At 40.2% G+C, this 72,089-nt stretch overlaps 1 protein-coding gene across 1 annotated transcript; it reads left to right on the top strand.

The window, feature by feature from the left end:
* The first annotated feature begins 24,185 nt into the window (after positions 1–24,185).
* On the top strand, positions 24,186–30,548 carry SRA1 (steroid receptor RNA activator 1). Its single transcript, XM_043966174.1, is given in 4 exon segments — positions 24,186–24,288; positions 29,751–29,843; positions 29,846–29,872; positions 29,875–30,548. Coding segments are annotated over 4 exon segments (897 nt in total).
* Positions 30,549–72,089: the final 41,541 nt, after the last annotated feature.

Below are 72,089 nucleotides of genomic sequence, written 5' to 3'. Positions count from 1 at the left end.
ACAGCTAGTAAGTGTCAAGTGTCTGAGGCCAGATTTAAATCAGGTCCTCCTGACTCCAGGGCCTGTGTTCTATCCACTGCGCCACCTAGCTGACCCCTTTTTTGGTTTTGTCTTTTGTTGTTGTTTTCGTTTTGTTTTGTCATGGGCACCCCCCAACAATCACCGCACAACCCACCACCAAACAACCCTCAACGCGCACAATGAGGGTTAAGTGCATTTGTTCCAGGGTCACACAAGCTAGCAAGTGTCAAGTGTCTGAGGCCAGATTTCTTTATCCACTGTACCACCTAGCTGCCCCCTTAATCCATTCTTAATTCATATTGAAGAATAGTTTTTCTCTTTTTTTTGGTCTATGTTTTCTTTTACCAATATGACTAATATAGAAAAGTTTCCATGATTGCACATGCAGAATCTATATCAATTGGTTGTTTTCTCAATGGTGGGGAAGAGAATTTGCACCTCAATTTTTTTAAATGCTAAAATTTTTACATTTAATTAGATATATATAAATTTGAAGAAAAAAGGAAAAGAAAGAGATCTCAAAATTTAAGCTCCTAGGAACATTATAGCCCATTTCCAGAGCTCTCAGGTAAAATAAAAAAATACTTCAAATAGCCAGAAAGAAACAATCACATATGTTTGAACCACAGTGAGGATCACATAAGATTTAGTGGCTTCTACTTTAAAGGAATGGAGGGCTTGGAATATGATATTTCAAGTGGCAAAGGAGGGAGAATTACAACCAAGAACAATCTACCCACAAAAACTGGGTGTGACTCTTTTTGTGGGGAAAAAAATACATGTGTGTGTGTGTGTGTGTGTGTGTGTGTGTGTGCATATGCACACATATATTAATGAAATAGAGGACTTTCAGACATTCCTAATGAAAAGAAAAGAGATAAAAAGAAAATTACACATTCAAAAACGTCTCAAGAGAAGTATAAAAGGGTGTAAACATGAAAGCATAAACATAAGGGAACTCAATAAGTTAAACTCTTAATATCCCTTTTATGGAAGATGATACATGTAACTCCTAAAAACTTTATTATTATTAGGGTAGTTAAAAACGTAATTGATATAGACAGAGAGCAGGATGTGAGTCTATTATGCTGGGAAGAACTCAACCAAATGAGCTGGTGAGAAAGAAGGATGATCTGGGGAAAGGGAGAGGTAGAACAGGGATAATTTTCTCACATAAAAGAGACAAGGAAGAACTTTTTTTTAATGGAGGGGTAAATGGGGAGAAGCAGGCAATGCTTGAAATTTGCTCTCATTGAATTGGTTCATAGAGGGAAGACTACACACACACACAATTGGTTAGTATATAGAAATATATGTTACCAGTAGGGAAAATAGGAAAGAAAGGGAAATAAGAGAAAGAGGGTATGATAAAAGAGTTGATGGATTAAGAGAATCAGTGATTAGAAGCAAAGTTGACTTGGAGAGGGAGAGGGAGGGAGAGAGGACGGGAGAGAGGGGAAAGACAGACAGACAGAAAGAAAGAAAGAGGTGGGGAGAGAGAATTGAAGTGGAATGATAACTGTGATGGGCAGTTAGGTAGCAAACATAGATATTTACTAGCTCTGTGATCCTGGGCAAGTCACTAAATTTTGCCTCAGTTGATTTATCTATAAAATAGCTGGAGATGAAATGGCAAAACCACTCCAGTATTTTTGTCAGGTGTCACAAGAATAACTGAAGTGACAGAATGAGAAAATTATAACTGTAAATGAGATTAGAATGAGCAGATACAGAATAGATTAGAAGTAGAATCAAACATGTTGTTTATGAGAGACACAGTTAAAAGAAAGGGCTGGCTAGAGCAAATCTAATATGCTTTCAGCTGAAGTTAAAAAAAATGCAGAGGTAGCAATCATGATTTCAGGGGAAGCAAAAGCAAAATATGTTATTAAAAAAGAGAATCACTGAAGCTATATTTTGCTAAAAGATACCATAAACAATGAATTAATATAAAAATTTATAGCAAGTTTTTTTTGATAAAGGCCTAATTTTTCTAATATAAACTGAGTATAGAATTGAATCAAATTCATAAAAATAAAATTCATTCTCCAATTGATAAATGATCAAATGATATGAACAGAAAATTTTCAAAAGAAGAAAACAAAACAATCTAAAGTCATAAAAATATCTAAGTCACTATTAATTGGATAAATTCAAATTTTAAAAAAATGGGGGTACTATCTCAAATCCATCAAATTCTGGAGGGGGCAGGAGAAGAATAGGTAAATTAATGAATTGGTGGTAGAGTTTAGAACTGGTCCAACCATCCTGGAGAACAATTTGGAAATATGCCCAAAGGGCTATAACATGGCACATACTTTCACTGAGCAATACCAGTACTAGGTCTATCTCCCAAAGTGATACAAAAGGATCTATATGTACAAAAGTATTTATAGAAGCTCATTTTGTAGTGGCAAATAATTGGAAATCAAGGAGATGCTCATCAGTTGGGGAATAGTTAGAAAGTTACAGTAGATGATTGTGATATAGTGCTATTATGCTACAAAAAAAATGATGAGGGAGGTTTCAGAAAAACAAGACAAGACCTATATGAACAGATACAAAGTATAGTGAGAAGAAATGGGAGATCATTGTGCACACTGACAGTAATATTGTAAGGATGACCAACTGTGAAAGACTTGGCTACTTTGAACCATACATAGATCTAAAACAATTCCAAAGGACTCATGATTTTAAAAATGCTGTCAAAAAAAAGAGAGAAAAAATGCTATACACCTCCAGAGAGAGAAGTGATGAACCCTGAGTGCAAATTAAAGTATAACTTTCTCTCTCTATTTTCTTGCTTTAAAAAATATGGTTAATATGGAAATTTGATTTTCATGATTTCACATGCATAGTTGATATCATATTGTTTGCCTTCTCACTGCTTGTGAGAGGGAGTGAGAGGAAGGGAGAGAATTTGAAGTATAAAATTTAAAAAGAAAAGAATATTGTGCATACCCTTTGACCCAGAAATACCACTGCTTGGTTTATATCCCAAAGACATCCCCCAAAAGACCTATTTGTATATTTATAGCAGCACTTTTTTTGTGGTGGATAAGAATTGAAAGTCAAAGGAATGTCCATCAATTGGGTAATCATTAAACAAGCTATGGTATATGATGATAATGATAGAATATTATTGTGCTGTAAGAAATAACAAGTAGGATGATTTCAGAGAGGCCTGGAATGACTTGTATGAACTGATGTGCAGTGAAGTGAGCAGAACACAGAGAATATTGTACACAGCGACAGCAATAATTTTTAAGAAGAACTGTGAATGACTTAGCTATTCTCAGTAATACAATGATCCAAGACAATCCCAGAAGACAAAGAGTGAAGCATACACCTACCTCCAAAGAAAACTGACTAAACACAGACTGAAGCATGCTATTTTTCCTATCATTTTTTTTCGTTTGTTTTATTATACAAAATTACTAATAGGTAAATGTTTTACATAACTGAACATGGACAATGATATTGCATAGCTTACTGCCTCTGGGAGAGGGGCAGGGAGGGAAGGGAAAGAGAGATAGAATTTGGAACTCAAAACTTTAACTAAAAATGTTTATTATATTTTTTAAAAGAATACTTTAAACTAACTACATAATGAAAGTTAAACGTATGGTTACATGTTAAAAAAGGAAGAGACTCTCTCAAGGACCCTGTAATTCATCAATAGTTTAATTGTTTTTTATCATGAACTGGGGTAAAAGGCACTGATGGCACAATTATCATCTAAGTGTCAGCATGAAGGGATCAAAATTCCAGAAGGTTTTTATTTGACAGGCGAATGATGGAGCTGATCTCAGGTCAGGTACAATAGCAATCAGTGTGCTCTTGTGCTTGTCATTGCAAAAAGGTGGGGGGATTGATCCCAGAGGGAAGACTTTACCGGAATTCTCAAACTCCCCTTAGTAAGTACATATTGAGCAGGACATCAGTAGACAATAGCAAGTTAAAAAAGCAGCAGGGTGAGTTGGAACAGAACACTGACCATAGAAGCAGAAAGTCTTCAGTTCAAATTCTGCCTCAGACACTTAATTACCCAAAGTCTCAGTTTCAGCATCTATAAAATGGGAGTAGGAGCACCTCTCTCAAGTTAAGTATGTCATGCATTTTCCAACCTTAAAGAGAAATAAAATGGGTAGTCATTAACTTATTCTTCCTCTATTTTGCCAAAACATATTAGTTATTTCTTCCTATTATTCTTCATCCTTTTAATGGGATTCAGTTAGATATGCTCCTGGGCCAAGACAATCGCATGCCTTCCTGAAGGCGTGGCACTGCCATGCCACCGTGAAGCATCAGGGCAGGAGTATTTTCTACACAGTAAATCTCAGGATGAGGGGTAGTTTGACATGAACACAGGCCTATATTTTTTATTTCTCTACATGCTCTCATCTTCCAAACCTTCTATACTCCTGGTCTCCTGGCCCAACATTTATGGTTCCAGCAAAAGTGTTCTTTAGACAAAGGTGTTTAGAAAATTATATAGGATGCCCTTTTGTAAGTCCTCTTTCCTCTAGCAAGAAGCCCTTGCCCCATTCTCCTGGGATTAGAATATCCCTAGGGGCAGCTAGGCGGTGCGAGTGGATAAAGCACCAGTCCTGGACTCAGGAGGACTGTGTGACCCTGGGCAAGTCACTTAACCCCAATTGCCTCACAAAAAAACAAACCAAAATAAATTAGGGAAAAGGCTTTTGGGGGCAGCTAGGTGGTGCAGTGGATAAAGCACCGGCCCGGGATTCAGGAGGACCTGAGTTCAAATCCATCCTCAGATACTTGACACTTACTAGCTGTGTGACCCGGGCGAGTCACTAACCCCCATTGCCCCCACCAAAAAATTAAAAAAAGAACATCCCTGTGCTCCCCACCTGACAGAGACAATGGAGTAACTCCTTATTTACATGCGTGTTGGCGGGTGGGGGTGGCAGGAGGGCTCTCTCTTCACAGGCTGTGGAATTCCTTGGGAGGAGGTGGATTGGCAAATGAAGAAGCTGAATTATCTTCTTGCAGCCCAAGCGGCCTCAAGTGCCCTTGCTATAAGTGATGAGATTGTCATCTTGCACACTTCCTTTATTACAGCTATTCAGGGTTAAAACATTACTGAAAATTCCATCTCAGTATTCCCCATCTCCCACGCTGTGATTGTGTAGGAAGGAGCTCTGAGAAACCCCGTCAAATTTATCTCCTGTAAGTGCCCTTTATATGGTATTATTTCAATGTATGACTCCCCAACCATTTAACGCATTTTAATAAAATATTTATTTTACTGTTTCAGTGGCAGGCTTGCTCCATGTTGCTGCTGCTCTCTGCTACCAAATCAAGGCACTCAGAGATTTGAAATAGTAACTGATGCCATTGCAAACTAAACATCATTTGCCCAACACAGCTGTGTGACATGAGCAACTGGAGCCTAAGAAATTATCAGGCACAGGGGGAGAAGAAAGTAAATAAAGTATGGGAGAGGGAAAGAGACAGACAAAACGGAACATTATGAGAAAAAAGAGTGAGGAAGAATAAAAAGGAAGAGGCATAGTGGGAGAAATGGAATAGAAAAGGCAAGGGATAAGGAACTTAGAAGAGAGGAGAGCCAGACATAAGATGAGGGAAGAGTGAAAGATATTGTTGGAAATTTCATTATCATCTTCTTCAATGCCCTGGAGTGCACTGATTTAAATAACCAAGGATTAACTGAGAGGAGGAATCTGACTTTTTCTGCCCTTACTGTGCATGGTATTCAGGAGAAATTCACTTCAAGGGGCATAAGGTAGAACAAGACTTCAGATGTGAATTGGAATTTTCAGTGTGGATACCAGCAAAAAAGAAAGAAGTAACATGGCAGACAGAAATGCCCAACATTATATTGACCTATATAAAGAGAGATAGAATTCCCAGCAAAAAGATGGAAGTTTCCCACATATTAATATCCTATGCCAATCTCATCTGGAATATGTGTTCAATCCAGCAAGCCTCTTGTTCCTGAAGGATATTATATAAACTAGAGAAGGTCAAGAGGAGAGCAGCCCAGAGGGTGAAAGGTCATGAATTATATCCATAAAAATGTGATTGAAGATTGGGGACATTGAAACTGAAAAAAGAAGATGGGGCATGGGAAAAGGTAAGAGTATCAATAAAATCCTATCCTTTTCCACCAGGATGGAGTATTAGTAGAGGAAAAATGGGGAAACTAGTTGGAACAGTGGATTGAGTGCCAGACCTGGAGTCAGAGATACCTGAGTTTAAATCCAGCTTCAGTCACTTACTGGCTATGTGACAGTGGACAAGGCACTGAACCCTGTTTGTCTAAGTTTCCTCATCTATAAAATGAGCTAGAGAAGGAAATGGCAAACAACTCCAGTATCTTTGCCATGAAAACTTCAAATGGGGTCACAAAGAGTCAGGCACAACTGAAATTACTGAACAACAGAAAAGAAGGGAAATAGTAATTGACTTCAAAAATTTGAAAAGCTCCCCATGGAAGTCAGATTAGAATTGTTCTGTGTGGTGGTCAGATGGTGGTACCAGGAGCAAAAGGCAAATGTGGGCTTGGTGTCAGGAAAAGGTTGCAATCAGTGTTATCATCTTGAAGAGGGATGGTCTACCTCATGAGGTGGTCTCTGTCTTTGCCCTCTGCCCCCCCACCAAGTAGATTTCAGGGAGATACTAGAGATCCACTTCTCAGGTGGGTTGTAGAGAAAGTTCTCGGGGGCAGCTAGCTGTCCCCGTGGATAAAGCACCAGCCCTGGATTCAGGAGTACCTGAGTTCAAATCCGGCCTCAGACACTTGACACTTAGTAGCTGTGTGACCCTGGGCAAGTCACTTAACCCCCATTGCCCCACCAAAAAATAAAAAAAAAAAAGAAAGTTCTCTTGGTAGTCTCATCAGCCCTATTCAATGATTCCCAAATTCAGAGACTGAGCCCCAGCCCCATCCACTAAACACTTACCATCTGCTACAGTTTGTCTGGTAGGTACACTGTGATCTTTCTCATCTCATAAACCCTTTAGTGTCTCTTTATTTCTTCTTTAGATCCCTAAGGTCCTGTTCATAGTAGTAGAACCAAGGACAAGTCTCCACCTCATCCATGGGATTGCTCTTCATATACTTCAAAGCGGCTATTGTCTCCTTTAAGACGTCTGTTCTCTGAACTAAAATCACCAAGTTTCTTGAACAAAACAGATTCTCATAGTGTGGGATCAATTCTGAGGCACCCTGACGAAGATGTTTTCCCCTGTTCTGCATGTTCTGTGGCTTCCCAATACCTTTCCTAAATTATGGCACTAAGAAGTGAGCACAACATGGTGGATGTGGCCTGAAGGGTTCAAAGGGCAATTGGAGTATCTTCTCCTACACTTTGGCTACCATACAGTGCTTGATGCTGCATAAGAGAGCATCAGTTTTGGACACTACCAGTGCCTAGGTTGCACAACTTCAGTTAAGAAAGTAAGACTGGGAGTCAGTGAACTTCAGCTTAAATCCAGATTCTGCCACAAAATCGAAGTGATGCTTGATAAAAGGGTCGAAAGTCCCTTTCCTTCTCTGGGTCACAATTCCTCATCTATCAACATTATGGGTGTGGCTAAATGACCTAAAGATCATCTTGCTGCTTTCTTCGAAGAGAAGGACTATATGTTCTGTCAGCTAATAATGCCATTTGAGTCTAGTCCAAGCCCCAGAAGTTTTTTTTGACATAATAATGCTGAACATGCCTTAACACCCCCTCCCCATGTGTGAATTGGATGTGTTGAACCAAAATGCAAAACTGCATATTTATCATTAGTGAATTTTATCCTACTAGGCTCAGACCTAGCTGAATAAAATCCTTGGGGACCAAAACTGTCAAGCAGGGTGTTAGCTGTCCCTTACATATTGGCACCATCTACAAAAACAATAAATTCCTGATGGATTGGCCTATAATACAGCTCTTTCTTGGTGTCCCTGGGGTCCTTCTCATAGTATCACAGAATCAAGACATCTCGGATCTGGGAGAGACATTAGCCACCAACTTGAACCTGAATCAGAATGCTGCTACAACTTAACCAGCCTCTGCCTGAAGGCTTCTGCAGGAACAAAATTCTCAATGAAAATTTAAGGGTGATGCCATTAGTGTCTAGATGAATCTACAAGGGGATAGACACAAGAAAGTACCACTGAATAAAGTGGTTTTAGCTGGCTTTCAGCACCTTTATAACTTACACTTTTTCTTCTTAACGATTTCTTCTGCTATTAAAAGCCCATTGCCTTCCCAAACCAACTTGACCAAACCTCAAATCATTTAAGTCCTGACAGGGCTTTGGGGAAAGAACACTGGAGTTTGTGGGCATGGGATATGATTCCTCCACTGTATCTAGAACTTTTCTACCCAATCAACATTATTTTATTAAAGCTGAATTCTGTCCCCAAGTCCAATGCTATTCACCTAGCTAAGCCCAGAAAGATAAGAGACCACACGTGGGAAAGAAAATGACCTAATATCCATATGAATTTAAAAATCTCCAAACTAGCCTGAGAATTCCTTCCCTACAGACAAGTTAGCAGTCTTTCAGAAACACATCAGGACAGCCTATGACCTTGGCAAATGGAGTCGACTCTTTTCATTCACCTTCATATGCACTTAATTCCACCAATGTGTGGAAAAACACTTTAAGAAGTGTACTCCATAAGTGATAGGGGAAGGAAACAATATCCTTAAATTCATGCTAGAAAATGACAAGTTGCTTTCAGACTTGTAATGCCTAAGGACAGCCAGACTTTGAGCATCAAGCTTCATAAATCAGGACAGCAAACACCAGCTGCAGAATTTGCCAAGTGGAAGTCCAAAATGAAATGTAAAAATAAAAGAAAGACAGGACAAAACAACAAAAAGAAAGATAATCTCCTGAGGTTTATCCCATTTGAACCCACAAGTCATATTTTTCTCCAGAGCTTTAATTTTGCATTGACAGATCTTTAAATTTTGGTAGCTCCATTACAATTTTGAATGAATGGATAAGTCAATGACACATTTATTAAGTCCTCCCTACAATTAAGACACTATGCTAAGAAGTCCCTGCTCTCAAAGGGTTTCCATTCTAATGAGAGAGACGTTTTATAGGAAGGATTTCAGCAACAGGCCAGCTAGGAAGGTCCTATGGGTCTGGGGTACAGTGGCTAAGCAAGGAGTAATGTGCCTTCTTTAATGCATTTCCACCGATCATCAAATCAATCTATTATGTGCAGCCATTCGACAACGCGAAGGACTTGGTCATGAAAACATTCTTTTGGGAGTCTAGAAACTGTCTCGCCAGAGCAGTCGTCAGGCTGCAATGCCCAAAGGGAGCACTTCCCTGGTGGTGGGTAAAGGCACTAGGTGGGAAGGAGTGTTTGCTTTTGCTTTCAAGACTCATGGGCTCAGGGTTCTGGGCTTTCCACCAATATCTGAGGTCTGAGAAGATATGTGGCCAAGTTGATGCTAGTAGTCTGACGTGCTTGGCAATGCTGTCTTCTGTCTCTTCCTCAGAGGACCTTGTTGCTTCAGCTAGTCCACTTTACCTACCCTGTGTACAACAATCAGCTATTACTTGGTGGGGATGGCTGACCCATTCATCACAATAATTCCTTCCCTACAGGACAGCTGTAAGGGCTGGGGAGAAGGTAGAACAAATGATCTGGGAAGAAGGTAGAACAAATGGTCTGGGAGAAGGCACATGCTGCTATGCCCAGAGATCTTGTGCCTATTGTAAATGATCAGTGTTGAATGCAATTATCCTTAAGTCTGAGTTGTTTCCTGAATCCTCACTTACAAGGTTCTGAACTCCCTAGGTGGACATAGATTACAACTCCACAGTGACTCCATAATAGACAAGTACATGGTTTTCAAGAGAAGCTAAGGGCAGAACTCAAAGCAGCATCCAGGAAGCTGAGTGGGGATGTGTTGGTGAGAACTTGGCCAGGACGATTCTCAGATGACAGGGTTCATTGAAGGGAGCTGCTAAGCTTTGGCCTTGGGACAACCTGCTAGTATTTGTAGTCCCGGAGAAGAGCTTCTCAATTTCTGGGGTAACTCTAAGGCATGCCAAATCTTAGGAGGGTATCAGTGCTTGAAATCAGATTTCACCATCATTAATGAAGTCAGTTTCTGTATTCAAATGTTGTGTTTTCATTGGTTTCTATATAGATGGGAAATGGTCATTTTATGGAGCTGAGGCTAAGAAGCCAGGCCACAGGGGCCAAGACCAGAGAAAGGGGAAAGAGAAGCCACCAGTTACTATGTCATCAGGGGTATAACCTCCCATGGGGCCTCCACCATCTTTTGATTATGTCCACAGAGCTTCAGATTTTTTCTTTTATAATTTTTTTTTCTTTTTCACTGTTACTCCATTCCCAATCCTTCTTGATAATGACCAGCCTTAAAGAACAGGGTTGTGTCCAGTGATGTGAAAGATAGGGAGATTGCTGTAGTTCAGACTCCCCACACCTCAATCCCTGGATAAACCTGGTCTTCTCTTGTCTAGATTTTCATGAAACTAGTTTTTGTTCTCCCCTTAAATGCCTGGATATGGCTTTTCAGTCTCCTCTGCTGACTCATTCATATTAAAACCCATAACTGTGTTTGTTGTTCTATGTTCTGTTCTAGGCAGCTAGATGGTACAGTGGGGAGAGTGTGGACTCAGAATCCAGAAGCCTTGAGTTCAAATTCCACCTCAAACACTCAGCCTCAGTTTCTTCATCAGCAAAATTGAAATAATAGCATCTACTGCCCAGGGTTGTTGTGAAGATTAAGTGAGGTAACATATGCAAATTGCTTTGCAAACTTCAAAGTACTACATATATATTAAGCCATTATTATTAGATGTTAATAGTATTCTCTTTTCACTCTCCCTAAATGCTAGGGATGGATGCTAAATGATCTCTCTTAATAATATCATTGACAATCTTGTGAGTTGGATTATCATCCCTATGAGAAGACTTTAAGGTCTCTATTTTCAGAAACTACATAGCCCAGCTTCTCATCTGACTTCTAGCCCTACACCATCAACTGCCCATTAGATATTTTAGAGCAGATCACTAGTATCTTTGATTCAACAGATTCAAAATACATCTCTAGGGTACTGTCAATATTTGGATCTCCCAGATTGGCAGATGCCATATTGTCTTTGGCTTCTTACTGTCCCTCACCAATAAGTGTATGGTATTATATGCTGTGATATTGTATGATATGTGCAAGGTGATATATAATATGACATGGAATAGCAGGATACAGTATGGAAAGATATGGTATAGCAAAATATAACAGCATAATATATTGTAATATAATATAGTATGATATAACATATCATATATAAGTAATATATTATAAAATTATATTCAAACAGCTGTTAAAGGATAACATTTCCATATGCACAGCATTGATTATATATCTAACCCCTTCTCTCCATTCATACAACCTACATCCTAATTCTGGCTCCAGTCTCCTCTCACATGGAATAGCAAGGCAGTTCCCAAATTATTGCACTGGAGCCCAGTCTCTCACCTCTCCAATGTATTTTCTACATATCTTTCAAAGGGATGTTACTTAAACACAATCCTAAACTATCATTCCCTTACTCATAGAGTAATAGATTACAAAATTGGAGCATCCGAAGTGAGCTCGACAAGCACCTCATCCAGAGTTGTCAAACTTGAAGTCCACCTACTCCTGAACCTCCCAGTAAAGCCCACACTAGATTAAAATAAAATTGGGAAATGCATAACAAGATAAATAAGACTATATAAAGAAAGATTTTTTAAATATTTTTATTTCACTGCAAAACAAATAAAATATGTAATAATAATAATAAAACATAGATAATGTAAATTATTGGTTTCTGAGGGAAATCTGTGACCCATAGAGATTAGTTTCTCTTTGAATTAGATACCACTTCTAGAATCTAATCTATACAAGGAAAGAATTCCAGTATAACATAGTCTATAAGTGGTCATCCAGCCTTCGTTTAAATATCTCCAAAGAGGGTGAACTCATGCCTTCTGAGGGCAGACAATTCTATGTGTTTTTCCTAACTTCAAGCCTATTTTTGTTCCATTTATAACATTGATCCATTGTCCTCTTGCATCTATATTCTCTTAGGCCAAATAGTACGTGTGACAGCTCCTCAACTTGTCAGGCCTTAAAATTCTGAACACAGCCACAAACCACCCCTCTTCTAACCTTTTCTCCCTGCTAGAAAATGTCATTAACTAACTCAGATATTTAAGGAACCAATTCCTTAACTAACATTTCATGGAATAGCCTCAAGGCCCTTCAATAATCTTCTTAAATCAAAACTCTCTTAACTGAATACAATGATCCAGATGAAGTTTGCTGAGGGCAAAGGACAATGGAACCGGACCTTCCTATTCCTAAAATGTCTACTGCTCCACCTCTGTTGGTTCCCTATTGCCTCTAGTGGAAAGACAAGCTCCCAATTTTGCATTTAAATCACATCATCCCAGCCTCAAGCTATTTTCCCAGCTTTATTACCCATTGCTCCCCTTCTCTCATACTCCATGCTGTAGTCACACTGGCTTTCTCTCATTTTCTTTCCCATAACACTATAACTTGTCCCTGGACCTTTGCCCTGATCAACCTTAATACCTACAATGTCCTTCCTCCTGAGTGCCACCACTTAGTATCTTTTACATGGTTCAAGACACAGTTCATGTTATCTTCTACATAGAGCATTTCCTGATACTCCAACTGCTCACACTTATACCCTCCCTCCCCCTGATGAACTTTTGTTTCTTTGAATTTATTCTGTATATACTTAGTCATATAAATGTATCCTCCAATCAAATAAGAAGTTTTGAAGGACAGAGATTGCTTCATTTTTGTATTTTCATCCTAGGTCTGTAACAAAATCCAAGGAGGGAGGGAGGGAGGGAGGGAGGGAGGGAGGGAGGGAGGGAGGGAGGGAGGGAGGAAGGGAGGAAGGGAGGAAGGGAGGAAGGGAGGAAGGGAGGAAGGAAGGGAGGAAGGAAGGAAGGAAGGAAGGAAGGAAGGAAGGAAGGAAGGAAGGAAGGAAGGAAGGAAGGAAGGAAGGAAGGAAGGAAGGAAGGAAGGAAGGAAGGAAGGAAGGAAGGAAGGAAGGAAGGAAGGAAGGAAGGATCTATTATATGCTTATAATGTGCACAGGACTGTGCTGCATGCTAGAGATACAAAGAGAAAAGGAAAATAGTCCTTTCTCTAAAGGACTCACATTCTAGTGGGGAATACAAGACATATGGAAAATTTCAGTTGCCAGGAGATGGAAAGGTCCTATGATACTTAGAGTGCCCCAACAAAGTGTCTTATTCATTAATGCTGTTACCACTGATAAAATCTTACGGACTCCTGATGTCCTGATGTTGACAGCACACAGGATTTTGTTGACCTGAACTTTCTTTTCTAGGTATTCAGTAACTGTCCATATGATATCGGGAAACTGATAGGAGAAAGCACGTGGGTCCTTAGGATTCCTCTGTAAAGAATTACACTCTCGCACACGACCTAATCAGGAATAAAAGAACAGGTTTATTGGGGTACAAGAGAAACCGGCCGGGAGGAAGGTTTTGCCAGAACAAAACGCTTTCCCCCCCTAACTGACTTGTGGGGTGCCATTTTATAGGGTTTAGATGGGGGTGGGTAAGAGTCTCTTATTGGGTGAGGGGCTGGTGGTCTTCCCGTGTTGCGCTGTGGTAGGAAGAATCCCTCGTGAGAGATCTGGTGGTGGGTGTCAACTTTGTCCTGATGGGTCTAAGCAGTCTGCTGATGGGCGGTTCCAGGTGGTCTTCTCCTGGATTACCTCATCCAGATGCTTAGGAGGACTGGAATGTGGGGTGATGGTCCTGGAGCATGCTCAGTCCAATCTGTGCCACTTATCTCTGTTAGGTGAGTGTGTGTGTGTCCTTGATTGTGTTCAAGGAGAGGCCTACTTGATTTCAAGGGAAAACCCCTGAGGTTTCAAGGAAAAGGTTCCTTGAACCCCCCAGAGAATTGTTGGGGTGACCGGGGCCCATAATCCTCCCATGACACATAGAACCCTCAGGATCTTTCATCTCCACTGTAGCTGTTCCTCAGAATGATGGTTGAGTGCACTGGTCCGAAGAGCCTTGCTCCTCCCAATGCTCTTGGGCTCAGGATCCTAGGCTGTCTCTGTCAGTCTGATGGGAGATGGTAGTTTGATCAGGTAAGTCCATGCTGCTTTCCATCTGTCCTTCAGGGTGTTCTGCTCCTTCTACTAGACTGACTTACCTGCCTTGTACTAGTTCTTCAAAGGAAAGGTTTCAGCTTTCTCCTACATGTTCAGTCTATCAAACGTAGTCCAGTGTGGTGGGAAGAGCACTAACTTTTGAGCAAGGGAAACTGGGTTGGAATTATCTCTCTGCTGCTTGCCATTTCTGTATTAATGTTTGGATAAGTCACTTCTCTATGAATAGATGATTTCAACCATTTTCCAGCTCTAAATTCTGGGATCACTGACTTTCACCAATATTAGTTCTAATTCTATTTTACATGATTATTTGGAGGTAAAAAAATGGGTTCCAGGAGAAAGAAGAGTTAAAAGAAATTGGAGAAAAAATATTTAAAATAATTGTTGAAGTGATCTTATAAAGATAACTGACTTTAGGATTTCAAGTATTCCTGATTTGACAGGAGCAATTATCCTTGCTATTAATTCAGGCCACTCCTCTTTCCATACTCTAGAACACAGTTTAGTGAATTGCTGTTACAAAAAATAAATCATCATGTCTTGGTCAATTCTTTCTGAATTTATCTAGGCCCACCTTCGGAAAACACATGCAGAGTACATCACAGACTGAAACTCCACATTTGTCCATCATGGTGCTGCCTTCCAAAGCTTGTATAATCACTGGCTTTCCAAAGGCCAGGGTCAGCTTGACACTGTCGGGAGGCTTTGTAGAATGACATAAGAATAAAGAGGACACACACTGGCCAAGAACCCTCTAATTCTGCCGAGTGACAAAGAATGAATGGAGTTAGAATAAGAAAAGTCTTGTTTAAAATAAAGAATTTCTAGACCACATTACTAGTTCTATAGACTGTTACAGGTTAGTTGAGCTAGAATTCCAGTGCCTTCACTCTAGTGTTCTAGATTGTCCATTTTACATTGGAATAATGGATATTGATCTTTGTCTTATTAGTAACAAGTTTTCAGAAAGTTCTACTTCTGCTCTGTTGTAAAAAAAACAAACAACAAAAAAACTAGGAATGTCCTTTTGTCAAATCAAAATGAGAATTACCCAGTGAAAGCCACTCTATAATCTTAGCTTGAACAAATGCTTAATTTTACAAGGAAAGGAGCATCTTGTGTCCAAAGAATACAATTCTCCTAGTAGGACTAGGAATTGAATACAGAAAAATATGTAAAGGAGACGGGGACATAAATGTATGGCACTTCAAAAGGAAAAAGTGGTCTTTTACTGTATTTTTGATCTTCAAATGCTAGATGTATTCTGACTCTGTCAAAATTGAACATTCAGTCACAGCATCTCAGAATAGGAAAAGGCCACAGTGGCAATAGATCAATTTACAATTGACCAGGAAGTATCTCAATCCTCCCAATATATAATTAATATTCAGTTTCTACTAGACAATGCCTCATGAGGATAGCACTACCATCCTGTTTTCTTCCTGAGGCAGCCCATTCCATTTTGGTAAAGTTCAGGTTGACAGAGTGCTTCTTTTGGTTTTTGGTGTTTATTGTTTTCCCTGACTTTAAAACCTATACCCATTTCTTCTAATGCTACTCTTAGCAGTCAAACAGAATAAGTCTTCCACATGACATTTAAAATACTTAAAGACAGTTATGATGGCCCTCATGCAAGGTAAGAATATTTTTTTAAATTTTTTAATGTTTTTTTTTGGGGGGGCAATGAGGGTTAAGTGACTTGCTCAGGGTCACACAGCTAGTAAGTGTCAAGTGTCTGAGGCCAGATTTGAACTCAAGTCCTCCTGACTCTAGGGTTGGTGCTTTATCCACTCTGCCACCTAGCTACCCCTGTAAGAATATTTTTGATCTCATTGCTGTCACCCAGAATGTCAGTTCTTCCTCTCTGTTTTCTGTCACTAGTTATTTGACAAGTATACCAGCTATGCTTTTATCAATAGAAATGTAGAACAGAACAGGACCAAGAACAAAGCACAAGAGTCATTCTAAGAAATGAAGCAAACTCTTCATTTCAACCACTGAAGGCCTTCAAGGATTGCAAAGATTTTATAGGGAATGTAGCTCACTACAACCTCAAACTGGAATATCAATTATCACTAATGTGAAAAAAATGAAATTTTTGATGCTTTGATAGAAAGAAATGACCACCAAGAAGAAAAATTTTGTTTCCTTTCATTTAACCTTGGGAATTTTCTATAAAATTTATTAGTAATGGAACTTCCTCCTAGGCACAAAGAAACTGTAAGACCTTTATGATCTGGAAGAGTCGCCTAGTCTAGAGCCTTACACACACAACACTGCAGGATTTTCACCCCCCACAGGAATCCTATGAACTATATTTCCTAAAGAGTAAATATGTCCTTTTTGTAGATGAGAAAGCTAATGCTCAAAAAGGCCAGGTGACTTGCTCAAGACCAAAAGTATGGCCAAGTCTGAACATAAATCCAGAGTTCCCCAAGACCAGAAAGTCTGGCCCCTTCTCTCTTTGCTGCCTCCTGAAAATATGTGAATCATCATCACGATAGGAAAGATGAACAGAAGTGTCAAGGAGTTGTGAAATATGAATGTGGAATAGCTGGTGGTACCCCTGGGTATTCTCACACCCTCAGTTCAACAGGGCTTCTCAGCCCATCCCTTCTAATGGGCTGTGGCAGTATGTTCATTCTTGCAGCTGCCAATCTACAGTAACACTTCAGTTGGCATTCTCCTGTGTTCTTGGAAGAGGAAATAAATGGCTGATAGCTTGGAAATCATGTCTTTCAGTAATAAATGATAATGATGTGGCAATAACAGCAATAATGGGAATGTAGAAAAGTATATCAAGTTTGTGGAGCACTTCACATATACTCTCTAATTGGCTTCTAATAACAATCCTGCAAGTTCAACATACAAGCATAATGGTCTCAACTATATCCTCAACAAATGAGGAAACTGAGATTCAAAGAAAAGTGATTTTCTAGTGGCCATATAGCTAACTGTTAGGTATTAGAGGTTAGAATCAAACCTAATTATCTTTTGATTACAAGAACAGTGCTATTCTGGGACAAAATGCTAGATTCTCTCTCTCTCTCTCTCTCTCTCTCTCTCTCTCTCTCTCTCTCTCTCTCTCTCTCTCTCTCTGAGAGAAAGGTATTTCTTTTTCTTGGTTGTTTGGGAAGGATCTTTCTAAGAATAGTGAATGATCTTTAGGAATATAATACCATCATCTTCTATTTTCTAATACAAAAATAGTCCAAGTATACAAATCAATAGTTCTCAAAAAAAGAATTCCAACTGATTTCACAACCATAATAGAGAAGGTCCCAAATTACCAATAAAGAGAAAAATGCAAATCAAAACAAGCCTGAGTTTTTTCCTCCCACCAAGCAAATTGGCAAAGTTGACAAAAGACAGGAATAAATAGTACTGTTAAGGTTATAAAAATATCAGCATCATAAAATATTGTTGGTGGAGCAATGACTAGATACAAATATTCTGGAAAGAACTTTGGAATTATGCAAATCAAGTGGCCAAGATGTCCTTTGTCTTTGATCCAGAGATTCTCTTCTATTTGTGAAATTGGATAAACAAATTGTGACACATGGAATTAATGGATTATAACTGTGCTAAAAGAAACAACAAAGATGGTGAATGAAGAACACTATATAGATTTACATAAAGTGATAAAAAGTGAAGGAAACAGAACCAGGAAAATAGTATACACAATGAATATAACAATATAAATTGAAAAGAAAGAAAAGGGAAAAAAAGACAAGTCAATCCAAACTGAATAATGCATATTTACAATAACAAATATTGGACCCAGAGGCAGCTAGGTGGTGCAGTGGATAAAGCACTGGCCCTGGATTCAGGAGGACCTGAGTTCAAATCTGGCCTCAGACACTTGACACTTACTAGCTGTGTGACCCTGGGCAAGTCACTTAACCCTCATTGCCCTGCAAAAGAAAAGAAAGGAGAAGAAAGGAGAAAGGAAGGAAGGAAGGAAGGGAGGGAGGGAGGGAGGGAGGGAGGGAGAGAGAGAGAGAGAGAGAGAGAGAGAGAGAGAGAGAGAGAGAGAGAGAAAGAAAGAAAGAAAGAAAGAAAGAAAGAAAGAAAGAAAGAAAGAAAGAAAGAAAGAAAGAAAGAAAGAAAGAAAGAAAGAGAGAGAATGGACCCCCCAAAAAATATATGAGAAATCATGTTCCCTTGATCTTTTATAGAGATTGGGGTATGGAGAGCTCAAGAATGGAATATTGGTTATGATGTCAAGATTGTTTCAATGTGATATTTTACTGATTATTTTTCTCTTTCTCTTTTTTAAATAAATTCTTTGTTGTAAGAGCTCACTCTTTGAGAGAGGGAAGGGGGAAGAATATGAATGAAATCCAGGAAATTTAGAAGCAAAAAATAACAATTAAAACTTAATTTTAAAAAGGAATACTGACCTATTTCCAAAGAAGAGAAAATGAACACTCCTTCCTTGCAGGAGTGGAGGACTATGGGTATAAAACATTATGTTTTGTCAGACTTTAGTGATGCCTTCATTAATTTTGCTGAACTGTTTTTTTTTTCTTTTTAGTTTATTCTTTAATATGGGGAAAAGTCAATCGATAGGAGAAAAAGAAGGCAGATATTTTATAATGAAGTCATATATTTTAAAATGTATATATTTTAAAATAATATTTCAAAATATATCTTAAAAAGTTACCTTTTTCAAAGTCTTCTCCAGGACACAAATATCCTTTCTAGGTGATAGATTCCCTTTTACCACAAACTCTTCCCATATCTTACAGTCAAGCTCTCCAACCTTATCACACACAACTCATTTCCACACTCTTATCTCTTCTGTCCTGCAGGTTTTATAGCTATGCCCACCACAGGCCCCTGTTTCTTTGCACAGGATAGTTGTCCACAAGTCTAGAATGCAGGTTGTCCTCACTGCCATCTCTTTCAATCTCTAGTTACATTCAAATCTCCACTCTAGAGGGGCAGAGCCAAGATGGCAGAGTATAATATGGGTCTCAACTAATCCCTCCTAACAGCTTTAAAATAATGACTTAAATTGAATTTTAGAGTAGTAGAGCCAACAAAAGGCCAAATAGAGACATCTTTCTGCCTAGGAGATCCACAAGAGATGTTTGTGACAAAGAGCTGGGCACAGACCCACAGCAGGACCACTTGCAGTGGTCCTTGGAAGACAGTAACAGCAACAATAGCAGCTTTGGGAGCTCTCAACCCAGAGACAATAAGGAGGTCAGACAACTACTCAGAAAGTGATTACAAGGAACCCTTTGTTGGCACTTATTACAACTGACACATATTGGCAACTCTATTTGCCCATAAACAGTTATGAGTCAGCAACAACAACAAAATATATACACATATATATTTATGTTATAAATATAAATATTATAAATATAGAAATATTTTATAAAGATATATTATTTTTACTTTTTAAAAAAATAAAAATAATAAAAGAAAGAAAAAGACTAAAGTTTGTCACGGTGCCTCCCCAATCCCAGGTAAACAAAGCCCAACTATCATAAGGTTCAAAGTCAAGAAATAGGCTGGAAAACATGAGCAAACAATAAAAAAAGAATTTGATCATATAAAACCACAACAATGGCTTAGCTACTCAGATAAATACAATTATCCAAGATAATTTCAAAAGAATCATGATGAAAAATACTGTCCCTCTCCAGAGAGAGAGAAATGATGAACTCTGAGTGCAAATTGAAGTATAATTTTCTCACTTTTTTGCTCTTTTGGCAATATGGCTAATATGGAAATATGCTTTACATTATTTTGCATGTATAATTGATATTGTGTTATTTGTCTTCTTATTAGGTGTGGGAGGTGTGGGAGCAAGAGAATGTGGAACTCAATTTTTAAAAAAAAAAGGTTAAAAATAAAAAACAAACAAGAGCCTGGCTCAAGCACAACCTTCTCCTTGTGGCCTTTCTTTATTCATTCCAATTACTAAGTGCCTTACCACCCTCCCTAGAATTTACTTGCATTTATTTGATCCTTTTCCCCTCAATAGAATTGAAGCTCCTTGAGGTTAGTGCCTGTTTTACTTTTGTCTACTTATTACCAGTGATTAGCACAGTGACTGAAACATAGTAGGTACTTCATAAATGCTTACTGGTTTATTAATAATTATTGGCACATTAATTGATTTATTGATCCCTCTGGAAACCTATTAGTCATTAGCTACAATTTACATGTTATTGGTCTTTTGTTGCCTGGCCTTCCAAGTACTGGACCATGAGTTTATTAAGGCACTTGTTTGACTGAAATTTGAGGACAAAGAATACAGTCTCAAAGAGATTGTAACATGCCTTCAATGATACCTAAGGAAATTAGAGAGTCACATTTCTGACCTTTAAGAAAAAAAGAGCAAAGAATTATTCTATGCTTACATCCCTCTCTCTACAAGGTCTTAGAGACAGGCCTTACCACATGAGAACCCTGCCTTGAGCCTCGGGCTTGTTAGAATTTCCAAGCCTTTAATTTGGATAAGTGGAATATTGGGATATTCAAAGATACCCAGTGACTCAGCGAAGTTTGGTTCTGAGATATATGTGAATATCTACAGGATATTATGTAATATTTAAATCTTTTCATGCCATCTTTCCCAGAGGAGCTAAACTAGATGGAAATGTATGTATCTATGACTTGGTTAAACATGGCTTTTGTGGTGATTGTGGCTATGCTTCCAAAGACATCAAATAAACAAACAAAAATCGTCTACTAAGATACGACTGAAAATTTTAGTTGGGGCAGGAAGATTGAGATTAATAGGGTTTTTTTGTTGTTGTTGTTGTTGTTTTTGGGGGGAGGCATCTGCAATGTCATATGAGCCTTGCAGAAATGTCTTAGATCTCTTCTAGCCTTCTGAAAGGTTTTATTATATAGGGATTCCTTAACCAAACCTTCCTCCATTTTGCAATGGATCAGTATTCACATCTCCCCTTGCCAAGACCCCCTCTCCAGCCCAACCCTTCCCTTATCTCTAAGGTCAGATTTGTACTGCACCCAGCCTTAATCACTGAATGGGCCTTGCCTCAGACAAAATGCAACATAGGAAAGACCTAAATTTAGAAAGTCCACGGTCTCTCCATCCAGGGCCATCTTCAGTTATTTTGCTTTATATCTTGCTATGGGACCCAAATGGCTCAGGAGGAGAGAGTGAGGCTGATAATTTTACATGGCCCTGCCTCACTTAAATCCAATTCACTTCCAAGTCATGATATCACCTTTCTGATATCATGGTCCTCAGAACAGAGGACAACCAAACAGCTATGTGTGTATATGCTTCTCTTTCCCCTTTCCAGCAGGCACAAGGTCCAGCTGAAAAGAAATGCATGAATGAAGGCTGGGTAATGGCTTGGAGGAGTGTAGGAAGTCCATCCATCAACTTGCCTCCTAGGCTGCTGTGTGAGAAGTCCTGACTAGGTCAAAGGTATCCTGTCACCACTGGGATATTTCCATGTGTAAAGAAGAAGAATTAAAGAGGCTGTGGGGCAAGATCAAGAATGAAGATCCATGCCTAGGACCTGATGCTCAGAAACCTTTCCTGCTTCATTCCAGGATTGAGGTTATTAGATGTTTGTGCCATGATGCCTTATTTCATCTGATTCCATATATAACCAATGACTTGGTAGGTAGTTATGCTATCATTGTCCCCATTTTACAAATGAAGAAAACTGAGGCTCAAAGATTAAAAGACTTAATAAGACAACATAGCAGAGTGGGGAAACTTCTGGATTGGTAGGAAAAGAAAAACCCTGGGTTCCAATTATATCTCTGCTTACCACTTGTGTGGCATTGGGCAAGTCTTTTTCTGTAAGCCCCTGGGGTACCTTCCAGCTGCAAATCTGGGAGCCATACAACTGACACATTTCAGAGCCTGGCTCGCCTCTAGATCTTTTGTCTCCAAGCCGAGAGCTCCTTGTACTGCTCCATCCCCCACACCATCACAGCTCTACACACCAACATGTCATTGACCAAAGACCCATTCAGCACTTTTCAGCTAATCTTCACACAGGCCTTCTCCATCATGTCCCCAGCATAGCTTCTGTGCTCCTTGGTCCTAAGGGCTAATTTGAAAACCTGGCCTTACCTCCCCTGAATCAGTTAATTAAGAGATTTATGATTCCTATCAAGCCATTCTGTAATGGAGATGCTGGATATTTTAATTATCTCTTGATATGAAGCAATAATATTCCAATGATAGAGATTTTTGCTGAAAATATCATTCTCAAATTGATTTAACCAGCACTGGGACTCTCAGCCCTGGGAGCCTTTGCCTCTTTAAGCCTTTTACAAACACCTCATTAATCCCCACCACTGCTTGGCCAGACAAGTATTAATTGTCTTCATTTCACTGATGCCTGGCCTTTGCCCAACAGTGACTTTCCCCAGGTGTTCCACAAATCAGCAAGAAAGTCCAATATCCTTTCACTGCAAAATGGGCTGGAACCACAAACCTACTGTACCATTTCTTAGCAAAAACATATTTGGTTGGAGGCATCAATGTGGCTATAATCCTTCCCCTACAGGACTACAGATGAAATCTGATTTCTTCAGTCTTCATCTTTTCACCATTAGCACATACTAGCCCTGGGGGAAGTAAGACATCACTAGAATGTCATCCAAAATTCACTTCAAGTTGGCTAGAATGTGCTGAGAGCTTGCTAGGAAAGTCCAGGAGCTTGCTAGAAAGTAGGGAAAGGAAGTGTCCTCCTCTCGTAAAGGTGCACTCACTCCTGGGACCAGATATTCTGAAACATGAAACCGACACAGATTGTTGCTTTGTAGCACCATAAGAATCATACACTATGAGGTGGATGGGACACTGGAAGCCACTTAATCTCATTTTTTTCTTTTTACAGACAGGTAAACTGAGGCACAGACAAGTTAAGTCATTTGTCCAAGGTCAATCACACTGTTAGTAGGTTGATTCCAAGACTAAAATCTATCCAATAGAACAGCTAGCTGCCAAAGGACAGAGGGATGACAATACTGTCTAGCACATACCCAAGGCATCCCTGGCAGCCCTGCCTGTTAGCAGGGAAAGAGAACTCAAATTCATACTGACCTTCACATAAAGAAGCATCTTTGCTTGACACAACACCTGGGGCAGAGGAGCAGTGGCACACAGGAGAATTCCAATTACATAGCTCAGGAAGCTGAGACTGAGACTCACTCATAGCCAAGAAATACCAACAAAACCAATATTTCTCTAGAAATTTTATTTTGTAGCTTAAGTGGCATCTGGAGTCAAGAAGAACTGAGCTCATATCCAGCCTCAGATACTTACTAGCAGTAAAAACCTGGCAACGTAACCTCTGGCTTCCACAGTTTCCTCAATTATAAAATTCAGATAATAATAGCATCCACATCTGAAGATGGTTATGAAAATCAAAGGAGATGTATAAGGAACTAGCTGAGTACCTGAAACATTGTGGGTACTTAATGCTTTCTTCCTACCTTTTTTCCATCTTTCGTTCCTTCCATAGTCCAAATAAAAAGGAGCACTTGTATTTGAAATGACTTGTGGAGATCATATTTCTGCAATCCCAAATGAAGAGATGAAAAGGAAACCCTCAGTATATGTCATTCAATCATACATCTCTAGGTGGACATAAGCTTTGTGACCAGTTCTTAGAGATACAGGACTCTTGGTTTACACAAAAGTAGAGAATGAGGTAGGTATCTAGAGTGTCCAGACTTAGCACTTTGGTACTTCTTTTTATTTTTACATAAAGGTAGACAAGACTAGGAATTTCATCAGTGTGGAAAACCCCACCCACACAAATTGTAGCCCCTTTATTGCATGAAAGATAAATAAAGAGAATTACTGGAAGTACATAGAAGGAGAAGGAGTGGCCCAGGGTCATCTCTTATTTCTCAGAGGTCATACTGGAATCTTGGCCTGACCTCAGGGAAGTCAATGAACCATCTAGAATTCCTAGATAGCCCTAACGATGGAATCAGAGAATCACAGAATTTCAGAGTTGGAGAGAACTTCAATGGCCATTGAGCACCATCCATGCAGAAAAGGAATACATGTTACAACATGCCCAGCAAGTAAGAGCCCAGTCTCTGCTTAAGGCCCTCTGAAGAGCCAGAACCTATTACTTTTTTTTTGTAAGACAATGAGGGTTAAGTGACTTGCCCAGGGTCACACAGCTAGTAAGTGTCAAGTGTCTGAGGCTGGATTTGAACTCAGGTCCTCCTGAATCCAAGGCCAGTGCTTTATCCACTGCACCACCTAGCTTCCCCCCAGAACCTATTACTTCTTAAAACAACTCACTTCCATTTTGTACAGTTCCAATTGGTAGATATTTTTTTTCTAGTGTGCATCACATTCTGTTGTTTTCCCTCCTTGACCTCAAGCCTACCTTTATCTCTCTCCAATGGCCACCTAGAGAGACTGGCTCTACCCTCTTTGTCTAAATAGAACAAATCTAATCTCCCCTACAAATATTTGAAGATAGCTACCATGACCCTGATATGTAGCCTTCTTTTATACAGGCTAAATATGACCAGTTTCTTCTATTGATCCTTACATGTCCCCACCCTGACTGTCTTCCTCAATACTTCACTGTTTGGTAGTGGTCTTCTTAAATTGTGGTGTCTAAACCTGAGAACAATAAACAGATGAGGTCTCCACAGTGGAACAGATTGGAGCTAGCATCTTCATTTTCCCAGGAACTATGTACTCAATGTAGCTCAAGATTTCATTTAGCACTTGTGGCAGCCACATTATATTGATCCCCTAAAATTTCTGGATCATTTTTCAGAACAGTGGCTGCCTAACTACACTTCATTCATTTCATAATTATGGAAGGTGATTTTTGTATCCAAGTGCAAGACTTTCATTTTATTTCTATCGCTACTAAAATTCCTCATCCCAAATGTTCTCACCTGTCCAGATCCTTTGTATTCAAATTTTGTCCTTCACTGTCATCTTTATGTCTCCCTCTCAGCTTTGTGTCTTTTCAACACCTAATGAATCTACCCTCTGTGCCCTTATCCAAATAATTAATTTTTCTTGGAGGGGGAAGTAAAATGCCAATGGGCTAAGCCTAAATTCTTAAAATACTCCACTGGCGACCTGCTACCACATTGGCATTGAGGGAGTAGAAGCTACTTGTTGAATCCAGCCATTCAATCAGTCTTGAATCCATTCCTTTTTTTTTTTTTTTTTTGGTGAGGCAATTGGGGTTAAGTGACTTGCCCAGGGTCACACAGCTAGTAAGTGTTAAGTGTCTGAGGTCGGATTTGAACTCAGGTACTCCTGAATCCAGGGCTGGTGCTCTATCTACTGTGCCACCTAGCTGCCCCGAATCCATTCCCTTTTAATACTGTCTGATGCCTATATGCACCTGACCTCACTAAACATAAGAAAATATATTGTATCATAAGCTTTGCTAAAATATAGGAAAATGGCCGGCATAGAATCCCCTTACCTAATTTAGAAATCCTGTTAGAAATAAAATGAAGATATGAGGGGTTTTTGTTGTTGTTGTTGTTGAAACCACTTAACTTTTCTAGATAGATCACTGCTTCCCTTTCTGGAGTTATCATCTATCTCTTTAATGTTCCCGGCTAGAGTATTCCCTAGAATCAAAGAATAAAGTTTGAAATCTCAATTCTCTTTTTTACCCTTTAAAAATATAGGACACTATTTTCCCTGCTCCAATTTTGTGGTATCCCTTTCCATTCCCACGATCTTTCAAATATTGGACCCAAGGATATAGTTCATTCAGGCCAGGTGATTTGAATTCATTAAGGGCACCCATCTCTTTCCTTTTTATTTATTTACCTATCTGGGCATCAACTCTAGGGAAAGCATTTTTGTTTTGTTAAAAATGCAGAGAAGAGACTGATGTGCTTTGGTAAATGAAGCTTTATAGTATGTATATGTATACATATATGTGTGTATATGTGTATATACACATATATACATATGCGCATACTCACACTTAAAATTGGACCTTTGACTTCATGGGTATAGAATGCCATTTACCAAAACAGATGAGTCAATTCTCTGCATTTTTAACAACACAAAAGTTGTGTGTGTATGTATGTATACATGCATGCATGCATGGTTGTACCCGTTTGCATTTATATGTGTATACATGTATGTATATATGTGCTTAAGTGTATAAACATACACAGATACATATACATGCACACACAACTGTCTTTGTGCCTGCTAAGATATCAACATCTCACTAGAGGTAATGCAAGCTTTAAAAAGCTTGAAATTTACTTAGGGCACTAAGGCACATGAAACTCAGCATGTTTGCAAAGAGCTTAGCACAGCACCTGGCACACAGTAAGTACTTAATAACTGTATATTCCACTCTGTTCCCAGGAAGCAGTCAATGATAAGTTCCCATGGAGTAGTGGTAGTAACTGGACTCTCAACTCTCAGTTGTTTCCAATGGAGTATAAAGTTCAGAACCATCTTTGTTCAAAACAATTATTTGAAGCATGGAATGAACAAGTTGTTTTCCCCACTTTATGGATGAAGAAGCTAAGCCACAGCAATGCTGAAGGGCTTGTTCACTTAAGGACCATGAAGCTAGGAAGGATTAAAGCTGGAAAGTGAACCCAAGGCTTCTGATTCCCAGAATAATTCACTTTCGATGAAACTTCAATGGTCTAAAAAATAGCGTGAGATTTCAGAGAAAGAAGAACTCACTCAATTTGGTGGTCAGTAAAGCCTTTTGGGGGTTTCAGAGGATCCCAGAGGATCTGACAAGACTCTGAACATAGGCGAAGAGAGCATTCTTACTGGTGATACCAGCCATTAGCATATACCAAAAGGATACGAACTATAGGATGCACTGAGGAAGTATGTGTAGGGTAGTTTGCTTGAAACAAGGAGTGGCTGTGCAGAAGATTAAAGAGTCATTGGGACCATATTTGGAGAGCCTTGAAGGATAAGGTACAGTGTTTGAACTCCAATTGAACACAAAAGGGCAATTGAGTTCAGGGAGCAAGGGACTAACCTGTTCTAAATGGTGCCTTGGGAAAATTCATGTGACAGGGCTGCAGAGAGTGTATATGCAGTACAAGGTACTGGGAATGGAAGTCATGCCTACTATTTGAGAGATGACTCGAGCTATTATGTCCTCATCTTTAGCAGAGCCCTGAGCTGCCTTTCTCAGGAAGCAGAGGGGCAGATCAAGAATCCATTTTGTGACAATAGCACTGATTTGTAAAGTCTCTTCATCTTACTTTGCAGACTATATGAGGAAGGTTTTATAGCAATAATATACTGCAGACAGTGACAATGGCAGCCTCTTTCTTTAAAATTTTCCTATCTTTGTTCCAAGTCCTGTCATTTTTCAAATGACTTTTTCCCCTTAAAAAGTGATCATTTATGACCATTATATGGTTTGTAATTCAGCCCCATGAGGCCACTTCATCTTGATAAAATCTGCCCATTTATACATTGCACTTTCCTTTTTAATATAAAAATCAATAGCAAGCCAGAAATTAACTTCTGAAATTAAGCCTCAGATTTTACCATCTATGAGTACATTACCTTAATAAAGCCAGTTCTCACTGAGCAAGAATTGGACTTTTTGGGCTAGACTTCAAAAATATGAATTTGAAAATTTTTTCATTGGGAACATATGCCCAGAAAAAAAATGGCATCTAGAGAAATAAAAATGTCAAAATGTTCTCAAAGTATCATTGACATCCTGGATCTCAGCGCAACTGCTACCTCCTAGACAAAATCTTTCTTGTTATCTCAAGTTTAGGGCTCTCCCCAAATTTATTTCTATTGACTCTGCATACATATATTTGTTTTCTGCACACCCATCATTCCCCCCAAAATAAAACCTAAGTTCCCTATGAGGAAAGACTGTTTGAATTTGTGTCTACACTTATTTGGCAATGGAGCATCCTTACTAATTTTTTTTTAATTCAAGATAAAAAGATGAGATGCAAACTTCACAACTTTGAATCCCACATTTGCCTCTACTCTTTCCCCATGTTTATGATGTGCTTAGCACCAAGGAAAGATGCATGGGGATGAGGTTGGATGGAACGATCCATCATTTACTATAATAAAAAAAGAAAGAAAACACTTCCTATATGCAAAGCACTGTACAGTCACTAAGGGAGTTAAAAAATAAATAACAGGCCTATATCCTCAGAGAACTTACAATCTAATAGAAGAAGCAAGTCAGATATACAGATGTCTGTAACACAAACCAGAACATGATAACTGGGGGCCCAGTACCTGATATGGTAGCTGCCCCGCAAGACTGTCAGGAAATATGTGTGACAGTAGAAAAAGCTTGAAATGTCAATATTCAGGACGAGGATTTAAACATGGGATCAGAAATTTACTGCTTATGAGGTATCTTGTTTAAATCACTTAAGCTTTCTAGACCTCCAGTACCTTAACTGTCTGATGATTGAACTAGTTACTAACTATGGTCCCTTTCAACTCTAAATCTGGTGAGAGGGTCAATACCAAAAGTTTTCTGTGAATTTTTTTATCCACAGTAACTCATGTATACTATCTACTGAAGTGGGTATATGGAGGATGGGAGCAGATAGGAACCAATCATATATATAAAATTACAAATCCTTGAGGCAAATATAAGAGACAAAATGCTATAGTGGTTCAGAGAGGGGAAACATAATTGAAAATTATTGAGAACAAGGAAGGCCTCATGAAGAAAGCATTAGAGTTAGAATTTAAAGGATGTAGGGGGCAGCTAGGTGGTGCAGTGGATAAAGCACCGGCCCTGGATTCAGGAGGACCTGAGTTCAAATGCAGTCTCAGAACCTTGACACAAGGTGTGACCCTGGGCAAGTCAATTAACCCTCATTGCCCTGAAAAAAAAAGAAGAAAAAGAAAGAATTTAAAGGATGCATGAGGTCATACTAAGTAAATATGGTGATTGTGAAGGATAATCCAGTTATAAGGTATAACATTGACAAATTACTAGATTTCATGTAATTCAGAGTTGGAATGTACTTAGGGGTGATCCAGTTAAGTACTTTTTTTTTTGACTTGAGGTTATTGATGTTGAGAGAGGCAAGAAACCTGCCCAAGAACATATAGGTTTTTGTTATTGTTTAATTATTCAATCATGTTGGACTCATTATGACACCATATGGGATTTCTTCGCAAAGTAAAGATCATATCATATCCATAACAAAAGATTTGACTGAGACCCCAATCCAGGTACCATGACACTAAATTCAGGGGACTCCTGAATATAGCACAAAACCAGTGCAAACAAATCATCATAGAGAATATACATGAGATAGAATGAGAAAAATGCTGATTAATCAAGTTAATTTCTTTTTTAACCTATAATGTGCAAGACATTCTGTTAAATGCTAGGGATTATAAAAAAGGCAAAAGACAGTCTCTGCTCTCAAGGAGCTCATGGTCTAACATTTAAAGGTGACTCAGAGTCAGGATATAGCTCTGAATGTTCTTCATGGAATTCAGAGTTTGCTTAATTGGTAAAAAGCCTTTAAAAGTTTCTGAGTATGGGAGGCAGTGACCAATCTCTTTGTGAAGCTGGGGAACAAGGACAAAGGTTGGAATGAACCTCCACAATTCTCCTATGGGTTGCAGGCCCAAGGTAGCAGTCTTAAAGGACACCACTCACCAAGCAGGATGCAGGCCCCAGGATGGGCCTCCAAAAGTGCCTGCCTCAGAGCCTGTCACTCGGGCTCCTCCTATGGGACCACCACCTCTCCTGACAAAGGCTCCAGGGCCCCCTCTTGGAGGAAGCTCTTCTCCCTTGAGGTTGGAACCTTCCAGCTCCCCAGTCACTTGTGAAACTACGCTGGAAGATGTACAGGGGCCCTGGGAACAGGCTTTGGAGCATGGCCAGGCTCATACACAGAAACAGGTCTGTGATGACATCAGCCAGTGCCTCGCCTTGCTTCAAGGACAGTGGAAGAGTGAGAAGCTGTCACTTCCTGTGAGGCGGAGGATGGCACTCCTGGAGCAAGAGCTCCGCAACCACAACTGGGATAGAGCTGATGACATACAGCAATCACTGATATTGGATCATGTGACTGAGGCCAGTCAATAGATGGTGGGAGTGAAAAGGTTAATTGCAGAAAGGAGGAACCTGCCTTCAGGGGAAGCTGCTAAGGAGAAGCCTAGTACTACAGAGGAGAAAGAGGAGTTCTCATGCCTCTCTATGACTTTGTGCCCCCCAGCCCCTTATTTTCTTCCTTCCCCATCAGTTCCTATTTCCCCCACTGTCCTAGACCTTGACCTATCTCTGAATGGGACCTGGTGGGGTTTGGGGTCCAGAGATATATGTTTGTTTGGCTTCCCTTGACACCAGCAGGAGATCGGGAGTTGGAAGAAGAGAAGGGAAAGTTCCCCTTTGGCAGAGAAGCTGCTTCTACTCTAACTGGGACTTTGGCCTGACTCTGGGAGGGAAGACTGTGTGGGCAGTTCATTGGTTGCTTCTGACATATGCAATTAAATAAAAACATCTTGTCTGAAAAAAAAAGTTTCTGAGTATGCAAGTGGCATAATGAGAATAAGATATCAGGATGATAACTCTGGCAGCAGTGTGTAGACCATCACCTTTGAACCTAGAAATCGGCCAACATTTAGCATCAATATTCTGTCCCCTAACCTATGACAGGGGGCACACAATAATAATAACAGTTATTGAGGTAGTCCATTCAGGTATATAAAGTGCTGTCTCCAGAACAAGCCTGTGATGTGGATAGAGGAGGTATGATTGTCCCAATTATATAGATGAGAAAACTGAGGAAAAATAGGATAAAGGAACTGTCCAATATCCCACAGCTAGCAAGTGTCAGAAGCCAAACCAGCACCTGGGGTTTTTAAGTCCCTTTCACTACTTTGCTTCTTTGAGGAAGAACTAGATCTTAGCTATGCTTTGTCCCTGCTGACCTAGCCACTGTATGGGAGTGTGTGCTGGTGAGCATGGCACTGTCATGGCAGCCTGTTTCCTCCAAGGGCACAACCACATGCACAGGCACATTCTTCAACCCAAAAGCAGTCTTCTCTAGCAAGCGTAAACACCATCAAGGAAATTCAAAGACTCATTTGTGGAAAGAAAAGCTGTGGGAGAAACATATTTCTTCAAAGGATGCCTTTGTTTGAAACTGACAAAGAAAAAGGTGAAATCCATCAGAGTGTTCAAAGGAATACTAATATTAGTAAATGCAGAAAGCAAACATCCCTGGGTTTCTTTTTTTTTTCCTTTTCAGAAATCCTTTACAAATGAAATCAATGATGATTTCCTTGAAGAAAAAACAGCCAGTCAACATAAAAAGCAAAAAGAAAGAAAAAAGGAGAGGAAAGTTGGGAACTTTATAAGAAAGAACGCTCTAGCAAAGCGAATACATGTCCTCTTTTGAGAATTGCTTTATGCTATTTCAAACATATAGAACATATAATTGGCCATTTGTATAGGATCATGGCTTTAGAGTAGAAGTAGATCCCAGTGTTCAGAGATAATTTATCCCAACCTTCTCATTCTAGAAATGAGGAAACCATCTGTGCAACTTCTCCCCATTTTTCATTGTTTTACCATCTAGGGCAAAAAACAAACAAACAAAACCCAAATCTGCTCCTCTTCCATATGAAGTCCTTCAGATGTTTTAAGATGGCTACCATTCCATGAGCCTCCTAGACTTTACCTTCTCAAGGATAAGTCTCTTTCCCGACTCATTTCTTTCAACTCCACCATCATCATTGCCTTCCATACAAGCTCCTATATGTACAGACTTACTCTGAGGCCTCATCATTGGGTCGGAACAATGTTAGCTCATCAATAATTATTCCAGGAAAATATGAGTTCAATGATGGAACATGCACCCAAAGTGGAAAGACCTCCATTTCAGGCCTAGCAATGGACTTAGAATTTGCTATACAAGAACGTGACAAAGATGCCTCAAAACAGAGTAAACTGCACTAGCATACAATTAATTCTATGTAAAAATGGCCAAGGGGTTGGGGGGGGGGGATGGAAATGATGTTGGAAAATACATTATAAGACTTAGAAATAAAAAGGCTACAGGCTTCAAAATTAATCAGAAGCCTTATTCCTGTACAACACAATTACCCTATTCTAAAACATCTTTAGTGAGCAATGAAAAGCTATACAAAAAAATTGAAATCAACGTTGTTTTCAGAGATGACCTATGTTTCATTAGAAAGAGCATTAAATAGCAGCTATATGAGAGTAAATAAAATTCAGAGTCTGGGGTCAGGAAGACTCATCTTTCTGAGTTCAAATCCAGCCTCAGATACTTACTGGCTGTGTGACCCTGAACAAGTCACTTAACCCTGTTTGCCTCAATTTCCTTACCTATAAAATGAGTTGGAAAAATAAATGACAAATCACACCAGTATCTCTGCCAAGAAAACCCAAAAAGGATTTATAAAGCTTTAGATACAACTGAAAATGACAGAAGAAGAGGAAGAGCATAAAACCTCTAGTAAGAAGATCTGGGTTCAAATCTTCTCCTTACACTTTCTATCTCTATGACTTTAGTCAAAACCATTACTATCTCTGAGTCTGTTTCCTCATCAATAAAATGAGGGACCAGGTTCAGAGAAGGAGTGTAACCTCTTTTCTAGCTCAAGATCTATGACTCTTCCCTTGGGAATAATTTTAAGATCCGCTTCTAAAAAGTGTCATCATTGACTATACAAAGCAAAAGTAAAATTCAACAACAAATAAAACCAGAAAATTGGAAGGAACTTGAGTATGAATCCCCTCCCCACATATATACACCTACCTCTACAGCTTAACTTCCAATGGCTTATGCGGCCTTTGACCTCCCATGGTGGAGAGCCCACTTTTTCTAGAGGCAGCCCATTGGCTCCAAGTTGAAATTATGACTTTAAGAAAAAAATTCATGTGAATTTCAGATATAATTGACTTCTTGGAAACTTTCTTCTGTCCTTAGTTCGTGTGTCAGATTGGAGACTGGTCAGAATAATGACAGAAAGGAGTGTCTGAAATATCTTACTATCCCCACTCAAGGAACACTTCATTGATTTGGGTTCTACTCCAAGCATCCTCTATAACAGGGAGCAAATATCTTTTGTGAACATACATCTCCCTGATTGGGCTTTGTTCCATGTTAATGATCACAGGCTTTTCAAAGTCATAGATTATTTTTTGTTCAGTTGATCAGTCACGTTCAACTCTTTGTGAACCCCCCCCCCCCCGCACCACAGCATGTATGCCAGGCCCTTCTATCCTCCACTAATTCTTGAAGTCTATCCAAGTTCAAGTTCGTTATTTCCATGATACTATCTATCCATCTCACCCTCTGCCATTCACTCCTCCTTTTGCCTTTAATGCTAAAACGTTATATATAAATACTATATATACGTCTACACATGCTTCTATATGTCTACTTTTATGTCTATGTCTATATATGTCATGTATACATATATGGGCAGCTAGATGGTACAATGGATTGAGTGCTGGGCCTGAAATCAGGAAGACTCATCTTCCTAAATTTAAATCTGGCCTCAGACACTTACCAAACATGTGACCCTGTCACTTAACCCTGTTGGCCTCAGTTTCCTCAACTGTAAAATGAGCTAGAGAAGGAAATGGCAATCCACTCCAGTATCTTTGCCAAGAAACCCTAAATGGGGTGATGAGTCAGAAACAACTGAAATTACTGAATAACAATGTACACACACATATGTGTATATGCATATACATATATAGTATATATATATATGTGTATGTGTGTGTGTGCGCGCGCACGCGCACATATACATATTTATAGTGCGGTAAAAATTATTGGAGATTTAGCTGACTCATTTGGGAGGGGCCACACCTAGCCTTCCCTGAAGTTACATATGCTACTAAGGTCAGAAGGAGAACTCTCCATAGGCAGTTTTTGAGGGACCTCCCCTTTTGGGGGAGGAAAGATTGAACACTCCCTGAAGGGAAGCGAACTCGCTCTCTCTCTGGTTTCTGCTCTTCCAGTGGTGTTAGCAACTGTAGACTTTCTAGGTTTGGGTGAGTAAACAACAGAATACCCTAAATTCCTTTGAATTAGCTTAATTGGAAATGATCTAGGGATTGCATAGGCTAAGTTTCTTTTTCCTATTTCTTTATCTTTGATTTTTATTAGTTTCACCTTTGTTGTTTAATTAATTCCCAAGTAATAAAATCTGATCCCTCTGTGAATTAAAGCTGTAAGGCTCCTTTCTTACTGGCTTGGGAGAAATATCTAAAGGAGCAGTTCAAAGGGGAGGGTGAACTTCAAGGTCACTCATATTTCCGGGACCCCAATATTTAGGCGAGTCACCCAATTAATGCTCTGTATATCCAATTCTGGCCCTCACAACAGAAAGACATTCTACCTAACTCAAAAAAGCAAGGCATCCTGAGAGAAAGAGAGAGGCAGGAAGAAACATGGGTCAAGGTAATTAAGCCACTTCAAGCATCATCTCCCCTCAAACCTTGATTGAGACAGCCCAAGACACTGCACCCAAAAGCCTTAGGAATAAAATTGTTCCAGTTCAATGTCCACAGTTGTCATTCAGAGAGTAAGTCCTCTAGTGGTTCAGCCTGCTAACTGCTCATCCAGGTGCTACAGACACAGCTACTGAAGAGCCCCAAAAGAAAGATGTTATCACCAAAGTTCTTAGTTCCATTAACTAGTTCAATATTGGAAAGTGAGATGACTGTACCAATGGCAAGGATGTTAAAGAAGTGACATGCCCATTCACTGCTGGACTCTAAAGACCATGGTCCTTGCCATCTGACTTGCAGCTCAGATGTTCCCTGTGTGTTCTCTTACCCATTAGAATGTAAGTTCTGTAAGTGCTGGAACTACCCCCCAGAGGTTAGGATGGTACTTTGCACAGAGTAAGTATTTAATAAATGCTTCATTCCTTCCTCCATTCATATATACATGCACCCAGATAGGTCTGCCCAATCCTCTAAAGTATCTGAATATAGATGTGGCCTCTGAGTGGCTTCTTTTTTCCACTGAGTCTATAGCTGTATGGTGCTCTATGAGAGCACATGGCTACATGCTAAAATGAGTTATTTATACACTGCATTAAGGTTGAACTTAAATAAGATGAAGGAAAAAAATACAAGCCAGACTCAGGTCAACAGAGTAATTTATGAACTATCCTTGGGCCTTGTTGGATAGGGGTTGAGGTATATTGTATAAGGGGAGGTAGTTCTGTGGTAAAAATGCTTGTGTTTTATAGATTTCCATTGAAGACAAAGATGCCGAGTTTAATAAATTAGCTTTGGGGTTTGTTTATTTTCAAAAGAAATTCAATACCTCCCAATACTGCTTCCCAGCACTGCCCTAAGACCAAATTGCCCCCCTCCTAGCCCCTGCTCTCAACCCTAATATCTATTAAGTGGCTTGGGCATAAATGAGCACTGGAGAAATCAGATATGAAGTCTCCAATCATTTGAAAAAGATGGTGCTAATTGGGAGCTCTGCTAGGGAAGGCAGTGGGGCTGAACCTAGCCAGGATCCTTTCAATCCAGCCTGAGGATGGGCTCAGCTGATTGTTCAGAATTGTCTGCCCATATGAACGAACAGTATGTAATGAGGATGGATGGCACACCTAAGTGTATTCGAAATGGCTGCGGCAAGGGAGGGATAGAGATGCATGCCGAGCTTCCTTTGAAAAGTGCTCAGGTACAAGGCTACCTTTGAAGCTGAGAAAAAGCTCTCTCCTTTTGTATTTTGAGATAACTAAAATGGCTTGATGGAAACAAACATTATCCAGGCACAAGGGGTTAGCAGGAATGGCTCCCTCTGGTTTCCAAACAAAAGCATTTCTGTAGCAAGCTGCCCAGCCTTCAGGCAGGCCAGTCCAGGCTCTTTGGAAACTAGGAATGTGACTCCGGTTGGTAATCAAGATAAATTGAAGCAGGATAAGAGCGTAGCTGTTTAAAGGAATACAAGGTGGCGATAGGCTCAGTCCTATTAATAACTAATGATGCAGGTTTGGGTATTATTGAAAGCAATAGAAGTAAATAAATCAATAGCATCGAGAAAATAATTCTTTCTATCTGCCTGCTTAAAAGAGTGTGAATTGTTGTGTATGCAGGTTGATTTCATATTCCCATCATTCCAGGGAAAGTGCCGATGCAGGAAGCACTCTCTAAATGAATATTTCACTAGATAGTATATGGAGGCAAAAAAATCCCCAAATTCATATTTTTGGTCCCTTATAGTATTATAAAAGGATAAAGCATTCTATTTCATTTCCAAATAACAATAATAATGCTTTATAGTTACACAGCACATTTGGTCCAAGGATTTCAAAAGGTCAGCTCCATCCATGGCAGAGCAGTATTTTTTTTTCATTAAAATTAATAACACTTCTGCTGCTGAAAATTCAAAACTGATAAATAGTATCTGACTTTTGCAATGTTAGCAAAGTGTGGGCAATGAGAAAGATCTAGAACTCTGGAGCATCGCCCTCTCTCTAGCCTTTTTAATCAACTTACCAAGCAGGCTATGAATAAAGAGAGACTATGGACACTCAATCTGGGGACCACCATAAATGGCAAATGAATGCCCAAAGAGCAAATGCTGGTCTCTAAAGAACTTATCCAGCTTCTCTTTTCCTTTCCAGGGAAAATGTTCTTTGAACTCAGAAAAAAGAAAATCATGTTTGCAAGTAGAAGACGATGCAGATAAGAGCAGAAACAACCAGGCAGCATCTCTCTGCCCTCAAAGAGGTCAAATCATCAGGTCTGGACAAAGCCCTTCCTAGAATAGTGAATGAATACCAGCTGTGAGCGCTGAGTGCAGACTATAAAAATGAAGGGAAAAAAAAATAACATCGAGGTTTAGGGGGAGGGAACGGGGAACATTCCAGGAGAACTGGAGAAAGGCAAAGTAAATGAACAAATTATCCCCCCAAAACTAAGGCCAATCTGTAAACCATAGACCAGCAAGTTTGATTTCTATTGCTAGAAAACAAGAAGGAAAGCAATGATCATTAAAAAGCCACATGGCTTCATGAAGGAAGGGGAATGTCAAGCTAAGGACATCCCATTCTTTGGTGTGGCATAGCAAATAACCTGGCAGCTCAAAGGTGTGCCCAAGAGCTACAGCAAGAATGGCGATTGGAGCCCTTGCTGTGACTCTATTGATCTGACCCAGTTCTTCTGGGAAAAGAAGCTCCCTCTACTATTGCAGGTCAGCAACTTTGCATGTTAAGGACATTTGTTGAGGAGCAAGTGCTCTGGTATCCTTAGAATTCCACAAAACCTTTAACAAAAATCACTCGAGTTATGCTTGTGGTGAAGATGTGTGTGTGTGTGTATGTGTCAGCATGCCAGGGTGAAGGCATGGCATGATTAGGAGGATTTGAAATTGATAGAATGTCCAAATACCAAAGATTTCTTATTAAAAAGCCAAGATCAATTTGTACTGATTTTTCTCTCTAATGGGGTTCACACAGGCTTTATCCTTGACCCAGAGCTCTTTAATATTTGTATCAATGACTTGAAGGCAAAACTCAGGATTGTAAATTCTTCAAATGACTTGAAGCTAAAAGGGATAGCTGACCTGTTAGATGGCCAAGTCATGATCACAAAGTATGTCAATAAATTCAATCAAATTAAAGGTGATTGTAAAGTCCAACGTTTGCCATCAAAAATGAATTTTACAAAGATAAAATGATAAATACCTATACAATATTTCCTGTGAAAGACATCTAGAGACTTGAATGGATCGCTATAAAAATGGGAGTAATAAACAAAAACACTAAAACTATACTCTGCTCCCTTAAAAGAGACATGGTATATCTCTTTTGCCTGATGAGGACAACTCGGTAACAGTCCTGGACACCACACTTAGGAAAGAAACAGATAATCTTGTGTAATGATTGGAATGACACCACCTGCTGGAGACTTACTGTAGAAAAGCTCTGCCATGAGGTGAAGGCCTCTGAGGGTAGGCCATGTGGTCAAGGTCCTTAGCATCACGAAGTGACATTTGCTCGTGGGTATTGTCTATCAAGGCTACCAGCCAATCAACTTGAGAAGCCTCCCATTTCTGGGAGGAGGACAAGAAGTAGGAAGCAGATGCTGATGGAGGGGTTCTGGCTCTCTTTTTGTTCCTGACCTCACCATGGTAGGTAGGATGATAGGGTCTCTAAGAAATAGATTTTTACCTTTCTCTCTGATCCTAATGCTCTTTAATAAATACTTAAACACTTAAATACTCTTGCTAAAACTTATAATTTATTGGAGACCACTCATTAGATTTTAGATAGTATAGCTAGAATTTTAGCCCCTTACACTTTTATGTGTCTAGAAAGGAATGAGTGGGGTGAAAAGGCCTGAAAAAAAAAAAACATGCCACATGGAGATTAGTTGAGGAAGTAAGGACATTTAACTGAAGGAAAAGAAGATTTAGGTGAGATCATTGGTGACTTCAAGGATCCAAGAGGCTTCTACCACAGTGCCCTTGAAAATTTCAGCTAGGGGATAATAATAGAGGATAGGGGACCTTTATGAGTACTTCTTTCCTTCTGCTTTTGCATCAAGTCAAAAAATGATGGACTGGTTAGAGAATCCACTACAAGTGTGGATTCTTTCACCTCCAAGTCAACCAAACAGTCACATAGATAGGAGGAAGCCAGGATGTCATCTCTTCACATGAATTAGGTAAAATGTTTGTTTAGAAAGATTAGGAGAGACCTCCCTCTCTTCTTTTCTCTCTCTCTCTCTCTCTCTCTCTCTCTCTCTCTCTCTCTCTCTGACCCCATCCCCCTTTGGACAATGATTTGTTATGATCCAACTTCACTGTTTCTTCAAAAGTGGCATTTCCATCTCCCAACTCCATAACAATACATTGATGTTTTGTTTTGTTTTGTTTTTTGTTTTGCGGGGCAATGAGGGTTAAGTGACTTGCCCAGGGTCACAAAGCTAGTAAGTGTCAAGTGTCTGAGGTCGGATTTGAGCTCAGGTCCTCCTGAATCCAGGGCCGGGGCTTTATCCACTGACCCACCTAGCTGCCCCTCCATTGATTTTTCTCTCATGCCCAGAAAGTTCTCCCTCTTCAATTCCACCTCCTAGTTTCCATCAAGATACAGCCCAGGGGCAGCTAGGTGACACTGTGGATAAAGCACCAGACCTGGATTCAGGAAGATTCGAGTTCAAATCCAGCCTCAGACACATGGCACTTACTAGCTGTGCAATCCTGGGCAAGTCACCTATCCCTCATTACTCCACAAAAAAAACACAAAAAAAAAAAAACCAAAAAAAGACTCAGCCCAATGTATTTAATGTGATTGTACATGTATAACCTATATCAGATGGCATTCTGTCTTGAGGAGGGGGAAGGGAAGGGAGGGAGAAAAATTTGTGCTATAAGAAATGACAAGCAGGATGATTTCAGAAAAGTCTGTAAAGACTTGTGTGAACTGATATATAGTGAAGTGAGCAGAACCAAGAGAACATTGTACACAGAGACAGCAGTGTTGTTTGGTGAAGAACTGGGAATGACAACTATTCTCAGCAGTACAAGGATCCAAGACAGTCCCAAAGGACTTTGATAAAACATACTATCCACCTCCAAAGAAAGAATTGACATTGATGGAACAGACTAAAGCACACTATTTCTCACTTTCTTTCATTTTTTTCCTTTTATTCAAGTTTTCTTGTTCAAAATGACTAATATTGGAATGATTTACATAATTTCACATGTATAACCTATATCTTATTGCTTACCAACTGAGGGAAGGGGGAGGGGAGGATGAGAAGGAGGGATAAAAATTGGAACCCAACAGTCTAACTAAAAATATTTATTACTTAAAAAAAAACAAAGTGCTGGGGGCACCTAGGTGGCACAGTAGATAAAGCACCGGCCCTGGAGTCAGGAGGACCTGAGTTCAAATCCTGCCTCAGACACTTGACACTTACCAGCTGTGTGACCTGGACAAGTCACTTAACCCCTATTGCCCTGCCAAAAGAAAAAAATAAAAAAAATGAAGTGTCGGCTGCTAAAAAACAAAACAACTATAAAAAAAATGTTGAAAACTATCTTTACATGTAATTGGCAAATAATAAAATACTTTTTATGATTCAGACTTGGCCCAAAGCATCCTTCTGCAGAAGGCCTTTCCTGCCCATACCTCCTGAATTGTTACTGTCTTGTCCTTTCTTAGTCCTCTCATTTATTCCCTCAATATCGTATATGTACCTAGTTAATTGTTATGTTGTTTCCCTCATCAGAATATATGCTCTTTGAGGGCAGAGCCTGGTTTTTGTCTGGAGTGGTATCCCTAGTATTTATCACCATGCTTGGCACAGCCTGTGAGCTTAATAAAAGCCTGTTGGCTGACTGGCATGTTGGGAAGGACCTCAGAGGCTATGCAGTATTACCTCTGAACCTTAACCCTGTCTACAACACACACCAAAAGTTGCCATTCAGCCTTTGCCTGAAGACCTTCATCAAAGGAGCAGGGAAAATGGTGGTAACAAGGGCGATTTGCAAAGTGCCGCTGAACTTCAGAGTAGTATGGGGATGGCAAAGAATGCCCTGCTTCCTTATCATTTCAGCTTCCCTCAAAGTCAAGTGGCAGGCTTTCCCGACCTCCCTAGCTATCACAGCTTTTCCTGCCCTCTATTTGCCTTGGAATTATGCAGCTACTTGAGATCTTCATCTCTACCAATAGAATATAAGAACCTAGAAGGAAAAATCTTTTCTTTTAAGGTTTGGTCTTAGTATGGCCTGCCATAGGACAGTGTTTTGTACCTATTAGGTACTTAAATCTGTATGTTGGATTGGACTGATTTGCTTGGCTGCCATGAGGTTGCTAGGCAGCATGCAGGCTAGAATATTGGCGGTGGAGAAAATGCACTATTCGAAGCCAGGAAGCCCAGAGGTTCAGTCCTGCCTCAGACACTTAGGAGCTCTGGGAGGCTGGTTAAGTCACTCATGTTCTCCAAATCCTCATTTCTCCATAAAATAATGGGGAAATAGCATCTACCTCCCAGGGTTGTTATGAGGATCAAATAATGTAGCATTTGTACAGGATGTCTCCACATGTTAAAGTGCTATATAAATGCTAATTATTTATTGCATCCCTATGCCATTGCAAATGAAGTCACTGCTGGGAAATCCTTAAAGAGCTGTGATTTTTCTAATTCAGGTACCTCTTCAACCAACCAAGGCAGATCTAGGTCCCTACATGATTTGTTATCTGGAAGAACTGAGTTATTGCTGCTGAAAATTCATCTAACTTCAGGCAACTGATGGATAAGGCTAAGTCCTTCCTAGGCTTACCCTTTTGCTCACTGGACAAACAGGAAGAAAAAAGGCTGAGCAGTATTTCACCAGCATCCCTGAAACCATCCACCAAAGCCATCCCCACTTAGGAAGTTGGGAGGAGTCAGATTCAGCTTCAGAATCTTCCCATTTTTTCAATACGTCTCATATGTCTCTGTAACCTTTATTAAGTAAAGGGGATAAAAAAGCAATGAACTCTTCAGACATTATTACTCAAAAGAGGAACAGTTCTATATACCAGTGAACCCACACATTGTCAAGGGCTGTCTGTCTCCTTTATTTTTTTTTTCAGAAGAGAAGGACAAGGCTGCCTAGAAATGTATTAAAATAGTCCCGGTGATAATTAGTGAATATAATTATGTGCTGAAGGATGTTAATGAATATCTATTCTTGGACAGTGGCACATAAAGCTTGCAGATAACTGAATTTATTTATGAATGGCAATTTTCTATAAATTGGAAATCCAATCAGCAGGGAACAAAATGGGCCATTGGCAATGGTATCACTGTGAGGTCACTGATTCCAAAATGTCTAAGAGGAAGAATGACATGAAGTTGTGGCTGTCCAAATGATTCACTGAATTGGATGGAGGGAAACAATCAGGGTTTCTGGTCCAGTCATAGTTGATTATTTTTTTCCTCCATTTTTGCCCTCTGATCCTCCTCCTGGCCTCTGGTCAAGACTGGGCAGGTTCTCCTGGGCTCTTTTAGACCTTCAGATCTAATACAACCCTGACTCAGAGGTGAAATAAAGATCTCCAAGGTTATCAGATATCTGAGGATGATAACCAGAAATGCACATAATCCATTCCAAGATAACCTCCTATCAGACATATGGGTAAAGCAACACCACTAGTTAATCTACTGTAAATTCTGAGTCTAATATCTGACAAGACCACTAAATATTTTCAGATTACACATGCTTCTTCTCCCTTATCTTGTGAGTTTAATGTAGCTTATAAGGAAGGAAGAACTTTATTCTCCTATTCACAACAGGTTATCTTGTCCACTTTATCACCATTATGGAGTCTGTGGTGTGGTCATATAATGAACTCCTGCTTACAGTCTGAGTTGGTTATTTTCAGGGGTACGCTTGTGTGATTACAGTAGCTGTCCAAGTTTGGTGCAGGGCAGGGGTGGGGGCCTGGTGCTAGGGATGGTATTGAAGAGGATTAGAACAGAAGTTCTTGTCCAGGCCTAAGAGACATAAGCCTTTGCTTCTCCATGGTAAAGGGCAGAAGGTGAAAAAGGGACTAAGAGAAATACATGACCGCTTTAGCAAGATGGTACCTATGGGGCGAGGGGAATGAGGAGAAAGTGCCTTTAGTAAGTGAGACCATACCATGATAGACACAAAGCCAACGTGTTGCCAGAGCTGGAAATTCCTCTACAATGTCTCCATTTCCACTTTCTACCCTCATCCCATACCATTCCTCTTTATGTTCTGTTAAGGCTAAAATTCTAGCTATTCTGTCTAAAATATCTAGTGAGTGGTCGCCAATCAATTATAAGCTTTAGCAAGAGTTAGGCTTTTAAGCATTTACTAAGGAGAATAAGAATTTGGTAAAGAGAGAGAGAAAGGCCTACATTCATCTATGTATTAAAGGGAGAGCGCACTTCTAGCTCCGCTCTCTGCCAGTCCTCAGGAAAAACCCTAGTCGGAGCGCCAGCCTCCCCCTTTCTTCCTCCCACAAGCAAACATCACTTCCTGACGCCAAAGAAAAGACTCCTGGTTTTGCCGTCAAAGACCTTCACTTCATGGTGGAGCGTTTCTACAGTAAATCTCCAGCAGGGGGCATCATTCCAATTGTTACAGTTCTCCATGTTCTAAGGAAACTGAATCAGTTTCAGTTCCTCATTATGCAACAGACATCTGTAGTTTCTATGCTTCAACGCTTTGAATCGCCCTTTTCAAGAATTGGTTCCTCATCTACCTATTCTCTTGTTCTCTTCAAAGCCTACTGTATGAAGCTATCAGCCATCAGAGAAACCAAAAAATGAGATGGAAGACTTTGTTGACCTGACCAACAAGTGGCACAAAATATATCATCCACGTGAAAGTGCTTTCACCGTCTTTGAATTTGTAAAGCACATTCTAGAATTCTCCTATTCATTTGTTTCCTTAGCCCAAGTAACATAGTTATCAATGCAGGCACTGTACTAAATGCTTCACAACCCTGGAAGGTAAGTGATCTACCTTTCGCCACCTCAAAGAACTCCCCAAACATTTACTGAGTTATGGAAGGCTACAGGAAGGAAATCTAACTGTGAAGAAATAACATATTTTGAATTATTGAAGTGTTTTCATACATTCCCAGTTGTCAAGCTCACCACCTTAGTGATAACAGCACCCCACACGATTATTGCAAGATCAAATTAGCTAATATGTATCAAGTGTTTTGCAAATAATAAAGTGATATATAAATGTTGTTGTTGCTGCTACTACTCCTATAACGGTCATCAGACTATTTACTCTTAATTCCATTTAAATCAGACATAATGGAATAGCGGGTGAAAGAATGACAGGGACAGAGATCCTAGATATCATCGCAGTCAACATTTTCCTTTGACCGCTGTGAGCACTGCAGTCCAGGGAGGCCAGTGACAGGACAAAGGGAGTCCAATGTGCACACTGGGCAGCCACAAGGCAGACCTCTGTCTGCTCTAGGGCTCATTCCAAGAAACAACACCACCGGTCTGTCCACAACTTGCTTTATTTTATAAATGTGGCCTTGGGCCTTCCTTGTGTATCTTTTCAAAGCCACAGCACATGGTCTGCATGTAAGAAAGCCATTCTCAGTCCCTCTGCCATGATAGTATCTCATACTCTAAAAGGGAGCTCATTATGAAAATGGACCAGAGTCCTCTCTAATCTGGAATATTGTTTTTTAATCTAATTCTCTTTCCAAGATAATTACTCAGAATCAATCATTGTCAGGATTATAACAGTAATCAGTTCAGTGTGAGAAAATGTTGCTCATATCTCTGAGTCCAATTTCTTCCCCAGATAAAGAGATCGAATCAATTCAGCACCTGGGGACAGCATTCCAGCTATTTCTGAACATGCTTCAGCGGTGCTCTGTTCCATTTTAAGGTCTTTGGTGTCTCGTGTTCATTGGGGTGGGGGGTGGTATGTGTGTGTACAGGGGAAGGTGGTATTCTTGAAGTCATTACAAATATTTGCCACTTTCCGAAAGTGTGGCTCTCATTGCAGAGATGCTGAGGGTCACCGATTCAAAGGGGATGACAATTAAGTGAATCCTGAATAGGTCTTTTCCGGTTTTCCAAGCAGACACATGAAGAAGAAACTTCTCTGAGAAGGTTGTTTCCAGGAGTATTCTAGTCTGTTGTCTCCAATTTTCTTATGCCACACTCAGATGCCAATTCCTTTGCACATTTTGCCAGTCAGATGAAGATATTAATAATAATTAGTAATTAAGAGATGTTCTCTGGCCTCCCAGAACACAGGCATGGCCCCTGGCACTGAAGCACGGTGACGGATTCTCGCCATTCCCTGTAGAAGCAGCAAATGCTCCCAGTCAAACTGTAGCTATTCTGCACAACATGATCACCTATGTAGAGTTGGCAGGGCCTTCAGAGGCCATTGAGGGAAGCAGGCTCATTTTTAAGTGAGGAAACTGAGGCCCAGAGAACATGTATGGTATGCCCAAAGCAGTGTAAGTAGCAAATAGAGACAAGGTTTGAAGCTGTATCTTCCAAACCCTAGGGTGAGAAGTCTTTCCCCTGTACTCCCTTGCCTCCCAACCCTAGCTTGTGTCGATGAAGTTTCAGAAGAAAAATTCAGGTCATTCAATCTTCTTGTTCTGAATTGAGCCTGTTGGTGACAAATGTTGGTTTTCTTTGCTTTTCACTCATTGTCGATGCTTAGACTTCCAATGTTTCTGGATTTTGTGAACAAGAACAACTCACTTTACTGCCAATACTTATCACTTGCAATCATTTATTGTTAATTAAGTTTCATAAGATTTATCACTGGGAGAGTAGCTTCCAAGCACTGATCTGTACCCTGACAATCTTTTGGGGACTGAGCTCAAAACCTTTCCCCCTGTGAGGACCAACAAGTATTTTTGCCCTGATAGAAGAACCTGTGGGATACCCAGCTTAACACAAGCAGATACATAGCCTAACAAAAAAGCACTGAATTTAGAGGCAAAAGACCCAAGTTTGAATCCTGCCTCAGACACTAACTAGCTGTATGGCCCTGGGCAATAACTTAGCTCTATGAGCCTGGTTTTCCCCATGCACAGCAAGGGGGGAGGGTATTAAGAGCACCTCTCCCACAGGGGATGTTGTGAGGAACATAAGAGAAAACCTAAGCAAAGGGCTTTGCCAGCCTTAAAGCAGTAACTGGCCACTAGCTCTTGGTATTATTGCTATCATTGCACAGGCATGGCTGGTACTTGGTAGACTCATGACTGGTATAGGATTTATAACACTCAATGACAATTGGTCTGGGATAGAGAGGGACATCCTAGGAATGATATTTAGGTCTTTTCCCAAAATGGGGAATGGGGTAGGGGGAAACTAAGTGGGTGCAGTGGATAAAGCACTGGCCCTGGATTCAGAAGGACCTGCGTTCAAATCTGGCCTCAGATATTTGACACTTACTAGCTGTGTGGCCCTGGACAAGTCAGCTAATCCTCATTGCCCCACAAAAAATGGGGAAATGGGAAATGGGGGAAATGAAAAGGGGGAAATTCCTTTCCCATTTGCTCTCCATCATTTGTCTAATTCTGTCTTCATTTCTCTACCCAGGGATTTGGATAATCTGCCTTTGATTTAAGAAGATGAAACTTTCACTTAGTTCAATTATCTCCAATCTGAAAACCACTAGATTGAACTGCTTATATCTGCATAAATTATGTGACTCCAGGAAATTCCTTAAAAAGAAAAAAAATTTGCTATTGCTGAACTGATTTATCTAGTTTGGCATCATGTTTATATTATTAAAACAAAAACATAATGAGTTAGATTCTCAAGGATATTGGACTTTTCTTTGTAGTATGGAAATCTGCTCGCTGGTCATTTGTTAGAAATATCAAAATTCTTGTGTATAATTATGTAATATGATCTGTCTGGGTATTCCATAAATGTTAAATGTTTGCCACCGGAAATGAGATATTGCCCAATTCTCCTCCCCCCCAATTTATTACAGAATTCATATCAAAAAATGTGTTTGCCTCCCCAAGTATGAACTTTCTGAAAACCTGGTAGCAATGACAAAATTATGACTCCCTAACTCTCTGCTTAGGGAAGAAGGGAATGAAGAAGGAAAGCTGAAAGAATGGGTAGAAGGATGAGAGGAAGCAAGGAAGGAGGGAAGCAAGGAAGGAGGGAAGCAATGAAGGAGGGAAGTAGGAAGGGAGGGAGGATTTATTATTTACATACAATGTATGCAGGATAATGGAGAGAGAGAGAGAGAGAGAGAGAGAGAGAGAGAGAGAGAGAGAGAGAGAGAGAGAGAGAGAGAGAGAGAGAGAGAGAGAGAGAGAGAGAGAGAGAGAGAGAGAGAGTGCAAGCAACCCAGAAAGAAGGGAAAATGAGAAAGGGAGGAGGACTGGGAACAGTACTAGATGTGACAAATCAAGAAGGATAAGAACTGAGAAAAGAATGACCAAATTTGGCGATGAAGCCTCAGAGAAATCCATTTCAGTTGAGTGATAAGGTCAGAAGCCATATTACAAAGGGTTGAGAAGTTAGAAAAGAGGACCTCTGGGCAGTGGGGTGAAGAGAAATTTTTCCAGGAGTTCTGAAAGGGAGAAGACACATAGAATTGTCATGGGGTGCAGAGCACCCCAGAAGTTCTCTGGGGCACACCAAGGAATCTTCTCCTTGAGAAACTAAACCAGAGGACAGATAACGCCTAGAGAGATAAGCTGAACCAAATCGGACTGAGCTAGCTTCAGATTCCTACCCTTCATTCTGGTCTCCCTTACCCTGGAGAGATAAATTTGGATGTGGCTGCGGCCTTTGTGTTCTGAAGAGGGATCTGTAGCCACCCCTCACCCAATTCCTTTAGTCACTATCAGTGGGGGATGGTCCTCCACTCCTCACCCAATTCCCCCAGCTACCACCAGTGGGGGATGGTCTACCTTCACTAAAGGAACTTTCCACAGGCAGATGGTCCACCCCCATCAGTCCTCTATAAAAGTACCTTCCAGTCTCCTGTTCGAAGAGATTTGGTACCTCTGAGCCATGTGCTTTGTGCCAAATCTCCCCATGAAAAGTCCAAGGATTTCTTTCACAGTTTCCCTCCCCCCACCCTTCCCTTCCCTTGCTCCTTAATAAACTATCACCTTATTCTAACTACGTTTTGTGTGCAAGAGGGTGTAATTCTTTAAAGAGGAATGCCCAAGGACCCCAACCCATACCCCATTTCCCACCATATCAGAATGATGGCTTGAAGGAATTTGAAGGGATGGATATAGAGCCAAGTGAGACATTTTAGTCTGTTTTAAAGATGTAGAGAAAGAGAACTGGACATGTTTTAAAGCTGCATGTAAAGAACTATTAAGAAGTGAGAGGAAAGAAGAGTTGTTCTGCCTATATATTGCACCCTAATTTTGTTTCCTATGAAGCTCCTGATTATCCATCAAGGTACCATAGTATTGGACAGGCCCCTTCGCCTCCCAAAGCCTTGATGCTTCCTCCATAATATGATGGAGAAGGTTTTTTGAGATATCTCAAACCTGTTCCTTTTCCAAAGGATAAGATTCTACGATTTCAAGGATGTGTGCCTATCATACCTTGAACAACCTATCTCTACAGGGTGTAATCTCCACAGGATATTACACACAGATTCAGATCATTGTCTATGGCTACAGAAGGCTGGTTAGACAAGATTGCAATGAAGAAGACTTAGTCAAAGTTACTCCTGCCTGTTCTGACCAGCATTTTATCACTGGCATCATCAATGCAGATTACTTTGACAAAGGTTGACTAGAGGAAGGAAAATATAACCATTCTTTCATCATAAAGTTATGGGTAGGGGCAGCTAGGTGGCACAGTGGATAAAGCACCGGCCCTGGATTCAGGAGTACCTGAGTTCAAATCCGGCCTCAGACACTTGACACGTACTAGCTGTGTGACCCTGGGCAAGTCACTTAACCCCCATTGCCCCGTAAAAAAAAAAAGATAAATAAAATAAAGTTATGGGTAGCTCAGGGTCATAGAAGAAACTCTTAATATTTGCTCCTTGGATTTAGATTTTCAGCACAGCCATGCCTATGATCTTCGATACAAACCTGGATTTCATCAGTTCTCAAGGAAAGTAGATATTGTGCTAGGTTTTGTCAATGGAATTATTGTGCAAGCTACCTGACAGAATTAATAGGCATTGATTTCAAGTAAAATACAATTTTATCTTTAAGCAGTTATATTAATTTAAATGGAATCATAATCAAAATCAAATTCCTTTTAACTGCTTAAGTATTTGTAGGATGTCATTTTATAACAAGATATAAGAGAGATGTTTTGTGAATCATTATTAGATGACTTGTAAATAGTCACTGTCATAACTCTTTGGCTCTTTTAAACAATAAAATGTCTTATTAGAACCATTACACATCAATACAAACAATGAAACTTCTTCAGTATCTACTTAGATTCAAATAAGTGAATTGCATGCATAAAATTCTGAGGAATCTTTTCTATCCTTCTCAGGCTCCAGGAACATGCTTTGTCCATCCCTCCTCTTTCTCCTGTGCTCAGGCGATTGCAGCTTGTATGCAAACCTTTCTCCAATTGGGCTTTTTTCCCCTTTGTGTTATTTCCTAGATTTCTTTTTATGCTCTTATTTGTTTTTATCCATTATGTTATATTAATGTTTTACATTTATGTAGCATGACTTAGCTTACCACTCCTTTATTGCTAGGCAAAAATGGTAATACAATTACCACTCTGCAAAACCTTTTACCTAATCAATCCTTTTAAGATGATGATACCACCAGTGAAAACAATCAAGTATATTTGGAACAAAGGAAATATTGGGTCATGATTTATTGACTCTTCAATCTGGCCTCGACTTCCCATGCAATACATGAGCATTGAGCTAAGAACTTTGTACAAGTTAGTGTGAAATCAACAGACTCCATTTGCTAGCCTCCTAATAAAGAAACACAATGAAATAAGTTATAAGTAAATACCGATTTCCTTTCATAAATGGCTTAGGGAATTCTGGATTGGGTTAGGGCAAAAGAGTTTTCTCCTCCAAGTTACTTAGTTTTTTATTTAACAGTGTGATGGAGGGGGCAGCTAGATTGTGCAGTGGATAAAGCCATGGCCCTGGATTCAGGAGTACCTGAGTTCAAATCTGGCCTCAGACACTTAACACTTACTAGCTGTGTGACCCTGGGCAAGTCACTTAACCCCAATTGCCTCACCAAAAAAAAAAATTAAAAGTATAATGAAGGGGGCAGCTAGGTGGCACAGTGGATAAAGCACCAGCCCTAGATGCAGGAGGACATGAGTTCAAATCCAGCCTCAGACAGTTGACACTTATTAGCTGTGTGACCCTGGGCAAGTCACTTAACCCTCATTGCCCCCCCCAAAAATAAAGTGCGCTGGAAGGTCCTAGCTTGTGAATCACTTAATATGGAATGTTCTTGAGCCATGTGACCTCTCTTTGCCAATGTCTTACAAACCCTCATTTCCTTCTTCATCCTTGGTCTTGGTTCCTCCAATGCAGTCCCAAATCCCATCTGTCCCAAGCAGTGACCTCAGCACTGACTCTACTGTCTTCCCTTTCCAATCTTGACCAGAAGATATTTACACTCAGCTCTACACTGTGTTTTGCTCTGAACTCCCTTGACCCTTGCCCTGTTGCAAATTCCACCTCAGCAATCCAAGTTTGGGATCACTCCCAATCACTGCCTCCTTTGTTCCTATTTATTGACTCCTGAACAAAGCTAGAAACACTCATGAGCCTGTTCTGATTGAGTCTGCTACAAATAAGTCACATGATGAGCTGGGCCTTTATTCTAGCAACAAAATTCTTCTACTCCACCCTAAAGAACTCTCAATGTCCCTCCCCACAGGGGCTGTTGCAAATATTTCAATTTCTCTTCAAGTATCCGATGACACCCACCCCACTTTGATGAGAATCTCATGTCATACTACACACACACACACACACACACACACAACACACCCCTACACCTTTTTTCAGCAACCCACCCAAAGCTCCGTCTTCCTCTCATGCCATTTCTGTCTGCCTTCCTTCTTTTCAATACATCATGGAGAAATAACCCTTCTCCTTGACAGAATTAACCACTACAATGTACCTTTCCTCCCATCTCCTTTAATTTTCTCCTATAGATTGCCCCCTTTCTCTGGCTCAGTCTTCAATCTTTCCCCATCCACTGGTTTCTTCACAGCTGTCAGTATCTATATCAATCCCGTTTGAAAACTTTCAATAGATCCTAATATACCCTCTAGCTATTGCCCAATCTCTTCCCCTTCCCACCAAAACTCCTTGAAAAATGCCATCTCTATTCAGGGTCTCAACTCCATGCCCTCTCACTATCTTCTGAGTCCTCTACAATCTACATTCTCACTTAAACTGTTCTCCAGAATTATGAGTCAGCTCTTAATTGCCAAATCTAATGGTTTTTTCTCAATTCCTCCACCTTTGTAACTGTGTAGCTGTAACATTGGAGATCACCTTCTCCTTCTGGATACTCACTCTCTTGTCTCTGGGATTCTGTGACTCTACTTTCTTTTGGTTCTTTGACAATCTGGCTAGCCTATCTTTCTCATCCTCTATTACTCTATTGCTGACTCTTCATCCAATACAGATCCATTAACTACAGGTAGTTCCCAAAGGTCTTCCCTGGTGCCTCTGTTCACTTGATATTATCTCATTTTATAATGTCATCATTTCACATGGGTTACTATCACTAGGAAAATGACTCTCTGACCAATATATATCCAGTGCTGATACTCTTCCCTACCATTTACAGACTCTCTCATGATGCCTTAGATGCCTACTTGCCACTTCCCATGAATGATGCCCTGAGTCCCCTCTCCTCACCTTTTCACTCCACGTCTTCCCTGCCTAGAGTGCCTTTCCTCCTTACTTCCTCTCTTTAGCATCCTTGGCTTCCATCCAGGCCCAACTCAAGCGGCATCTTGTTCAGGAGGTTTTTCCTTATCCTTTAAGCTTTTGGTGACTTCCCCTTCCATGTCCTCCAAACGCATCTTGTATATTCCTCTCTATTCATAATGACTCCTTCATTCCAAAGTAAGCTCTGGGAGGTTAAGAGCAGAGGGCAGGAACAATTCTTGTCCTTCCCTATATCCCCAGGATTTAATAAAGTGCCTGGCATATAATAAGCATTTACCTTGTGTTTGTTGACTGACTGACTTTCCCCATAGAAAAACTGGCAAATTACTAACAGAGAAGGCTACATTATCTCATAGAAGGTAACGTAATATATTTGACTAAGCAAATCATATTTGGAAGAATCCCTTTACAAGAACACTGGTAGACAATAACCCCAGTCAAAAACTTCATAGTTAAAATTTTAAAGAATCATTTATCCTTGATATATGTCTGTATATGACTTGTATGTATTTAATTTAAAAATACAAACATATTTATTTTTAAAAATAGAAATGCTGAGAATAAAAAATTCATTTTAATCCCTCCCAAATGCAGTGCAGCTGTTAGATGATGATTTGTACCCAGGCCTCCTTCAAACAGAGCTGGCATCATCCAGAGAAGTGGGAGGGGGGAAGAGTTGCCATTTTACTCTATTGCTTTCAGAATTGATGGTCTTCAGAATCGGTTTGTGTTAGTATTCCTTTAGTGAAGCACTATATAGCCTTAATTAAAATAACTCACATTAATTTATAGCACTCTGGAGGGAATTTGTCAAATCCTGATGAAGGTATAATAGGAAGCTGAAGTCATTGCTGAACAGAATTTGGCAGTGTCTTCCATGAAGATCACTTGACCTTCGACCTCACTAACTTCTGAGCCTGGCCTAGTAATCTACAGGAGGAAATGATGTGTAACACAAAAGGATGTAGGTCAAACCTTGCTCAGGTCAGTGGAGAAGAGTAAAAGATTGTGGAGATGCTGAGTGATTTATGCCAGAAAATGATTTCAAATGAAATCTATCAGAGGATAGAAATAAGCCACTACCTGAATACAGAACTCACACATTATCACTTTTCCATCAAAAGCCCTAACTTTGAAATCAATGAGCAATGAAATACATCAGCTTAATAAATCCTGATTGATATTTGAATGCCTTCTAATGAAATGGTTGGACATAGCATGCCCATTTTTCTTCTAAATGGTTGAGGCTCAGGCAGAAAGGAGGTAAGATTTTCTAAGACATACTTTATTATTGAGCCTTCCATGTTTTGTCCTTTCCTATATTGCTTGACTCTAAATACCACATAATAAGTATTTTCATATTTATGAACTTGTGGCATTCATTTGTGACCTGGCCCAGAGGTTGTCCTGATAACCCACCAAGAGATCATATCTCGTAGACAAACATCAATTCATTGAAAACATATCTCAGTGGAAAATATTCTAAGATCTTAAAGGCAGAGGTAGGAAGGATCTTAGGAATCCAACCTTCCCCCCTAATTCTTCAGACTAGAAAACCGATTTCCAGAGAATTTAAGTGGTTTTTCCTAGATCACACACATAAGATAAAGAGTTAATCCAATGCTATCACAGAATTTTAGAGCTGGAAGGACCCATCAGCTGAAAAAGAACCTGACAAGTGGTTCTACAGCCTCACTTTGAAGACTTCCCCTGAGAAAACAAAGAAGCCCCCACCCTCTAGAAGCATCCATTGTCTTTGGTGACATATCTATTTTTTGAGAGGTCCTGTTGTTATTTGTTGGACATCAAGTCTAAATTCCCCCTTGTCATTTCTGCCCATTGCTCTGGGACTTTTCTGACCCATCCCAGATCCTTTGACACCAAATTGAGTGCTTTCTAGATCGCTCCACTAATCAAATCTTAGAGGAGAGAGAGGGACTGTTGAAGTCATAACCTCCAAACTCACTGGAACCTTAGCCATGTCTGTTGGAATAGCTCCAGAATCCAGAAAGAGGCTGGAATGTATTTCTAAGTCAAGAAAATAAAGGTCACTTTCCAAATTGCTGCTTCATTTCTTGCTGAAACATTTGTTTGCTGTCATGTAGACTCAGACAAAGTGAACTGAATTTAAGTAGAATGTTCAGAATCAGATGAAACAGGAAATAGACTTAGGGAAGCAAAGCATTATGAAATAAGAGCTACTCCTAAATGCAAAGAAAAATTTCTTATTGCCTGAAATGATCCAACTAAACAACCAACAGGGTATAGCCTGTGCTTTTACCTTCAGAAATCAACAAGCCACAGAAAAATTCATGATTTGTACTATTAGGGATTATCAGGAACTGCAATAATCTAAGAAATAAAAGCCAAAATTTGCTAATTAATTTATTGCTTACTTTCATTCCAACTTACCCTTAAGTGTACATTGAAAGGAGGAAGAAGATCAATTACAACAGTGACATGACTTAACTGAGTTAAGGTAGTGAATATTCTTGAGGAACTCGGACTTTTTCCCCCTAAAGGTGTTGGGTGCATATAGTGTCCATGATTTCTGTACACATCTATAATAACATATGCAGAAAAATTTTAATGCAGTTATCAAAGGCAATGGATCACAAATGTTCCATTGGCTTTGGCCTCTTGTAGCCAGTTTTCCTGTGTGGGCCTGCTGGATTTGCTCAACTGATATGACTCCTTGCCCTGGATGAACACACACACACACACACACACACACACACACACACACACACACACCATAACTAGGGGTTACCAGTTTGCAAGTCCTGTTTTATGTACTTATTTGTTTTTGAAGGTTTACACTCTTCCTTAATTGATCTGCTGCTTCCAATCACAGAAGTTCCTGGAAGTCTTTTGGTCCCAAGGCCTCTGATACAAAAGATGTGCAGCTTCACAACCAACAGCCTGGTGGGAAGAAAAATGGGGCCAAAGGCTATTTCAAAGTCATCATAGTTTCTTCCCAGGCCATTTGTGACCAGGCAGCATAATCAGAGTATATTACAACAAAACACCACATGTTAATACCACTTGGGTTGGTTCTACACAACATGGTATAAAAAGAAGAGGAGATCTGGCTTCACATGCTGGCACCCCCCTGAATCTGGGATGGTGGATAAAACACTTCCCCTTTCCAGGCCTCTCTTTTTTCCTCATTAGGAAAATCAAGGTATTAGACTGCTGGGTGATTGTCCACAGCTCTAATGTTCCATGAAGCTGGGGACTAGAATATTTCTTATTTTTATCTGCCAATCACAACTTCTCTCTAGAGCACTGAAGTTCCAGGATCTTAAGAAATGTTTGTCAAATTGAAGCAAATCAGTTGTAAAAGCAATTGAACCATCTTAGAGAATTTTAAAGAACTATAACAAATCTACTCTCCTGCCATGAAAACAAAATAAAGTTAGGGTGTAAGTGGATCCTGTTTGAGAATGTGAGGTCCTATGTCTATATAGTTCCAAAAAGAGATGGCAGGAATGAGGGCTGCATTCCAAAACTCAAATGATCCAATGACTCTGCAACTCCATTTTGGGGGAAAAGGGCAATTCCTCGCATTGATATGGATCGCAGTCCGTCTTGTCTTGCCAATCCTATGAAGCACAGCAGCCTATATCTTCCCCCAAGTTCCCCCAAGAGGCATCAACCCAACATGCCAGGTGGCTTGCTAGAACATTCTTAGCACTGAAAGGATGCCAGTGCAGCCCATATCAAACATCCCTCACCTCGCAATGGGTAGTGCCTTTCTCATTTTTAATCATCCATTTTTTCAACAACATCCTTTGCCATGATTGTCCTTTATAAAACTCTTTTCTGTAATTTCTTGGAGGACACCCCCCCAAGTCCTCTCAATTACTCCATAGCTAACCCTCATTTGGGATTCTTCAGAGATTGTGGTGTTCTATGAGTCACAACCATTCATCTCTGGTAGACCATCCCTCTTTAAAATCATTGTTGAAGTAAAACCTGGATGTGATGGTCCAAATGTGGGAAGGGGTGGCAGAGCTCTTGTCTGTACCCCCCTCATTGAACTTAGGGGAACAACGTAAAGCTCACGGCAGGGATCCATCATCCAGGGAAGCCACCGAGATGAGTTTCCAGCCCAAGCTGGGTTCTTTAGTCTTTTCCGTGAGATGGAGCAAACCACACAAGGATGACCTCAAGCTGACTAAAACACCTGGGCTCTCAGGTCAGTGATGGCAGCTGCCTATCTCTGAAGGCATTTCTGGATTCATTTTTTCTCACTGATTTTGAAGCATCACCAAAAAAAAAAAAAAAGTGCCAAACTCTGGATTTTTTCCCACGTATATGGAAGTTTTAGCACCCCCCCACTCCAATTGGATCCATAATAATACCATTTTTTCATTCACATTTGTCTAAATCCCATTCACATGCAAATACACACATGAATCACTGGTGAATTTTTTTGCTATCTATCTCAAACATCTTTTCTACAGATCTGGGTTTGTTGGGTTGGATTCCACTGTTGCAATTTTTCAGCATTGGGAATGGGGCACAAGCTGCTTTTAACAAACTTCACAGTGATACTAGCTAGGAGAATAGGCCTTGGCCTTGGCTGCTGACTACAAATATCCATTTTCCCCCTTGGAGTCACTTGAGGAGAAATTGAACATGCACTATCTGAATACAACCTGCACATCAGTGTAGAAATTCACTGCCTCTCCCCTCTTTTGCCCACACCCAAAGTTTAAAGGAATCTCAGTGGCCATGCAGTCCTATCAACACCCCAAAGTGATCCTTTCTTTAACATGCAAAAGATACAGTCATTTAGCCTGTTTTGGTCAAAATTCTCTTTTGAGGGGAAACTCATCACCTCTTGAGGTAACCCATCCTAGTGTTGGGTATCTCCAATTGTTATCAAGCTTTTCTTTTCCTTATATTAGGCCTAAATCTGCTTCTCTTCAACCTCCAGCCATTGTCCCTGGTTCTTCCCCCTGGGGCTAAGCAGAAAAGGTTCAAACAAGTCCAGTGATTCTTTCAGGTGACAGCCTTTCAAACACTTGACCCAGCTATCAAATCTCCATGCAACAGCTGTTGCTAATAGGTACCTTTTTCAAAGTATTTTGAAATTCATAATTCACTTTATGTATGTCATTTCAAGTGAGCCTCACAACACAACCAGAAAGGAAATGCTTTTATTATCCTTATTCCCCAAATGAGGAAACAGGCTCAATGAGGAGGAGTTGTTTTCACAGAATCATAGAGCTAATAAGGTCTGATGTGGAATTCGAACTCAATTCTTCTAGAATCCAAGTACAGTATGCTACCCAGGAGGATATATTGCTTCAACCCATCCTCACAGAGCATCAGTTCTATTCCCTTTGCCATCTATTGGATCATCTTCTGTATGGTCCACAGCCTTTCATTATCCCTTCTAAGCTGTGGCAATTAGAATTGACCACAAAACTCTGGATGAGATCTGACCAGGGATGGTCATAACCCAGGGATTTTGGCTACCATGCCCATTCTGGAGTATAAAGTTGAACATGTCTAAGTTGGAAAAAAACTAAACTCATATCTTATTAAGGGCTGTGTGTCCACGCTTCAAGGACCAGCCTGTGGAATTTTTCACTGATCTCCAGATTGGTCACAGGAGAATGAGTTTTAAAGCCAAGGCAACTGTTTGACAACCATGTACTGAATCAGCAAGGGCTACAATTTGTGTGAGCAGAGGAAAAGCTTAGGCCCCTGAAGTGCCAGACAGGCACCATTCTCACTTAGAGTGATGGACTTTGAAAGGTCATACGTGCCCAGCCAATCATCTCTGTGGAGATAGAGCAGTAGCACTGAAAAAGAAACCCTTAGTGTGTATTACCTATAGGTAGAAAGAGAAACTCCATTTAAAATAACTAAAGAATGCATCTACTTGGTGGGAGTCTACCTAACATGAAACACAAAGCAAAGGTATAAATGCAACTAAAAAATACTGTAAATACAAAGAAAGACAGCCAAATAACTGGAGAAATACTAATTGGTCACAGGTAGACCAAATCAATATAGTAAAAATGACAATGTTTCCTAAATCGACTTACTTAATTAGTAACAAACCAATCAAACTAGCAAATGGTTACCTTAAAGGTGTAAAAACAAATGATGATAGGGGAAGCTAGGTGGTGCAATAGATAGAGCACTGGCCCTGGAGTCAGGAGTACCTGAGTTCAAATCCGGCCTCAGACACTTAACACTTACTAGCTGTGTGACCCTGGGCAAGTCCCTTAACCCCAATTGCCTCACTAAAAAAAAAAAAAAAAATGATGAGGAGCAGCTAGGTGGTGTAGTACATAGAGCACCAGCCCTGGATTCAGGAGGACCTGAGTTGAAATCTGACCTCAGATACTTAACAATTACTAGTTGTGTGACCCTGGGCAAGTCACTTAACCTCAATTGCATCACCAAAAAAAAAAAAAAACAAATAACAAAAAAAAAATGATGAAATTCATTTGGAGGAACAGGAAGATAAAAATCTGAAGAGACTGATGAAAAACAATGAGCATGGAGGGGGCCTAACATTGAAGCAAAATATGCTCATCATGCAAGTGAATTATCCTGAACTCAAAAACAGGATGGACTAAAGATCTTAGGTTTCCCAGAATATGGATAGGACAAAAAAAGGAAAGAAAAAAAAAAACTCAACACTATAATGAACACAATAATAGTACTGCCTAGAACTTCTAAATATAACAAATGAAATTGCATTTGAAAGAATTTTCAGATCACCTCCAGAAAGCAACAACAACAAAAAGGATACAACTAGTTAAATTTAACAATACAATTCAGAAACTAGAAGTTCTACAGGCCATTCAGAGAAAGGCTTTCAAATATGAAGGAAAATCCATTTAAATAATGCAAGACTACTCCACATCAATATCTGATGGGGAAATGGCGGGGGGGGGGGGGGGGGCTTAGGCTAGGAGTTGAGGTAAGGGTTGGGGTTTGTAATAGGGCTTCTTAGGAATTCCTCTTTAAAGAATTACACCCTCTTGTGCACAAAACCAATTAGAATCAAATAATAGTTTATTTAGGGTGCTAGGGAAAGGAAATCAAGAGAGAAATCCTTGGACTTCTTCACATGGGGAGAAGGCATAGCACAGAGGCATGGTTCTGAGATACCTATCTCCTATAGAGGACTGATGGGGTCTTTTATAGAGGATCTGACTGTGGAAAGTTCCCTTATTGGGGGAGGACCATCCCCCAGGAGTGGTGGCGGGGGGAGTTGGGTGAGGGGTGGCTGCGGATCTCTCAAGCCATCTCTCTGCTCCTCAGACCACAAAGGCAGCAGCCACACCTAATCTTATCTCCCCAGGGGTGGGGGAGACTGGAATGAAGGGTGGTGGCCCTGGAGCTAGCTCAGTCCAGATCCAGTGCCACTTTTCTCTTTAAGTTTGTTTGTCCTTTGGTTTAGTTTCTCAAGGAGAAGGTTCTTTGATGTACCCCAGAAGTGGGTGCTAGGCCAATAAGAAATAGAAAAAGGAGGAGGGAATGGAACAAGGTGTTCTGAAGAATAATGGGCCTCTGGATGAAGCCCAGTCTCCCCTATCCTTTAAACCTATGCTTAACAATTCAGAACAAAAGATGGTTGAAGACTCTGGAATACTTTTGGAAACACCAACAACCTGAAGCTGTAATTTGGCTCTTGAACACCCCAAACAATAGAAATGCAGGAGGAATGAATAAATGCAGCAGGCAAGAACACGAACAGAATAACAGCAGATATACCAGTAAGACTTTTTCTTATAATGTATACAAGAAGACAGGGGTAAACTGGAAATCTGGTAGAGGTAATAGTAACGAGACAGACAATGGGTATTATGGATAAAAACCTGATGACACCCTGCCTAAAAGAATGCTTCTTTTATGGAACTACATTACAACATGGAAGGATACATAAAAAAGGGAGGGGGCAGGGCCATAGAGAAAATGTGCCAGGGTTAAGTCAAGGGGTAGCAATGATGGGAATGTGACCTCTGTGGTGTGGGAAAGAGAAGCAACTACAGGGGAGCTGATGAGGGAGAAGAGGAAAGATGAAAATCCAGGAGGAGAGAAAGGAGTTCTTACTTTGGAGGGATGAGGCAGGTACACTGAAAAATGCCCCTATGAGTGAAGAGAGATGGTCAGGACAAGAGAATCTTACACTGGGGCATTTTAGTGCTCAAAAAGGATACTGGTCCTGGGGTGTAGTACAGGGAATTGGACCCAACAGGACAAGTGGTACCTGGAGGAGTGGGAGAATGTGGACACAGGGAAGGGATTTCCAGGCAAATGTTAAAAATAAAAGGTCAGTAAGATCAGGTACAGATCAATGATGAGCTGAATAATCAGGGATGTGGGGGGAAGGGACCCTATCATGGGGCAGTGTCCTCTCTGACATCTGTAATAATTGGTGTTGTTATGGAAATGAGGTACAATGCAAAAGTAGAATCTGTGGGGAAAACCCTATAAGGCAGTGACGGGGGTACCTAGGGAAGAGAGCCTAGAATGGATACCTTGGGAGATTTGATAGCATAAACAATTCAGAGAAAAGAAGAAAATGAACAATTATAAGGGTCATGAATTAGAGAATGTTGGTCAATGGGTAATGAAAAGATTGAGAAAAATCCTTTTTGAAAAAGGGCACAAAAGTTCAATTTAAAAAATAAGCAATAGGACTAGAAGGGGAGGAAAAGAAAGAAGAAAGTCAAACAAGAAGAGGGAATCAGATGTGAGAGAAAGAGTCAGTAGGAACAGGGCCACTTGTAAAAAAAATGAAAGCAAAGTAACTGAAGGAACATAATATTGTGTTTAGAGGAGAAGAGGAAACTTGAAACTAAAAAGCTTCTGAACAGACAACATTAATGCATGGAAGAGAAAAAGGGAAGTAGTCAGATGAGAATAAAAGAACTATCAAATTTCTTTGATAAGGATTTGATATCTGATATATGGAAACAATGAAGAAATATGTATATATGTCTACACATACACCTATACATGACTCATAGACAAATGATCAAAGGATATGAACAATTCTCAAATCACTTGCAAAGTATTCACAACTACATGAAAAATGCTCCAAATTACTAATAACAAGAGAAATGTAAACAAACAAACAAAAACAACCTTGAGGTTTCATCCCATTCCTTGCAAATTGACAAAAATGACCCCCAAAATGGCTACCATCCATGTTGTGAAGGTTGTGGAAATATAGGAACATTAATACATTGTTGGTGGAACTGTGAAATGGTCCAAAGGTTTTCCAGTTAGGCAAACCCCAACTAAAATGTCCATACCCTTTGCACAAGAGCCTCTGTTACTGAGCTTATATCCCACAAAAGCCATCAATTAAAAAATCTGCATATACTCTAAAATGTTTATACCTGTACTTGTTGTGATCACTCAAAATCAGTAACAAAGTAGATGCTCTTCCATTGGGGAATGGACAAACCGATTGTATTCAATGAATATAATGTGATCTTACTGCACTGTAAGAAATAATGTGTGTGACAAATACAGAGAAACATGGAATGATCTATCGCAACTTAAGCAGAGCTAAGTCAACAGAGCCAAGAAAACCAAATACACAGGAACTATGATGATGGAAATGAAAAGACCAACCACAAACCCCAAATCAAAAACAAATATACCGAAATCCTACAGAGCCAGAGCGAATGAAATGGAGAGATCAGCAAACAGTCTTGAGCAGCCCTCATATAGGTAGGACCCCCAGGTATTGCACATCACACCTGTTGTCAGAATTTCTCAATGTATGACAAGTTGTGCTTGCTTTTTACATTTTTCCCTCTCCCCCTAATATAATTTGTCATATGAGATGATTCTCTAGCAAGGGGAAGGGGAAGTGGGACACGTGGCATACTGGGGTGATGAGAAAAACCAGAAAGTATCCATGGAAATATTTTTTTAAAAGAAAAGCAAAGGTTTGGTATTCAAAGAGTGGCTTTCCTCAGAAGACATCAAGGCACAGGACTAATTAAGCAACTTAATTAACCAACAGATTAATAAAGGGAATAGAATGGATATGCAAACAAATAAACAGCTTTCCTTCACACTGTCTCTGGGCTATGGACTCCAAAACTATGCAGATGTGTGTGTGCATGCATGCACACACACACATATACACAGACTGTAGATATACTGACCCAGTGGAATGATAAATACAAACTAACACGCTAATGTCACTGTGGAGAAAGGAATGTTGGCCAGCTTGAGATCTTTCAGTATGAGTCCTGAGACAGCAATGGCTCTGTTTGTGGCAAACAGTAGAGACTTGAGAGACTTTAGGTCTGCTGAGAATTAAGGCAGTTTAGCCCGGGGGTGGGGGGTGGGGGGGGACACAAGATATGATTGGATGTGCCAGATCCACATGCTACATATATTTACATAATGTTCATTGCAGCAGCAACAATGATAAATAACCAATGATAAATGGTAAGTAGCATACATACAGTGCTTTAAGGTTTACAAATAATTAAAAATATCTTATTTTATATAAGATATATATATATATATTTCCTTTTCAGAGCTTGAAGGGAAGCCTCTGGTCATCTAATAATAATAATCTAATAGTGACCTCCCATGGATATAAAACCATGAGACTTGCCTAGCATTGTGCATATTCTCTCACGAGATCCTCTGGACAACCCTGAAAAGTGGGTGCTACTATTAGACCCTTTTTACAGATAAAGAAACTTAATCAGAGAATATTCAAGTGACTTACCCAGACCACATAGCTAGTATCTAAGGCGAGATTCAAGGTCAGGTCTTTCTGATGTCAAATTCAACATTCTGTCCACTCTGTCTTCTAGGTGTCTTCCCAATAACAGCAGAAGGTTAACCAGCCTTCAATCCAAAACCTCCAGTGAGGGGCACATACTCCTTCTCGAGGCAGTCCATTGCACTGATGGGGCTGTACTTGTTAAAAGTCTCCCCCTCAAATTAGAAGGGATACAGAAAGCTGGGAAACAATTTTTATGGCCAGTACTTCTGATAAAGGCCTCATTTTTAAAATATATAGGGAACTAAATCAAATTTATAAGAATCCAAGTCATTCCCCAATTGATAAATGGTCAAAGGATATGAACAGGCAGTTTTCTGATGAAGAAATCAAAACTATCTATTCCTATATGAAAAAATGGTCTAAATCACTACTGATTAGAGAGATGCAAATTAAAACAACTCTGAGGTACCACTTGACACCTATCAGATTGGCTAATGTGACAAAAAAGGAAAATAGTAAATGTTGGAGAATCTGTGGAAAAATTGGAACACTAATGCATTGTTGGTGGAGCTGTGAACCGATCCAACCATTCTGAAGAGCAATTTAGAATTATGCCCAAAGAGCTATAAAGCTGTGCATACCCTTTGACCTAGCAATACCACTTTTGGATCTTTTTCCCAAAGAGATCATGGAAAAGGGAAAAGAATCCACATGTACAAAAATATTTATAGCTGCTCTTTTTATGGTGGCAAAGAATTGGAAGTTGAGGGGATGTCCATTAATTGGGGAATGGCTAGACAAGTTGTGGTATGTGAAGGTAATGGAATACTATTGTGCTGTAAGAAACAATGAGCAGGAGGAGTTCAGAGAAACCTAGAGGGATTTGCATGGACTGATGATGAGTGAGATGATCAATTGTGTGTTGATCAATTGTGATAGACTAGATTCTTCTCACCAATCCAACAGTACAAGAAAGTTCCAAAGGATTCATGATGGAAAAGGCTCTCCAAATCCAGGGGAAAAAAAGAAACTGTGGAATATGGACGCTGATTGTACCATACTAATTCTTTTGTTTTTGGTGTTGTTGTTTTTCTTTTTTGAGGTTTTTCCTTTTTGCTCTGATTCTTCTCATATAACATGACTAATACAGAAATATGTTTAATGTTATATATATGTATGTATGTATGTATGTATGTATGTATGTATGTATGTATGTATATAACCTATATCAGATTGCCTGCTGTCTAGGGGAGGGGGGAGAGAGGGGAGGGAGGGAGAAAATTTGAAATTGGAAATCTTATCTAAACAAATGTTGAAAACTAAAATAAATAAATTTTTAACAAAGGAAAAAAGAAATTACTTCTATACAATTAAAAAGTCTCCCCCTCCCCAAAACACACATATACATATACACACAAAAGCTCATATATACACATGTACACACACAAATACATATGGATAGGTGCAAATACATATACACATATAGATACACACAAATGCACACACATACATATGGATACACACAAATGCACACAAATATGTGTCTTCCTAAACCAGTGCAAGCCAACTCCCCTCCCTCTTTCAGGCAATCATAAGACCAACCTTGAAAAATTTGTCAAATCCACCAAACTCAGCTGGAGAGTTCTCCAGCTAGTCTGACAAGGCTCAGAGATGGGGGACAAAAGGCTTTGGTCTCCAAAGGTTTCAGATCAAAAAGCAAAAATTTTCCTCTAGAATTTTTCAATAGCAAAGCAGCCCTGACCTCCATTTTACTCATGTGCTTATGTGATTCCTTCTGCTTGACTAAAATAAAGAGCAAGGACCTTTATTTTTTGAAGTGGAATAAAGGATGAGTATCTTATTCTTTTGTCCTTACCTGCAAGATTCCAAGAAAAGCAAGCTAGAAAGTCCAAACAAAAACATGCAAGCTGGAATGGTACCAAGTCATAAATAATCCTCCAGTTTGTATGAATTCAAAGTATCGTGGAAAATACAACTTACCTACGTCTGTCTTTTGTTTCTTCCAAAGCAAACCTTACCTTCTAATGTGGTTGTCACTTTCCCCCCACAAATAGATTACCTGGTATAATGATTTATTTTTTCTTCCCCAGGGATGTTACAGAGGGAAAATGAAGAAAACAAGTGGGCAAAACATGCAAAAATAATGAAGTTAGCATTCATTGTACAGAGACAATCTGGAAAATTCATTGAATTCCACAGCAATGTTGTTCCTGCATTTTTTGAACTGATAAGGGTTTTGTGCAGATGTTTTTTATTTGCTTTTGTTTTGTAATTGTTTAGTAGGTACCTTGAAAAAGCAGTGCAACTTAGCAGAGAGAGTGGTAGACTTGAAATCAAACTGATTGTCGCAAGGCAAGTCAATAAAAATCTCTGAGCCTCAGTTTCCCCATCAATGAAATGGGCACAAAAGTGGAGAAGAAACTCCCTCATGTAATTTTTGTAAAACCCAGATAAGACAATGTATATGAAGTTGGGTTATTTTTACATGCTATTATTCCATTAATTTTCCATCCTGGGATGGAGGTGATCCTGGACATCTGAATAATCTTCCATGGACATTTTTTAGAAGGTCTTGCCAACGTGAAAAAAATGTTGACTGTAGGGATGACAAGGATTGCGAATACAGTACTGACCAAGCTAAGTCGAGGGAAACTCATGATTATAACTGATCAAGGCAGTGTCTTTTATCATGTTTGGTGTTATTTGTCCTTCATTCTTAAAGAGGACCATGACATCGGCAGGTGATGTCATGACTTGCCATGAATTGGATTTAAGTGAGGGAGGGCTGTGCAAGGTCACCAGCTTCACTCTCTCCTCAGAGCCATCTGGGTCCGGGGACAAAAATACACATCAGGATGAATGGAGGTGGTCCTGGATGTTTAAGGCAACTGGGGTTAAGTGCCTTGCTCAGGGTCACACAGCTAGTAAGTGTCTGAGGTAAAATTTGAACTCAGGTCCTCCCAAGTTCAGGGCCAGTGTTCTTCCCACCTAGCTGCCCCCTTTATCATGTTTAGCAGCTCATCAAAGAGCTTCTCAAAGATGAAGGAAGGGGGGCAGCTAGATGGCTCGGTGGATAGAGCACCGGCCCTGGAGTCAGGAGTACCTGAGTTCAAATCCAGCCTCAGACACTTAACACTTACTAGCTGTGTGACCCTGGGCAAGTCACTTAACCCCAATTGCCTCACTAAAAAAAAAAAAAAGAGATGAAGGAAGGGGCTTCAATCTGTACCTTAGGAGGGAATAGGCACACCCATGAAATGAGTATTGATGAAAGCCTCTGTGGATAGTGATGGCATGGATGCCAGCAGAACAATAAGGGCAGAAGTCAATGTAGAAGACATATTTACTTCTCTAACCTTATTCTTAAGGCAAGGGAGATGATAAGGAATCTTCAACAATCCATTAAGCCCTCCTTTCTTTTCAACATAAGATTAGATAGAAAGCAATCCATTTAGAAGCAAAGCCATTGCTAAAGGAAACTTGGAGTTATTTTACTAGGGTGCCCAATACTTTAAAAACTGGCCTTTGAGTGAGGTCAAGGGTTGGGAGCAAGCAAGTCATGGGAGCAAACAAGTCATGCTCATGCCTATGTGTTGTCAAGCCACTTGTCCTTTACAAGGTTTTCTGAGCAGCGACATCTAAAAACCAGTTCATCAATTTTTGGTGCCCAAGTGAGTGAGACAGAAGACTAGTTCACTGATCCCACAATGGGAAGGAAATGAAAGAAAAACATACCCTTTGCGATTTTCTCCAAGATAAAACCATGGTGATGCAATGAGGCCCCTCAAAGTCTGGGGAAAACATTCCAAAAGCAAGAGGGGATGATCGTGGGAGTATCTGGAACTGAGCAGTGAGTGCCTGGCACCTGTGCTTCATTTGTGTTAAAATGGGGAGTATAGGACTGCTCATTCAGGGGGTAAGGAGGAAACCACAATATTCCCAGGTGGAGTGATCAAATTGTGAGCCCATTCTAAAGTTCTGATGGATTGAATTCAAAGAAGATAGGACCAAGGAATAGGGCCAAACCTCAAAGTGTGTACAAGAGGAGCAAAGGATGCCATGCAGGGGCAAGGAAAGAAGGACTGGCTTTCCCCAAATGACATTCCTTCTCACTGATTACTGAGATGGGGCCTAAAGTAAACAATTGCCCTTGGAGAAGGACATCCACACTACAGTATAAGTGGCTGGTGTGATTTATTTGGCTGATACCAGGAAGGCACAGGCTATACCAGGACAGGGAGGGGACTCCAAGGACCAGACACGGATCCCCAAAAGAAAGATGGAAATAAATATCTTCTGTGCCTTTATGTTGCTTATGACAGATGAGGCTGTTGGCAATTCTATTGGATAGGTCTCCCTGAGGGATCTATAGAGGGTGTAACATGACTAGAGGTCTTCAAGAAACGCTCAGTGATCATTCACCAGAAATGTTAGCATTCCAGTGGAGGTATGACCTGGTGGTACCTGCCGTCTCTTTTCCCTCTAAGATCCTGAGAAAACTCAACAGTTAGTCAATAAACATTTAGTAAGTGCCTATAATGGGTCAAGCTCTGTGCTAAGAGCTGAGGGTGCAAAGAAAGGCAAACAATAAAACTTGCTTAGAAAGATCCCAGGGTCTAGTGGTTAAAAACAGCATGCAAATAATCATATGCAAAAAAGATAAATACAGCATAAATTGAAGATAACCAGTCAAGGTAAGGCACTAAAATTAAGAGAGATCCAGGAAATATTTTTCCTGTCAAAAGTGGAATTTTAGCTGGGACTTAAAGGAAGCTTTGAGGCAGAGATGAAGCAGGAGAGCATTGTAGGCATGGGAACAGCCAGTACAAATGCCCAGGGCTCAGGAGATCAAGGGTTGTATTGGTGGAACAGCAGGATCAATGGCATTAGATGGTGAGTGTGTGTCAGGGAATTCAGTCTAATAAGAATCAAAGGCAGAAGGCAGCTGATGAAGAGCTTTGAATTCCAAACAGAGGATATGAGATTTGATCCTAGAGGTCATAGTTACTCATGTAACTTTGGTCATTTTTGTAATTGAATGGACGATGAACTGGATTGGGGACAGATGTGTGGCAGACAGATCTACCAACAGGCTAGTTCGATACTCAAGACATGGAGTGATAAGGGCTTGCACCAGAGTGAAGTGCTCAAAGGAGGAAATGGGGCATATGGGAGAGACATTACAAAACTAACTTGATGAGCTTTGGAACAGATTGGACATGGAGGGGGGCGGGGGGGGGCAGGCACCATGGAGGACACCTAAGTTTCTAGCCAGGAAATCGAAGTGTTTGGAAGCACTTGCCAATGATAGGCAAGCTCAAAAGTGGAGAGGATTTGAAAGCTGAGTACAGTTTTGGACATTTTGCATTTAAGATATCTACAGAATGTCCAGCTCAAAATGTCTAATAGGCAGCTGGAGATTCAGGAGATCAACAGAGATGTTAAGGCAGAATAAGTAGCCTTAAGAATCATCATGGGAGCTGACAAGATCACCCAGTGAAATGGGGAAAAGAGAAGAGAAACAAGGATAGATTCTTTTGAAGTACCAATAGGCAGAAGCAGGACCTCAATGAACATTTAGTAAAGGAGCCTGAGGAGTGGTCAGTAAGATAGGAAAAGCATAAGGGAGAAGCACCTCCAAAAGCCAAAGAGAAGAGCATATCAAGAAGAGGGAGTTGAAGTGTCAAAAGCTGAAGAGAGGTCAAGAAGCATGAGGATTAGTAAGAGGCCATTAGTAGGGGCAGCTAGGTGGCACAGTGGATGGAGCAATGGCCCTGGAGTCAGGAGGACCCAAGTTCAAATCCGGCCTCAGACACTTGCTAGTTGTGTGACTCTGGGCAAGTCCCTTAACCTGAACTGCCAAAGAAGGAGGAGGAGGAGGAGGAGGAAGTAGAAGAAGCCATTATATTTAGCAATTAGGAAATTATTAGTACTTTCAGAGGAAATAGTTTTAGTCAAAGGATAAGAACTGAAGCCAGGATCAAGAATTAGGCAGACCAAAGGGTATATGACTGCATACCCTTTGACCCAGCAATACCACTACTAGGTCTGTATACCAAATATATCATAGAAAATGGAAAAAGGACCCACAGGTACAAATATTTATAGCAGTTCTCTTTGTGGTGGTAAAGAATTGGAAATAGAGAGAATGCCCATCAATTGGGGAATGGCCGAATGTAATGGAATTCTATTGTGCTGTAAGAAATGATGAGCAGGCAGATTTCAGAGAAATGGACTGATGCTAAGTGAAGTGAGCAGAACCAAGAAAATATTGTACACAGTAACAGAAACATTGTGCAATAATCAACTGTGATAGACTTAGCTCTTCTCAGCAATACCACGATCCAAGACAATTCCAAAGACTCATGATGGAAAATGCTCTCCACATCCAGAAAAAAGAACTGTGGCTTCTGAATGCCAATTGAACCATACTGTTTCTAATTTTTTTTCTTTTTTGAGGTTTTTCCCTTTTGTTCTGATTCTTCTTTCACAACATGACTAATGCAGAAATATGTTTAATATGATTGTACACATATAACCTATATCAGATCGCTTTATGTCTTGGGGAGGGTGGAGGGAAAGGAGGGAGGGAGAAAAATTTGGAACTAGAAATCTTATAAAAATGAATGTTTAAAACTACCTTTACATGTAATTGGAAAATAGTAAAATACTTTTATGACTAAAAAAAAAGAATGATGCAGAGCCTGAGAAGAAAGAAAGTGGAGGGTCATTGTTGACAGTCTTCTCCAGGAGTTTAGCCACAAAAGGCAAAGGCAGGAGAGATGTGGGATAATAGCTGGGGGGGGGGGAGGGGCTGTATGCATCAAGTGAGTTTGGGCTTGGCTTTTCTGAGGATGTGGAAGACAAGAGAATGTTTGTAGGCAGTTTAGAAGCAGCCAGTAGACAGAGAGAGATTAAAGATAAGTGATAGAGTGGGGATGACAGAAGAGGCAATCCTTTAGAAAAAACAACATGGAATGGGATCACTAATGGGTTCACCATAGTCAACAAATCTCTACCTTTGCCTCGTTTTGGTTTTCTTTAAAACACAATGTGCATGAGGTATGCAGCAGAAACAAAAATCCTGCTAGGTACAGTAGGCCTGTTGCCTTCTTCTCCCATACCTAAGCCAGGCTAAGAAGGCTTAGAAGGTGAGACAGTACAAGAAGGAAGTGGAAGATGGAGTAAACTATGGATTCCTCTTCCCCAAGTTTGGTACCACCATCCCAATGTTGTCTCATGGGGCAGAGAGGACAATTCAGAAAAGATTTCTTGTTTAGCACTAATCCATGGGGGACTTTGGTGGTGGCTAAGGTATTAGAAGATGCAATGGAGCCATTGTGGTCCAGAGAAAGCCACTGAAATCAAAGAGGAGGAAGAGAACTAGCTAGTCTGAGGAAAGGAAGGTCAAAATGGGTTTGGGATTAGAATTGATAATATCATGGAGTATAAGGAGAGCTTTGCTCACCAGAAACCATGAAAGGGAACTCCTGAGCCTCCTAAGGCTCAAAATAGGTAGCTTGAGGAGAAAATCCCACTGTGACTGGAAATATTTGAGAAACAGCATCCCAAGTGCTAACTGCCCAGCAATCCAAATTCTGAGTAGTGACTGTGCTGCAGCCTTCCCCCACATCCAGAAGTGAGAGAGGTTCCAGCCCTAAGATTCTAGATTCTGATTGTTGACCATTTATCTTCCTTGTCTTTGACCACCCAGACACTTTCCCACCATCTCCCATGCTGCCAGTCCATCATCCTCCTCGTTATTCCTCTCCCCACACTTGAACTTATATGTGGCTTGTCTGTCTTAGAACATGGGGTCAAACTCAAATAGAAACATTCTGGGGGGGGGGGCGTCACATATTAACCAAGAAAGCCACTAATTAACATTATCTAAATTATCTTGTGTTTTTATTTTGAGCTCACTAGGGAGTTTTGTGGGCTGTTGGACCCAACAAGTTCAACACTTTGGCTTCCTGTAAGAACTGTTTTTACTTTTGTATGTCTATACCTGAACTTAAAGCAGTGCCTCTTTCATAGCCAAGTGTTTAATAACTGTGTTTTCATTCTTTCATTCATTGGGTAAAAGTACCAATAGTATCAATAGTCTTCTGGGCAGCTAGGTAGTGCATTGGATAAAGCACGGGTCCTGGATTCAGGAGGACCTGAGTTCAAATTCAGCCTCAGACACTTGACACTTACTAGCTGTGTGACCTTGAGAAAGTCAATTACCTCTCATTACCCTGAAAAGTTTTCCAAGAGAATTAGATACATTAATGACACTAGATCCACATCCACTGACTTCATTCTCCATAGCCTCTCCATGGTGTAGATGTGTCCCTAGTCTCTCTTTTGGGAAGTCTAGCATATGGTCCATCCAACTGCTCCAAGAAGGCTTTGGCTGTGTCCCAGGTGACAAACTTTGGCAAATGTCTATCATCAGCCCATCACCCTATGGAAAGACTCATCACCATGAACTTGGCCATCAAGTGCTAAATCTCTTTTGGCCACAAGAATTCATGAAGAGTCATCAGATCTTAGCGGATAAAGAATTGGTCTTAGAGTCAGAAAGATTGAGTTCTGCTTCAGACACAATACTGACTGTGTGACTTTGACCAAGTCATTTAACTTCACTTGTTACAGGGACTTAAGTTGAAGTAGCAGAGCAAATGCTGAACTGAAAAAGGGGATTTCCTCACAGAGATTTCCCATATGCCGCTGAAAGCACAGGTGTCCCATACTTATACTCATCCCCCACCCCTAAGAAAATCCTTGTGAACATAATCAAAGGAAGGTAACATAGTAGGACTGGATTTGGGACGGTGTGTGCAAGAGGAGGATCCATATGGAAATGGCACCCCCAAATTGAAGCAATCTACCCACAGGGGTCTCCAATATGCCAATGGGCCCAGGGTGACATCTGGATCATTTCAGTTCTCAATTCCTCTACACTATGTCATCCCACATGGCTCTTGCTCCTGCTCTCCTCCCATCAGTCATGGGATCCACAGTATGACCTTTGGGGCAAATAACAATGTGTGTGTGCATGTGTGTGCATTCATGTGTGTGTGCATGCATGTACATGTGTGTGCATGTGTAAACATCAGGGGGTCCTTTGCTGTCCCACAGCCTCACACCTAACAAGCTCCTCTTATAATTATGCATCTTTTGGATGTATTTTATATCATCATCATGTCAACAGAGAAGCTAAGACTAATCTCTTCTCCTCTACCAATTCTGAGGGAGTTGTCAGAGAAAAGGCCCAACATTGCAGGGCACAATTATCCTTCCTGTCACTGAGTCCACAAGCTCAGAGTCATCCTTGACTCTTCCCTACCTCTCATCCCCCCAAACAAATCAGTTGCCAAGGTTAGTTTTTTGTTTGTTTGTTTGTTTTTTGTTTTTGCAGGGCAATTGGGGGTTAAATGGCTTGCCCAGGGTCACACAGCTAGTAAGGTCAAGGGTCCTCCTGAATCCATGGTCAGTACTTTATCCACCCAAGGTTGTTTTGTAATCATTGTTATGGCTGCCCAGCATTTCTCAACTGTCTTCATCTCTTTTCTCACATGGCCACCAGACTAGTTCAGGCCCTTGTTAGCTCTCTCTTGGACCATTGTAATAGTCTCCTAATTTGACTAATTTTCCAGTGGAGCCATCCAGCTGCCATCCTTCCCTAAGCACAGATCTTATTATATGAGACTATTCCCCAGGCTTAGAATTCAATAAGCATTGATCA

This window comes from Dromiciops gliroides, chromosome 5, assembly GCF_019393635.1.
Source record: "Dromiciops gliroides isolate mDroGli1 chromosome 5, mDroGli1.pri, whole genome shotgun sequence".
Taxonomy (NCBI): domain Eukaryota; kingdom Metazoa; phylum Chordata; class Mammalia; order Microbiotheria; family Microbiotheriidae; genus Dromiciops; species Dromiciops gliroides.
The sequence above is the reverse complement of the archived record's forward strand: the minus strand, read 5'-3'. Positions and strand labels throughout refer to the sequence as shown.